Raw genomic sequence first — 72,089 nt, 5'->3', positions numbered from 1 at the left:
AAACTGACCTAAGTTGTACACCGTGAGAACACTGACCACTAAGTGGTGAACTTGTGGGAGACACTCCTAACCTGGACTTTCAGGTATAAAAGGGGAAGCTCCACCCATCTTCTCCACTTCACTGCTGGCTAATAAAGGTTACTGGTCACAGAGTGACCTTCTCTCTAGTATGGGCCTCGTGTGCATTTGTACTGAAGAGTAAGGACATATTAGAAGCGGCATGAATGGAAGCGATGATCACCTCCGCAGCGCCAACAAGGTGTTAATGGCCTAGCATTCACCACCTTTGATGGTGGACTCTGAAACATCTGTGGACATGCAGCTGCAGGCATTTGAGTCCTGCCCTGTACATTATGATTCGAAAACAACATTACTTTGTTCACAGTACTTACAACAGCACTCGTGTGCTGAGAGATTTGTTTGGTATTATCACTGGTGGCGATGAACGCCTGGGCTATCGCTATGGCTTTACTCAAGTTTGGGGTCTCTACAGTCAAAAGTTTGGTTAGTATTACTTCATGGCCAATGCCAAGTACAAAGATTTCCGTGAGCATGTGCTCCAAGTGTCCTTCAAATTCGCAATGTCCTGCAAGGCGTCTTAGCTTGGCGACGTAGCTCGCCACTTCCTGGCCTTCAGACCTCTTGTATGTGTAGAACCGGTACCTCACCATCAGAACGCTTTCCTTTGGGTTTAGATGCTCTGGACCAGTGTGCACAAATCATCGTGCGACTCCCATCCTCGTCGCCAGTTGTTATGTCTTTCATAAAGAATCTGACGAGATACTGTGAGCTCAAAGTAACGTGTGACCATAGTCCTTTATTCAGGTCTCCAGAGTGCCTCTCCAGCCTGTGCGGCCTCCTTATGTACAGGTGCTCCCAAGGGATTGTGGGTTCCCTTGGGACTAAGGGGATGAGCCCTCTGGTGGTTAAACAAGGTATTTACAGGTTTACCTTTATACCAATGGCGGTGTTATATCTCCATCAGGGTGTATTCAATATGGGGGCTGGGGACTACGCTTCTGCTTTGCCTTTTTATTCTGTGTTGCTGGACATGTTGAACATGTGATTGATGTCAACGGTGGAAAAAGTAGGGTGTGAGCGGAGGTTGGGTGTTATTGCCTGTCATACTTATGATTTCAGACCAATGTTGGTAGAAAAGTTTTGTTATTGAACATAACCTTGTTACGCATTGTCTCAGATAGCTGCACCATTATACACTGTTGATTCCTTAACATGAAAGCATTAAATACAACTTAACATCAATCAACGTAAACTTTAACTGGCACCAAAGTGATGGACACCATTGATGTCTGAGCTGCACACATACAGCAGTGTGTCAGCGTTGTCACTCACATCAACACTCTTTCAGGCAAATCGTTCAAATTTCAGCTCCTCATGTAAGAGTGGGATTTTAAAATTGCCAGACACACCACGGGCGTTCGTTCAGAACAGTTCTACTTTTTGCGGGCTTTTTTTGGTTGAGCGATATTGTGGGCGATATGTGTGCGAGGTGGTGAAAGTGATGGTGGGCGATCTCATGGACATTACTTTCGCCAAATGTGCTCTTTACGACAAATTTTGGGTGGGCGGTATTATTGAATTTCGGCGTTAATTCCGTGCGGAAAGTAACGCTGGCCGATATTATGAGCATTGATTTTGCCAATTCTGATGATTCCACCCAAAAAAAGTGGCGGGCGGTAATATTTTTTCCTGGCGTTAACCACATGGGGAAAGTAAGGCTCGGCGATAAGTTTTCTAAAAATGCCCGTCAGTTTCCATTTTGTGCCAAAATGGGCGATATATGGGCGTTATATGTCATTTCAGCGGTAAAATGGCCATTAAGTGGCCATTAAGCATGCAAAAAAAGTGGAGGTTCTAGCCCCATAATCTCTGCTCCTATTTTTTCACATGACAGCTGTTGATGTTTCTGCCATTCCCATTTACATCTCTTCTAGACTCATCTTTTATTTCTTTACTTGTTCCATTACCATCTGCTTTTGCTTTGTGCAATCAACACTTTTGTCATTTATTCTTTCCTGCCTTCCACCCTATCACGGGACCTTCCCTTTTGTTCTTTCCTCCCCTCTCCCCTTTCCCTTCCTCTGCACCTGCTTAAAACATGTTACATCTCTAACTTTTTCCAGTTCTGATGAAAGGTCATCGACTTGAAATTTTAATTCTGTTTCTCTCTCCACAGATGTTGCCTGACCTGCTGAGTATTTCCAGCATTTTCTGTTTCTATCCTAAACATGCCATGTAGTTCTTTCTCATGCTTCGGAAGTCATTAGACAGCTGTCTTCTATCAAGTATTTTGTTTATATCTCACAAGTTTTAATAAAATAAAGAAACTCATGTTTTATTTAAATTAACATTTTAAATATTTACAGGGCGCTGTGGCAGGAACTGTGTCCTTCAGTGATTGAAGCAATTCTTTATTTTAATCATGATAGAACCTACAATCTACAATGATGTTACTCAAGGGAGGGAGGGAGAGGTCATCAGAATCATCTTCACACCATGGCTAAACAATTCTACTAATATCTATTGTTGAAAATAATATTTTATATCTCATGGTATTTTAAGTTTTCTTCCAACAGCAGGACTAATTTTTCCCAAAACACTATGCTTCACAAGATGTTATATAATTGGACTGCAGGAAGTTGAACTCTTGTTTATTTAAGCAATTGTGGGCAAATACTGAAGTTCTAATTGTAGGATCTCGCAATAATATTAATGAAAACACGGTCCCTCGGAATGATCACCATATGTTGTGTTTTTTCAATGAAAAGGCTGGGTAACGCTACAATTCTCAAAGCAGCTAAAATAAAGATTAGACTAGCTATTGTACGTCTGCTTCTTCAGAGAGAAGAAAAGATATGCAGATTACAAGAAAATGATACTATCGTTTCTTAGAAGAGTTACAGGACTAAACCTTAAACTTCTATTTCAAAACAGTAGAATGACATTTTTAATGCACACCCTTTCTATCGTGTGCTTTATTATAGGGTAAAATCAGATTTATTTATGTATTTAGGGGTATTTCTACCTTTTATTTTCAGTCTGAATTAATGTAGGTTTTAATTGGAATGCTATTTTCTGGAAACTATTGTCCAAATTCTGCAGCTATTGTTACAAATGACCATGTATGTGTTGCAGCTGGAAATATGTGCACATTTGAAGCTGTTTCACCATTACTAGTGTCAAAACTAAGGAGCTATTGTTCTGATTATAAATCAGAATAAAAATTCCTGTCACCTGATATTAGTTCCAAATGGGCAGTGAAGCTGATTAGAATCAGACAGGCTTAAACAATAACTGCAAACCCCAAAGTTCGAGCACGCCACACTAACATTTCTAGGATTTGGTTGCAATGCAGATAATTAGATTTGTTTCCCTTTTTGAATATAAAAGTTCAAACTAAGCTATCAGTTTAAGAGCAACCAAATTTTAAGACTGAACATACTTAATAAATAAATGCCTGAAATAAAAATAAATTTTACCACAAACTGTCAAACCCTGGCAATTGCCCAGCTACCATTGTAAAGAGCTCCATTTACTAGAGTTACAGCATGAAAAGTAAACAAATGGAAGAAAGAATGGATACCGATGAGTCTTGTGCCAAATCCAATACAGAGACAGGATGTTCAGTTATGAATAACTTTGGAAAGGAATCATAAAGAATCCAATACACTTTTTGAAATGCTACTGAAAATATCCACTGCCTTAGCGAATGGAAAAAAAGTAAGAAAAGCCAATACAATAAGCAGCTTGGTACAGGCAAAATGAATGGACCTAGTTTACTGTATTGACTAATTTGCCTAGAAATTAGATCGTGCTGCCGCTGTTTTACAGGCATACTATGGGTGCCTCAGGGTCCAATATGGCAAGCAGCCTGTAAGCACTAATTCTGCACTGGAAGTGCACTGCCCTCCATATTGGATCTGGCTCCTCCATAGATGAAGAGCAACGCCAGAAGCATTTAAAAGGCTCCTTAAAACATTTAAATAAGAATCCTACATTTGTTGTAGGACCCTTTTATGATCTATGGTCTTCCTCAGCGCAGGATCATAGAATCATGCAGCACAGAAGGAGGCCATTCGGCCCATTTTTCGTGTGAGGGACTCTTTAAAGAGCTATCCAATTTTCCCACTAACCTGCTCTGTCCCCATAGTCCTACATATTTTTCCTTTTCAAATATATATCCAATTCCCTTTTGAAAGTTACGATTGAAACTGCTTTCACCACCCTTTCAGGCAATGTATTACAGATCATAACAACTCGCTGGGTAAAAATAAAATTCCTCCTCTCCCTTCTGGTTCTTTTGCCAATTATCTTAAATCTGTGTCCTCTGGTTATTGACCCTCCTGCCGGTGAAAACAGTTTCTCCTTATTGGTGATAAACTCACCATCAAATGATGGCACTACCAAGCAGCAAGGACTCTAGAGAATAGTGATTTAAAGAGCTTATTCACTCCATACAGGTTAGTTGCTGATTTGTCTTCTTAGATTGCTGGTTCACTTCTGTGCCTTCCATTGGCTATTTTCTGCTTTCAACTGTAATCTGACTTTTGCTAGTATTGGGCTGCTTTTGTCTGCCTTGAAAACAGTTTTGTTGCAGTCATGGATGGTCTGGTAGATCTGCCTTTGGGGTTGGAAAATGAGGGGAAGCAACAAAGAAGAAAGGGAGGGCAGGAGCAGCAGGGAGAAGGGGGAGAAGGGCACTTTGCAGGAGGCCAAACCCACAGTGAGCACTTTTCATACCTAAACTTCACTGAGGAGCAATGTGATAGGCACCTTCGCTTCACCAAATAGGCTATCACCAACTATACCACCTGCTGCAGCCACAACTCAAGCCCCAAACCAGAACATCAACAGCACTACCTATAGCTGTGAAGACCACAATGACCTTTAATTTTAACACAATGGGCTCTTTCTAGGCTGCAGCAGGTAACATCAGAGACATCTCCCAGTTTGCAGTCGACTATTGTGTCAGGGAGGTCACCAAGGCTCTCTGCAACAGGAGGAATAATAACATCACTTCCCCAATAGACAGAGCAAAGCTGAACAAGAGAGCACTGGCTTCATCCACATTGCAAGCTTTCTTAGGATCGAAGGTGCTATAGACTGCATATTGCCTTGTGTACTCCCCATCACCATCTTGCCATCTTTTTTAATAGAAAGGGTTTCCACTCTCTGAATAGTTAGCATTTTTGTAACCTCAGGCAGTGCAACGTGCAGGTTTGTGCCCAGTATCCTGGCAGCAGTTATGATTAATTCATCTTGCACCAGTCCTCTGTGCCCCTTTTCTTACAACCAGGCTGTCAGGTCACAGGCTGGTTATTGGGTTACAAAATGGAATCCCCGCCTGACATGGCTCATGACTCATCAGGAACTGGGGCACAGCTGCAGAGCTGGTCCACAAGAGCCATGCCACCACCAGAAATATCATCGAGCAGACCCATCAGTGTACTCAAGCAATACTTCTACTGCCTGGACCATTCAGGAGAAGCTCTGCAGTACATCCTGACTGTGGCTCCAGATTTTTGGTCGCATTCTGCATGCTGCACAACATTGCCATACTGAGGGACCAACCTGTACCACCAGAAATCGAAGGAAGAGGAGGAGGACCAAGAGGTGGAGGAGCATGAGGAGCATTCACAACTAATGCCCCAGCTCTTAGAGAGAAACTCATTTACGAGCACTTCCTGTGAACCATTCGGCCCATCCTAATACATCAACAGTCTCACAATCCATATTACCACCATACTTACTATCACCATCCAATTGCCTTCCTTCAGTCCACCATATGGGTCTTGCCCTCACTTCATTACAATTATTAACACCAACATCAAGTCCAGAACAAAAATTAATCCCAACAACACTATTCCTTCCATCTGTGTATAATACCTAACAGGAATAATTAAAACAATCCTTGTGCAATGCCTTAGTGCCTATCTTGTGTGCTTGTTTACCTATCCGAGTGCTCTTTTGAGGTGTATTCCCAGTGGCTACAGCTTGCAAGGTGAAAGGCTACTGAGCTTCCATTGAAGACACTTCAGCTGGTCATGGTGGGTGACATCGGGCAGCTCTGGTCCTCAAGGGCTTGGCTGTGGTCTGCAGCATTTCAGCACGGGCTGGGGCAATCAGGCCTGGTTGGCAGTTTAGCAGTAATAAGTATACTGGCGAAATGGCTGGTGGAGGAAAAGGCATGCTGTCATCCTGAGAAAGGACAGTATGCTCTTCTTCCATGGAGCAAAGGCCACACTCCTGCACCTCAGCACTTCTACGGCTCTATGTGAGAACAGAGCGCAAGACGGATGTGATGCTCTGGAAGTGCCTTTCAAGGGTTAGCTTCTAATGTGCAGGCAGAGCAGAGAGAGATGAGTGTCTGGTGAAAGCAACTGTAGTTTGTCATGCAGAGTGTGTAGCGTGAGATAGAAGTACGAAGTAAAAAAGAGGATAAGGTGCAAAGAAACCCTGCACAACATCTCCTCCAGTGTTGCCATGTGCCATGGCCATGGCACTCCTCCTGCTCGTGATGGCAGCATATTTTCTTCCACAGGGGAGAGGCTATACATATGGGATCAGCCTTTTCCGGTCTTCTGCCTTCTGCCTCATGTTGTGCCTGACTTTCTCTTTCAAGAAAGAAGGAAATGTGTCAGTGATAGCATTAAGAGCTGTTTTTGGAATGTACCTGTCATGGTAGAATAGTTTGTATGTTGATTGGCAGATGTGAGGTGTGGGGAATTGAGAATTGCACTAGTTCTCATAGTGTGAGTTGGAGCAGAAGGAGATGGAGTGAAGTGTGGTGCAGTGATTTTAGAAGAGCGGAGGGAAGCGGGGAGGGGAGTGGTGTGGGTCATGTGACTGCAGGTGGTGCAGGTAAGAGGGAAGAGTAATTGATATAATTCTTACCTTGATAACTTTAATGAGGTCATTGACCTTTTTCCGTTAATACAGCCATGTCCTGGGATTGACCTCATTTGTGACCTCTTCCCACAGGCAGCAGAGGTGTTGTCTGGAGGACTCTCTCTCACTCTCTCTCTCGCTCTCTCTCTCTCTCGGGGGCACAGGATCTCCCTCCTGCTGTCCAGCACCTGTACCTGGACCTCCAACATCAGAGAACCTGGATGCCTTCTCTGTACCTCTTGCAATCATTTCTCGACTTGCGAAGATTACCGGCTGTCTGCCACCAAAGTGCATCTTCCCTTTTAGAGATACTGGCTGCCTTTAAATGGCACCAGTCAAAACTGACTTTGTGCACCCGCCCCCCCCAAACAGGTGTGCAGTCAATGAGTAGTGCGGGTAGCACTGGTTACACAACTGGCTCATTATAATGAGTTCCCTGCATGAATTTTGCATTGTCCTTGCATTCACGTGAACAGGCACATGCAACACCATTGCCCTCTCGCTATGTATTCAGGCATGATCGAATTTCGAGGCCATTGTCTCTAATTTCTTTCCTTACCCTTCTTCTTTTGAAACCAGCAACTCATAATGGATACTAGACTGATTAATAGAGATTGATTGCTATAATTAATCAACAACTCCATTATCATTGTAATGTGCGACGAGCAGGATGGTAGAAGGCGAACTAGATGGACCATGGTCTTTTTTTGTCAAACAATTCCTATGTCCTGTATGGTTTCATTCACATCAGAAGTCTTCCTCTGCTTTGACAATTAGGACATTCTTGAAATGTGAGCCTGCAGAGTGACTATCAATTTGCGGACTGTTATATATGTAAATATCTTGTTTAACTACCAGAGGACTCATCCCCTGGAGTCCCAAGGGATCCCACAATTCCTTGTGGGCACCTGTACATAAGGAGGCCTCACAGGCTGGAGAGGCACTCTGGAGACTTGAATAAAGGACTACCGTCACACGTTACTTTGAGCTCACAGTATCTGGTCAGATTCTTTATGTGGCAGTTGGGAGGAGCGGTGGGAGTTGGGAGGAGTTGCCTATAAATGGCCCAACAGTCAGGAGGCAGCGCAGGAGTTCGGAGGAACGGCGGGAGTTCGGAGGAGCAGCTTATTAAAAGGCCCAACAGTCGGGAGGTGGCGCGGGAGTTCGGAGGAGCGGCGGGAGTTTGGAGGAGCCAGCTGGTACAGCTGCAGCAGGGAGAGAAGGCAAAAAAGAAGGAGAAAGAAATCAAAAGGTGATGTCACAGCCAATGGGGTAAGTGATTGGCTGGTGATTGGTGAGTAGTTTTTCTTTTTCTTCTCCTTTATCAGTAGGTAACCTTTATCATTGTTGTTGCCAAATTAAGTTAATCTAGGGGTTAAGTCATGACAGAGAGCTCGGACACGTGTTGTGCTCCTCCTGTGCTATGTGGGAACTTAGGGACGCTTCCAGTGTCCCTGACGACTACATGTGCGGGAAGTGTATCTTGCTGCAGCTCCTGACAGGCAGCATTGTGGCACTGGAGCCGTGGGTGGATTCACTCTGGAGCATCCACGATGCTGAGGATGCCGTGAATAGCACGTTTAGTGAGTTGGTCATACCGCAGGTAAAGGCTACACAGAGAGATAGGGGATGGGTGACCAACAGGAAGAGCAGTGGAAGGAAGGTAGTGCAGGGGTGCCCTGCAGTCATCCCCCTCCAAAACAGATACAATGTTTTGGGTACTGTTGGGGGGATGACACTTCAGGGGAGGGCAGCAGCAGCCAAGTTCATGGCACCGTGGCTGGCTCTGCTGCACAGGAGGGCAGGGAAAAGAGTGGGAGAGCTATAGTAGTAGGGGATTCTATTGTAAGGAGAATAAATAGACATTTCTGCGGCCGCAATCGAGACTCCAGGATGGTATGTTGCCTCCCTGGTGCAAGGGTCAAGGATGTCTTGGGAGCACCTGCAGGACATTTTGGAGGGGGAGGGTGAACAGCCAGTTGTCATGGTGCATATAGGTACCAACGATATAGATAAAAAACGGGATGAGGTCCTACAAGCTGAATTTAGGGAGCTAGAAGTTAAATTAAAAAGCAGGACCTCAAAGGCAGTAATCTCAGGATAGCTAGCAGTGCCATGTGCTAGTCAGCAGGAATCGCAGGATAGCTCAGATGAATACGTGGCTTGAAGAGTGGTGCAGAAGGGAAGGATTCAAATTCCTGGGACATTGGAACCGGTTCTGGGAGAGGTGGGACCAGTACAAACCGGACGGTCTGCACCTGGGCAGGACCAGAACCAATGTCCTAGGGGGAGTGCTTGCGAGTGCTGTTAGGGCGGGGTTAAACAAATATGGCAGGGGGATGGGAAGCCATGCAGGGAGATAGAGGGAAGTAGAATGGGGGCAGAAGCAAAAGATGGAAAGAAGAAAAGTTAAAGGGGAGGGCAGAGAAACCCAAGGCAAAAATCAAAAAGGGCCACATTACAGCAAAATTCTAAAGGGGCAAGGTGTGTTAAAAAGGCAAGCCTGAAAGCTCTGTGCCTCAGTGCGAGGGATATTCTTATTAAGATGGACAAATTAACTCCACAGGCAGCAATTAATGAATATGATATAATTGGCATCACGGAGACATGGCTCCAGGGTGACCAAGGCTGGGAACTCAACATCGAGGGGTATTCAACATTCAGGAAGTATAGACAGAAAGGAAAAGGAGGTGGGGTAGTGTTGCTGGTTAAAGAGGAACTTAACACAATAGTAAGGAAGGACATTAGCTTGGATGATGTGGAATCGGTAAGGGTGGAGATGCGGAATACCAAAGGGCAGGAAACGCTGGTGGGAGATGTGTACAGACCACCAAACAGTAGTCGTGAGATTGGGGACAGCATCAAATAAGAAATTAGCGATGCGTGCAATAAAGGTACACCAGTTATCATGGGTGACTTTAATCTACATATAGATTGGGCTAACCAAACTGGTAGCAATACAGTAGAGGAGAATTTCCTGGAGTGTATTAGGGATGGTTTTCTAGACCAATCTGTCGAGGAACCAACTCGAGGGCTGGCCATCCGAGACTGGGTGATGTGTAATGAGAAAGGACTAATTAGCAATCTTGTTGTCTGAGGCCCCTTGGGGAAGAGTGACCATAATATGGTAGAATTCTTTATTAAGAGGGAGAGTGACACAGAGACTAGGGTCCTGAACTTAAGGAAAGGTAACTTCGATGGTATGAGAGGTGAATTGGCTAGAATAGACTGGCGAATGATACTTAATGAGTTGACGGCGGATAGGCAATGGCAACCATTTAAAGATCACATGGATGAACTTCAACAATTGTACATTCCTGTCTGGAATAAAAATAAAACAGGGAAGGTGGCTCAACTGTGGCTAACAAGGGAAATTAAGGATAGTGTTAAATCCAAGGAAGAGACATATAAATTGGCCAGAAAAAGCAGCAAACCTGAGGACTGGGAGAAATTTAGAATTCAGCAGAGGAGGACAAAGGGTTTACTTAGGAGGGGGAAATAGAGTATGAGAGGAAGCTTGATGGGAAAATAAAAACTCACTTCAAAAACTTCAAAGATCTGTGAAGAGAAAAAGATTAATGAAGACAAATGTAGGTCCCTTGCAATCAGATTCACGTGAATTTATAATGGGAAAGAAAGAAATGGCAGACCAGTTGAACAAATACTTTGGTTCTGTATTAACGAAAGAAAACACAAATAAACTTCCAGAAATACTAGAGGACCGAGGCTCTAACGAGAAGGAGGAACTGAAGGAATTCCTTATTAGGCAGGAAATTGTTTTGAGGGAATTGATGGGATTCAAGGCCGATAAATCCCCGGGGCCTGGTATCTGCATCCCAGAGTACTTAAGGAAGTGGCCCTAGAACTAATGGATGCATTGGTAATCATTTTCCAACAGTCTATCGACACTGGGTCAGTTCCAATGGACTTGAGGGTAGCGAATGGAACACCACTTTTTAAAAAAGGAGGGAGAGAGAAAACGAGTAATTATAGACCGGTTAGCCTGACATCAGTAGTGGGGAAAATGTTGGAATTAATTATTAAAGATGAAATAGCAGCGCATTTGTAAAGCAGTGACAGGATCGGTCCAAGTCAGCATGGATGTATGAAAGGGAAATCATGCTTGACAAATCTTTTAGAATTTTTTTGAGGATGTAACTAGTAGAGTGGACAAGGGAGAACCAGTGGATGTGGTGTATTTGGACTTTCAAAAGGCTTTTGACAAGGTCCCACACAAGAGATTAGTGTGCAAAATTAATGCACATGGTATTGGGGGTAATGTACTGACGTGGATAGAGAACTGGTTGGCAGACAGTTAGCAGAGAGTCAGGATAAACGGGTCCTTTTCAGAATGGTAGGCAGTGACTAGTGGGGTGCCGCAGGGCTCAGTGCTTGGACCCCAGCTCTTTACAATATACATCAATGATTTAGATGAAGGAATTGAGTGCAATATCTCCAAGTTTGCAGATGACACTAAGCTGGGTGGCATTGTGAGCTGTGAGGAGGATGTTAAGAGGCTGCAGGGTGACTTGGACAGGTTAGGTGAGTGGGCAAATGCATGGCAGATGCAGTATAATGTGGATAAATGTGAGGTTATCCACTTTGGGGGCAAAAACACGAAGGCAGAATATTATGTGAATTGCAGCAGATTAGGAAAAGGGGAAGTGCAACGAGACCTGGGTGTCATGGTACATCAGTCATTGAAAGTTGGCATGTAGGTACAGCAGGCGGTGAAGAAGGCAAATGGTATGATGGCCTTCATAGCTAGGGGATTTGCATGTAGGAGCAGGGAGGTCTTACTGCAGTTGTACAGGGCCTTGCCGAGGTCTCACCTGGAATATTGTGTTCAGTTTTGGTCTCCTAATCTGAGGAAGGATGTTCTTGCTATTGAGGGAGTGCAACTAAGGTTCACCAGACTGATTCCTGGGATGGCAGCACTGACATATGAGGAGAGACTGGATCGATTGGGCCTGTATTCACTGGAGTTTAGAAGGATGAGAGTGGATCTCATAGAAACATATAACATTCTGAGGGGACTGGACAGGTTAGATGCAGGAAGAATATTCCCGATGTTGGGGAAGTCCAGAACCAGGGGACACAGTCTAAGGATAAGGGGTATGCCATTTAGGACTGAGATGAGGAGAAACTTCTTCACTCAGAGAGTGGTTAACCTATGGAATTCTCTACCGCAGAGAGTTGTTGATGCCAGTTCATTGGATATATTCAAGAGGGAGTTAGATATGGCCCTTACGGCTAAAGGGATCAAGGGGTACAGAGAGAAAGCAGGAAAGGGGTACTGATGTGAATGAGCAGCCATGATCTTATTGAATGGTGGTGCAGGCTCGAAGGGCCAAATGGCCTACTCCTGCACCTATTTTCTATGTTTCTATGTTTCTAAGACATAACAACTGGCGACGAGATACAGATAATGAAGCCCACTGCAACAATGCAGAGAACCGTGTGCACCCTGGAGAAATTTTTGGAAGGTGTTGATTGGGAAACCTTCGTGGAGCGACTTGACCAATACTTGGTGGCCAATGAGCTGGAAGGAGAAGCGAACACTGCCAAACGAAGGGCGATCCTCTTTACCGTTTGCGGGGCACCAACATATGGCCTCATGAGAAATCTGCTTGCTCCAGCGAAACCCACAGAGAAGTCATACGATGATTTGCGCACATTGGTCCGAGATCATCTAAACCCGAAGGATAGCGTCCTGATTGTGAGGTACCGGTTCTACACATTCAAGAGGTCTGAAGGGCAGGAAGTGGCAAGCTACGTCGCCGAGATAAGATGCCTTGCAGGACATTGCGAATTTGAAAGACACTTGGAGCACACGCTCAGGGACTTCTTTGTACTTGGCATTGGCCATGAAGTAATACTTCGCAAACTTTTGACTGTAAAGCCATAGCGATATCTCAGGTGTTCATTGCCACCAGTGACAATCCCAAACAAATCTCTCAGCACATGGATGCTGTTGTAATAGTGTGAACAAAGTAACGTTGTTTTTGAATCGTAATGTACAGGGCAGGACTCACATGCTTGCAGCTGCACATCCGCAGATGTCTCAGAGTCCACCATCAAGGGTGGTGAATGCAAGGCCAGTAACACCTTGTTGGCGCTGCGGAGGTGATCATCGCTTCAATTCATGCCGCCTCAAAGGTTTCGTTTGCAAGGGCTGTGGAACAATGGGACACCTCTAATGTATGTGCAGGCGAGCTGCAAACCCTGCTAATCCTGCAAACCACTACGTTGCAGAGGAGGACAGATCCACGGGGGATCACGATGAACCAGAGCCTCAGACTGAGGAGGCAGAGGTATATCGGATGCACACATCTACCACAAAGTGGCCCCCGATAATGCTGAAGGTTGAATTAAATGGACTCCCGGTGTCAATGGTGCTGGAAATGGGCGCGAGCCAGTACCATAATGAGCAGAAATACTTTTGATAAATTGTGGTGCAGCAAGGCTTCAAGGCCAGTCCTGACTCCCATTCGTACTAAACTGTGAATGTACACAAAGGAACTGATTCTCGTAATTGACAGTACTACCGTAAAGGTCTCCTACGATAGAGCGGTGCACAAATTACCATTCTGGGTGTTACCGGGCGTTGGCCCTACACTGTTCGGAAGGAGCTGGCTGGGAAAGTTACACTGGAACTGGGACGATGTCCGAGCGCTCTCGTCCGTCGATGACACTTCACGTGCCCAGGTCCTAAAAAAGTTCCCCTCGCTGTTCGAACCGGGTATCGGGAAGTTCCAAGGAGCAAAAGTGCAGATCCATTTGATTCCGGGGGCGCGACCCATCCATCGCAAGGCGAGAGCAGCACCGTACATGATGAGAGAGGATGGAGATTGAGCTGGACCGGCTGCAACGAGAGGGCATCATTTCACCGATCGAATTCAACGAGTGGGCCAGTCCGATTGTTCCAGTCCTCAAGGAACACGGCACCGTCAGAATCTGTGGTGATTGCAAAGTATCTATCAATCATTTCTCCCTGCAGGATCAATATCTGCTACTAAAGGCAGACGACCTATTTGTGATGCTGGCGGGAGGAAAACCATTCACGAAGCTGGACTTGACCTCGGCCTATATGACGCAGGAGCTGGAGGAATCATCGAAAGGCCTCACCTGCATCAACACGCACAAAGGTCTCTTCATTTACAACAGATGCCCGTTCGGGATTCGATCGGCCGCGGCGATATTCCAGAGGAACATGGAAAGCTTGCTGAAATCGGTCCCATGCACCGTGGTCTTCCAGGACGACATCTTGATTACAGGTCGGGACACCATCGAGCAACTGCAGAAACTGAAGGAGGTTCTTAGTCGACTTAATCATGTGGGGCTCAGGTTAAAACACTCAAAGTGCGTTTTCCTGGCACCTGAACTGGAGTTCCTGGGGAGAAGAATCGCGGCGGACGGCATCAGGCCCACCGATTTGAAGACGGAGACTATCAAGAACGCACCGAGACCACAGAACGTGATGGAGCTGCGGTTGTTTCTAGGACTCCGGAACTACTTTGGTAACATCTTACCAGGTCTTAGCACATTATTAGTATTGTGCACCAAACACAGATGAGACTGCACACAGAGAGGTTAAAGTAACAGTGACTTCAGTATTTATTAAGACACTCCAGAGTGAGGAACAGGCCTTAGGGGCCGGCTTATATAGAGTGCTACCAAGGGATGCTGGGATCCCTTGGGACTTCAGGGGATGCACTCGCTGGTGGCGGAACATGGGAGCGCGTGCTTTACAAATACACAACATCACTCCCCCAAAAATCAAAGTGAAAACTATTTACAAGGTGAGGCGGTCGGAAGCCTTTCTTTCCCTGGTGGACCGCCTCGGTACAAATGTCTGTTCTGGTGTGTTGGCTGTGCCCTCGCTGGGTTGGCGTGTTGTTGGCCCTGCAGGGCTGCTGGGTGAGCCTGGCCTTGCTGGGCTGTTGGGCGTGATGGGTTCGATTTCCTGGTCCGGGGCGGTGTCGTTGATCCTTTGGATATGTGTTGTGGGCTTGAAAAAGGTGGTGTCTGCTGTGGGTTGTTCAGGGCAGTCTGTGAACCGCAGCCTCGTTTGGTCCAGGTGCTTTCTGCAAATTTGTCCATTGTCTAGTTTGACTACAAACACCCTACTCCCTTCTTTAGCTATCACTGTGCCCGCGATCCACTTGGGACCATGTCCATAGTTTAGCACATACACAGGATCATTCAGATCAATTTCCCGTGACACAGTGGCGCGACCATCGTTTACATTTTGTTGCTGCTGCCTGCTCTCTACCAGATCATGCAGGTTGGGGTGAACCGGCGAGAATCTGGTTTTAAGTGTCCTTTTCATGAGTAGCTCAGCCGGGGGTACCCCTGTGAGTGAGTGGGTCTCGTGCGGTAGCTGAGCATTACTCAGGACAGGCGGGCTTGGAATGAGCCTTTTGTGACTCGTTTAAGGCTCTGTTTGATTGTTTGTACTGCTCGCTCTGCCTGCCCATTTGGAGGCTGGTTTAAACGGCGCCGAGGTGACATGTTTGATCCCATTGCGGGTCATGAATTCTTTAAATTCGGCACTGGTGAAACATGGCCCGTTGTCACTGACCAGTATGTCAGGCAGGCCATGGGTGGCAAACATGGCCCTCAGGGTTTCAATGGTGGCGGTGGCGGTGCTTCCCGACATTATTTCACATTCAATCTATTTTGAAAAAGCATCCACCACCACCAGGAACATTTTACCGAGAAATGGGCCCGCATAGTCGACATGGATCCTTGACCATGTTCTGGAGGGCCAGGACCACAAACTTAGTGGTGCCTCTCTGGGCGCATTGCTCAACTGAGCACACACGCTGCATTGCCTTACACAGGACTCTAAGTCAGAGTCGATACTGGGCCACCACACGTGGGATCTGGCTATCGCTTTCATCATTACTATACCTGGGTGTGTGCTATGGAGATCCAAGATGAACGTCTCCCTGCCCTTTTTGGGTAGCACTACGCAATTATCCCACAACAGGCAGTCTGCCTGAATGGACAGCTCGTCCTTTCGCCACTGGAACAGCTTGGTTAGCTCTTCCATTTCAACGGGGATGCTGGCCCAGCTCCCATGCAGTACACAGTTTTTTACTAGGGACAGCAGAGGATCTTGGCTGGTCCAAGTCCTAATCTGGCGGGCTGTGACAGGTGATTTATCATTTTCAAACGCTTCCATGACCATCAACAAGTCTGCGGTCTGCACCACCATCAAAAAGTTTGCAGGCTGCGCCATTTCCAACCCCGTGGTGGGCAATGGTAGTCGCCTGAGAGCATCCACACAGTTCTTTGTGCCTGGCCTGTGGCGGATGGTATAGTTATACGCTGATAGCGCGAGTGCCCATCTTTGTATGCTGGCTGAGGCATTAGTATTTATCCCCTTGCTTTCAGCGAACAGGGATATGAGGGGCTTGTGATCAGTTTCCAGCTCAAATTTGAGGCCAAACAGGTACTGATGCATTTTTTTTAACCCCAAACATACATGCTAATGCCTCTTTCTCAATCATGCTGTAGGTCCTCTCAGCCTTCAACAAGCTCCTGGAGGCATAGGTGACAGGTTGCAACTTCCCCACAACGTTAGCTGGTTATAATACACAACTGACTCCGTACGATGACGCATCACATGCTAGCATAAGTCCTTTACACGGGTTATACAATACAAGCAGCTTGTTGGAGCATAGAATGTTTCTGGCTTTCTCAAAAGCAATTACTTGTTTTTTTTCCCCATACCCAGTTCTCACCTTTATGCAACAACACATGTAGGGGCTCTAAGAGGGTGCTTAACCCCGGTACGAAGTTACCAAATAGTTGAGGAGTCCCAGGAATGACCGCAGCTCTGTGACGTTCTATGGCTTGGGCACGTTCCTGATAGCCTCTTGGCGTATGTGAGCCGAATGCCGTCCACCACGATCTTTCTCCCCAAAAACTCCACTTCTGTTGCCATGAAGATGCATTTCCACCTCTTCAGCCGCAGCCCTACACAATCCAGTCACTGGAGGATCTCCTCTAGGTTTTGTAGGTGCTTGACGGAGTCCCGACCCATGACCAATATGTCGTTCTGAAAAACCGTGCGTGGTACCAACTTGAGAAGGCTCTCCATGTTTCTCTGGAAGATCGCTGCAGCCGGCCGAATTCCAAACTGGCATCTGTTGTAGATGAACAGTCCCTTGTGCATGTTGATGCAGGTGAGGCCCTTCAAAGACTCCTCCAGCTCCTGCGTCATGTAGGCCGAAGTCAGGTCGAGCTTGGTGAACGTCTTGTCTCCTGCCAATGTCGCAAATAGGTCGTCTGCCTTAGGTAGCGGGTATTGGTCCTGTAGTGTGAAACGATTAATAGTTACTTTATAATCGCCGCAAATCCTGACCGTGCCATCACTTTTGAGAACTAGAACAATTGGGCTGGCCCACTCGCTGAATTCCACTGGGGAGATGATGCCCTCGCGTTGCAGCCTATCGAGCTCGATTTCCACTCTCTCCCTTATCTTGTGAGGGACTGCTCGCGCCTTGTGGTGAATTGGTCGTGCCTCTGGGACCAAGTGGATCCGCACCTTCGCCCCGGAAAAGTTTCCAATGCCTGGCTCAAAAATGGAAGGAAATTTGCTGAGAACCTGGGTACATGAGGCCTCATCAACATGTGATAGTGCTCGGATGTCATCCCAGTTCCAGCGGATTTTGCCCAGCCAGCTCCTTCCAAGCAGTGTGGGGCCATCGCCCGGGACAATCCAGAGTGACAGTTCATGCACCGTGCCCTCGGAGGTGACCTTGACCATGTCGCTGCCCAGGACAGTAATAAGCTCTTTGCTGTACATTCTCAGTTTCGTGTGGATGGTGCTCAGGGCTGGTCTGAGTGCCTTGTTGCACCACAGCCTCTCAAGCATCTTTTTACTCATGATGGATTGGCTAGCGCCAGTGTTCAGTTCCATGGCTATGGGTAATCCATTAATTTTTACATTTAGCATTATAGGTGGACTTTTCATTGAAAATGTGTGCACCCCGTGTACTTCAGCATCTGCCTCCTCTCTCTGAGGCTCGAAATTGCTTTGATCCACCATGGACCAAGCTTCCTCTGCCACATTGTGGTTAGCAGGTTTTGCCCCGTTCAAACCAGCGTACAATGGTCAGGCCGAGCGAGCAGTGCAAACAATCAAACAGAGCTTGAAGAGGGTAACTGGAGGCTCACTGCAGACTCAGCTATCCCAAGTCCTGCTTTGTTGCCACACAAGACCCCACTCGCTCACTGGGATTCCCCCCGCTGAACTGCTCATAAAAAGGGCACTTTAGACAAGGCTCGCATTAGTCCACTCTGATCTAATTGAACAGATAGAGAGCAGGCGGCTTCAACAGAATACATATCATGATCGCGCAAATATGTCACGCGAAATTGAGATTAATGATCCTGTATTTGTGTTAAACTATGGACAAGGTCCCAATTGGCTTCCCGGCACTGTCATGGCCAAAGAGGGGAGTAGGGTGTTTCAGGTCAAACTTTCAAATGGACTCACTTGCAGGAAACACTTGGACCAAACCAAACTCAGATTCATGGACTATCCAGAACAACCCACAATAGATCTCCCTTTTTCGACCCTCCAACACACACACACAAGTGGTAACTGACCCAGCGGTTGACCATGAAGCAAAAACCATCACCTGCAATAGCCCAGCAGGACTCACCACACCCAGCAGCCCGGCAAGGCCAGCGGCGCAGCAGCCCAGCGAGCGCTCAACAAATGACTCACCAAAACCAGCATTTGCACCGAGATGATCAACCAGGGAAAGGAAGGCCCCAGATTAACTCACATTGTAAATAGTTACACTATTGACTTTGCGGGGGAGTGTTGTTATATTTGTAAACCTGTAAATACCTTGTTTAATCACCAGACAGCTCATCCCCTGGAGTCCTAAGGGATCCCACAATCTCTTGGGAGTACCTGTACACGGCTGGAGAGGCACTCTGGAGACCTGAATAAAGGACTACGGTCACACGTTACTTTTAGCTCACGGTATCTGGTCAGATTCTTTGTGCAAGACATAACAGGGACCATCACAGTTGAGCATAGCCTTCAAATTTCCCAGATGGTTTGGGATAACTTAATCCTAGTGTGCAAAATATGTTTGTACTGCTTTCACAAGCTGCATTGATAGTTCCAAGATCCTGTTTTTTCCCTTGGGTTTTAATTTCGTTGCCCAGCAAGAATGAGATATGGGAGTGGGTTCAACACTTACCATTCTGGGCATTCCAGAGTACTTATTAACAACATAAAAACACAACGCTGAACTATATCATCAAATCATCAGAATATCAGTCTGAGGCCATTATGTTGAAACTGTATCTTCTTCTGGTCAGACTACATCTTGAACTGATTACTGAGATGTGCAGAGAAGGGCTATGAGGCTGGTCCCTTGTGTCAGAAGGCTGAGTTATGAGGAAGGGTTAGAAAAAAAACATACTCGATGCCTTGAAAGCAGGTGAATTAAATATGACCATATGGGATAAGCAAGATACCAAGTGGTATAAAGAAGGTTAGTCCTGAAAAGTATTTCACGCAAAACCGTTGTTGTATGACTTTTTCATACAAAATTGATTAATCCCTGGAATGAACTTCTGTCAAAAATGTTGTAATCATTCAAGAGGCAATAGGATCCTATATTGGGGGGTCGGGCGGGGCGGGGGGGGGGGTGTATAAGCCTCTATGGAATGGTCTCTCTCATCTGTATTTAAATGGTGATTCTTGTGATCTTGGTGAAGAGAAATCAAAGAAAATGTTGTGGCTACTGGGCTGTCCCAGACTTCATATTGCAATTGACAGCTGTTTTCCCCCCTTTTCGTAGCCTGAGAACTCTGAGGCCAATTATAAAACCCCCAATGCCAGGATAGCTGAGATCATCTAAACTAAAGATAATGGAACCCTTCTGGTCTGGTTGGCTTAGTGCCAGACCACATAATGCATTTTTAACTGAGCCAGTCTGATGGCAGGGGACGAAGACTTGACAACTTTATGAAACGGTTAATGTGATTCATTTATTGGTGAGTATATTATGGTTGAAGTGCTTACCCTTAGAAGCAAAGCAGCCGCCATGGTTCACAGAAACACATGGTGAATCCTTTCTCCTGCCTTCAAATTTCTCCCCTCCTCTTCGGAAGGTGGTGACTCACATTGGGGTATGTTCCAAGTGGCAATTTTCATATGCAAGTCTAGACAGTGACTATTGGAAAGAAAGTCACACGGGCATGTTTCAGCAGGATTGTACTGATTTTTATTTTATTTTATAGGGAGTACTGATTAGCAGTGATTACTAGAAAATAATCTTATGCACCATTTACCCCACAGGTTTGATGTAGTTTAGAGCAGTGTGAGCCAGAGGCAATAAAATTATACTGATATTCTGCAGTGTTCTTTGGTTGGAAATATTGGAACTCTGGTCATACATGCTTACACACATACTAATGGCTATACTCATTGGTGTCCAAAGACCATTTAAAATGTTAATATTATAATGTCATAAAAAGTTTAAAAAGAAAATTTGGAATCACCTGGGAACTTTTTAATGTTTGCTTCACACTAGTTGCAAAGCCAAAGTGATGTGTACCTATCTCTACAAAGTGGTCTCACTTTGGAATAATGCCAGACAACTAACCATATTTTGACAATTTAATGCAGTTTTCACATCAAATTGATATTGAGCCTGTATTATAACAAACAATTCTTAAAAGTTTTAGGCCTTACATACTACAAGAAGGAAATTTCAAACAACAAATTGCATTTATATAGTGCCTTTAAAAATGTCCCACACATTTCACAGAATAAAAATGGGTGCCAATCTAAAGAAAGAGATATGAGGAGGTGTAACTTGGTCAAAGAAGTGGATTTTAAAGATGGTCTTAAAGAAGATGACAGAGGTGAGGAACGATTTTAACTCTCAGTAGAAGCGGACGACAATCCCACACGGGTGTCTTCAACGGAGGCCAGCAGATTTTAATTGCAGCTCGTTTGAATGCCACTTGTCAGATGCTCACTCATTTCAGATAGAAAGTAGTGGCTGCAGGTGATGGGGGGAAGGGAGGAGGAGGGGGGATGTCAATCGGGCGACCTGGATGCCACCCGCCAGCATCAGGAGAAGGCTGCCAGTCGTAAGTTAAGTTTGGGAGTAGAGATGTTGTGAGGGTCTTGCAGCTGGGAAAGGGAGGTAGCTGGAACAACAGAGGCCCGGAGGCACTCCTAACCCTTCTGGCCCTAGTAAGTAAAGCTTTTTGAACATTTTAGAGGGCCTCGCTGGCTTCCCAACAACTTTACCTGACGGGCAGCTGCAGTGGGTGCCCACTCAGGAGTTAATTAAAATGTCATCAAAGTCCTGTTTATGTCAAAGGACCCAGATTTACATTGATTAATAAGGCTCCCATCAGCATTCCTAATCCACCTCCAAAATAATAGCATTAAAATAAGGAATTGGCAGGAACAGAGCAGGAAATGCAACTGCTCGATGTTAACTGGTCTCCTGCTCTTTCCCTGATGGTTAGTGAGAGTTAAAATTCTTCCTGTGGAGAGGTGCAAGGGTTTAGAAAAGTAATTCAAGAGTGTGGGGCCTAGGTGGCTGGAAGAATGGCCACCATGGCGGGGGTGGAGTGAAAGGAGGGGCGAATGCACAAAAGGTCAGAGTTGAAGCAATAGAGGTCGAGAAATTCGCGGCCACCATGAAAGCTGCCGGTGCCACCGTGGCTGCGGGTGAACGACCGCTGAAATGGTGGTGCTGACAGGACTGAAGAATTGGCGGTGGGGACTAATAGTTATGAGGCCGGTGCTAAATTCACCATGCGATGCTCTCCTGGTGGCATTCATCACGGCATCAGGCCCCAATGTGGCTTGCCAAAGCGACGTTGCAGCTTCAACAGCCTCTGAAATCTAGGCTGTGAATTTGTAAACCATTGTGGGATGTGGGATCTTAAAAGGGCAATGCATTGTTGTTTTCTTAAAAGAGCAATCCATTCTGAAATGATAAAAATAAAAGTGATGCAGTTTTCAACCCTTACAACTCAACTGCCTCTGAGAAAAAAAATTAACGTTAAAAAGAATTCCCAAATGAGAATTTTCAGCTCTGCAACTGAATTGCCTTCCGGAATGGGAAATGGGAAAAATGCTTCAGCACTGACACAAATGGCTCAGCAAGCCAGGGATGGGGCTCGGATGCAGCACTCCAAGGGGGTCAACACTGCAAGAGAGGTTCTCTACCCACAGGGGCGAGGAAGCTTACCAGAAAGAACATCACCAAGGCTGTTACTGCCAGCAGTGTCACCCCCACCACCTGGCTCCAGTGCACAAAGAAGCTTCATGACCTCAGACTAGTGGTCAACATCAGTGAATGCATCTTCAAAAGCCACATCCTGCCCAGCCAGTGATTGACCAAGAAAAGGGAGAGGAGAGTGAAGAAGAAGAGGAAGAAGAAAAAGAAGATAGACCATCGCTCGATTTAACACTCCCAGCCACCAGCTCTTCGAGATCTACCAGCAAGGCCATTTGCAGTGTCCCCCACCGAAAGTCAGCAGTCTTCCACCAGCCATGCTGCAACCCCTGACATCAGTAGGATAGGCAAAGGCACTAAGGGAATGCATAGGGTGAAGCATTGATTTCTTGATGTCATATTGGATGGATAGATGTATAAAGTTGGATTGGAAAATTTTCTTTGTGGTGGCTTTTATTTCAGCATTGTGGCCAAGACGACACTGAGATGGTCAGTAACGGAGGGAAGGTAAGGTGTGGGACAAATGTTGAAAGAGAAATTGAGGTTGTGGTCACTGGTACTGCAGGAGGATGATTCTATCCTGAATATCCCGGCCAGAAAGGGGCTGTCTGGGTTGCATCCTTCCTTCTGCTTCCTCCTCTTCTGCATCTTCCTTTTCTGCTTCTTCCTTTTCGGCTTCTTCCTCTTCTGCTTTCTCCTCTTTAGCACCTTCTTCTTCTGCATCGACCTCTTCCCTCTGCGAGCGATGTTGTAAATCTGAAATAAAAGCACAAAATGATGGAATATTCAGCAGATCAGGCAGCACCTCTGTAAAGCATGCACTCCCATGTTCTGCCACCAGGGAGCGCATCCTCTGAAGTCCCAAGGGATCCCAGCATCCCTTGAGAGCACTGTATATAAGCCGGCCCCTAAGTCCTGTTCCTCACTCTGGAGTGTCTTAATAAAGACTGAGGTCACTGTTACTTTAACCTCCCTGTGTGCAGTCTCATCTGTGTTAGGAACACAATAACTGGCGATGAGTATAGGAATCCAATGCAAAGATGCAGCAAACTGTGGTCATCCTGGAGAAGTTCTCGGAGGGTGAGGACTGGGAAGCCTATGTCGAACGGCTACACCAGTACTTCGTAGCCAACGAGCTGGACGGAGAAGGAAGCGCTGCAAAAACGAGAGCGGTCCTCCTCACGGTCTGCGGGGCACCGACCTACAGCCTCATGAAGAATCTTCTGGCTCTGGTGAAACCCACAGTTAAGTCATATGAGGATCTGTGTACACTGGTTCGGGAGTATCTTAACCCGAGGGAAAGCGTGTTGATGGCGAGGTATCGGTTCTACATGTGCCAGTGATCTGAAGGTCAGGAAGTGGCAAGCTACGTCACCGAGTTAAGGCGACTTGCAGGACGATGTGAGTTTGATGGCTACCTGGAGCAAATGCTCAGAGACTTTTTTATACTGGGCATTGGCCACGAGACCATCCTACGAAAACTTTTGACTGTAGAGACACCGACCTTCAGTAAAGCCATTGTGATAGCACAGGCGTTTATGTCCACCAGTGATAACACCAACCAAATCTCTCAGCACACAAGTGCCAGCAATGTTCATAAATTAACTGGAACTGTGTTTGCGAGCAGAAATTTACAGGGCAGAAACCACGAACCTGCAACTGCCAGCAGGCCTCAGCTGACCCAGATGACTCAGAGTCCGCAACAAAGGATGAATGCAAGGCAATTCACAACTTGTTGGCATAGTAGAGGCTTCCATTCAGCCTATTCATGCTGCTTCAAAGGGTATGTTTGCAAGAGCTGTGGAACAATGGGGCACCTCCAACGAGCTTGCAAACGAGCTGCAAGCTCTGCAAAACCTGCTAACCACCATGTGGCAGAGGAAGATCGGCCCATAGTGGATCAAAGCAATTTTGAGCCTCAGAGAGAGGAGGCAGATGCTGAAGTACATGGAGTGCACACATTTTCTACGAAATATACACCTATAATGCCAAATGTAAAATTAAATGGCTTACCTGTAGCCATAGAACTGGACACTGGCGCTAGCCAATCCATCATGAGTAAAAAGATGTTTGAGAGGCTGTGGTGCAACAAGGCACTCAAACCAGCCCCGAGCCCCATCCACATGACACTGAAAACGTACACCAAAGAGCTCATCACTGTCCTGGGCAGCGCCATGGTCAAGGTTACCTACGAGGGCATGGTGCATGAATTGCCAAGCTGGATTGTAGCAGCTGATGACCCCACACTGCTTGGAAGGAGCTGACTGGGCAAAATCTGCTGAAACTGGGATGACATCCGAGCACTATCACATATCGATGGGGCCTCATGTACCCAGGTTCTTAGCAAATTTCCTTCCATTTTTGAGCCAGGCATTGGAAACTTTTCCGGGGCAAAGGTGCGGATCCACTTGGTCCCAGAGGCACGTACCATTCACCACAAGGCACGATTGGTACCTCACATGATGAGGGAGAGAGTGGAAATCGAGCTGGACAGGCTGCAACGCGAGGGCATCATCTCCCCATGGAATTCAGCGAGTGGGCCAGCCCGATTGGTCCAGTACTCAAAAGTGATGGCACGGTCAGGATTTGCAGCAATTATAAAGTAACTATTAATCGTTTCACACTACAGGACCAATACCCGCTACCTAAGGCAGACGACCTATTTGCGACGCTGGCAGGAGACATGACGTTCATCAAGCTCGACCTGATTTTAGCCTACATGATGCAGGAGCTGGAAGAGTCTTCGAAGGGCCTCACCTGCATCAACACGCACAAGGGACTGTTCATCTACAACAGATGCCCGTTTGGAATTTGGTCGGCTGCAGCGATCTTCCAGAGAAACATGGAGAGCCTATTCAAGTCGGTACCACGCATGGTGGTTTTTCAGGATGACATATTGGTCATGGGTCGGGACACCGTCGAGCACCTACAAAACCTGGAGGACATCCTCCAGCGACTGGATCACGTAGGGCTGCGGCTGAAGAGGTCGAAATTCATCTTCATGGCAGTGGAGTTTTTGGGGAGAAAGATCGCGGCGGATGGCATTCAGCCCACAGAGGCCAAGACAGAGGCTATCAGGAATTCCTTCTCCGTCCAGCTCGTTGGCTACGAAGTACTGGTGTAGCCGTTCGACATAGGCTTCCCAGTCCTCACCCTCCGAGAACTTCTCCAGGATGACCACAGTTTGCTGCATCTTTGCATTGGATTCCTATACTCATCGCCAGTTATTGTGTTCCTAACACAGATGAGACTGCACACAGGGAGGTTAAAGTAACAGTGACCTCAGTCTTTATTAAGACACTCCAGAGTGAGGAACAGGACTTAGGGGCCGGCTTATATACAGTGCTCTCAAGGGATGCTGGGATCCCTTGGGACTTCAGAGGATGCGCTCCCTGGTGGCAGAACATGGGAGTGCATGCTTTACAGAGGTGCTGCCTGATCTGCTGAATATTCCATCATTTTGTGCTTTTATTTCAGATTTACAACATCGCTCGCAGAGGGAAGAGGTCGATGCAGAAGAAGAAGGTGCTAAAGAGGAGAAAGCAGAAGAGGAAGAAGCCGAAAAGGAAGAAGCAGAAAAGGAAGATGCAGAAGAGGAGGAAGCAGAAGGAAGGATGCAACCCAGACAGCCCCTTTCTGGCCGGGATATTCAGGATAGAATCATCCTCCTGCAGTACCAGTGACCACAACCTCAATTTCTCTTTCAACATTTGTCCCACACCTTACCTTCCCTCCGTTACTGACCATCTCAGTGTCGTCTTGGCCACAATGCTGAAATAAAAGCCACCACAAAGAAAATTTTCCAATCCAACTTTATACATCTATCCATCCAATATGACATCAAGAAATCAATAGAACGTCACGGAGCTGCGGTCATTCCTGGGACTCCTCAACTATTTGGTAACTTCGTACCGGGGTTAAGCACCCTCTTAGAGCCCCTACATGTGTTATTGCGTAAAGGTGAGAACTGGGTATGGGGAAAAAAAACAAGTAGTTGCTTTTGAGAAAGCCAGAAACATTTTATGCTCCAACAAGCTGCTTGTATTGTATAACCCGTGTAAAGGACTTGTGCTAACATGTGATGCGTCATCGTACGGAGTCGGGTGTGTATTACAACAAGCTAACGTTGCGGTGAAGTTGCAACCTGCGGCCTATGCCTCCAGGGGCTTGTCTAAGGCCAAGAGAGCCTACAGCATGATTGAGAAAGAAGCATTAGCGTGTGTGTTCGGGGTAAAGAAAGTGCATCAGTACATGTTTGGCCTCAAATTTGAGCTGGAAACCGATTACAAGCCCCTCATATCCCTGTTCGCTGAAACCAAGAGGATAAATACTAATGCCTCAGCCTGCCTACAAGGTGGGCACTCACGCAATCAGCGTATAACTATATCATCCGCCACAGGCCAGGCACCGAGAACTGTGCGGGTGCTCTCAGTCGGCTACCATTGCCCACCATGGGGGTGGAAATTGCGCAGCCTGCAACTTGTTGATGGTGTCGCAGCCCGCAGACCTGTTGATGGTCATGGAAGCATTTGAAAATGATAAATCACCTGTCACGGCCCGCCAGATTAGGACTTGGACCAGCCAAGATCCTCTGCTGTCCCTAGTAAAAAACTGTGTACTGTATGGGAGCTGGGCCAGCATCCCCGTTGAAATACAAAAGCTAATCAAGCTGTTCTAGCGGCAAAAGGACGAGCTGTCCATTCAGGCAGACTGCCTGTTGTGGGGTAACCGCGTAGTGCTACCCAAAAAGGGCAGGGAGACGTTCATCTCGGATCTCCACAACACACAACCGGGTATAGTAATGATGAAAGCGATAGCCAGATCCCATGTGTGGTGGTCCGGTATCGACTCTGACTTAGAGTCCTGTATACGGCAATGCAGCATGTGTGCTCAGCTGAGCAACGCGCCCAGAGAGGCACCATTAGGTTTGTGGTCCTGGCCCTCCAGACCATGGTCGAGGATTCATGTCGACTCTGCAGGTTCATTTCTCGGTAAAATGTTCCTAGTGGTGGTGGATGCTTTTTCAAAATGGATTGAATGTGAAATAATGGCGGAAAGCACCGTCACAGCCACCATTTAAATACCGAGGGCCATGTTTGCCACCCACGACCTGCCTAACATACTGGTCAGTGACAATGGGCCATGTTTCATCAGTGCCAAATTTAAAGAATTCATGACACGCAATGGGATCAAACATGTCAACTCGATGCCGTTTAAACCAGCCTCCAACAGGCAGGCAGAGCGGGCAGTACAAACAATCAAACAGAGCCTTAAACGAGTTACAGAAGGCTCACTCCAAACCCGCCTGTCCCGAGTACTGCTCAGCTACCGCACGAGACTCCACTCGCTCACAGGGATGCCCCAGGCTGAGCTACTCATGAAAAGGACACTTAAAACCAGACTCTCGCTGGTTCACCCCAACTGCATGATCAGGTAGAGAGCAGGCGGCAGCAACAAAGTGTAAATGATGGTCGTGCCACCGTGTCACGAGAAATTGATCTTAATGGCCCTGTGTATGTGCTAAACTATTGACATGGTCCCAAGTGGATCGCGGGCACAGTGATAGCTAAAGAAGGGAGTAGGGTGTTTGTAGTCAAACTAAACAATGGACAAATTTGCAGAAAGCACCTGGACCAAACGAGGCTGCGGTTCACAGACTGCCCTGAACAACCCACAGCAGGCACCACCTTTTTCGAGCCCAGAACACACACCCAAAGGATCAACGACACCACCCCAGACCAGGAAATCGAATCCATCACGCCCAGCAGCCCAACAAGGCCAGGCTCACCTAGCAGCCCTGCAGGGCCAACAACACGCCAGCCCAGTGAGGGCACAGCCAACACACTAGAACAGACATTTGTACTGAGGCATTCCACCAGGGAAAGAAAGGCTCCCGACCGCCTCACCTTGTAAATAGTTTTCACTTTGACTTTGGGGGGAGTGATGTTGTGTATCTGTAAAGCATGAACTCCCATATTCCGCCACCAGGGAACGCATCCCCTGAAGTCCCAATTGGTAGCACTATATATAAGCCGGCCACTAAGGCCTGTTCCTCATTCTGGAGTGTCTTAATAAAGACTGAGGTCACTGTTACTTTAACCTCCCTGTGTGCAGTCTCATCTGTGTTAGGAACACAATAATCTCGAACTGAGACATGAACTCTGTTTCTCTCTCCACGGATGATGCCTGACTTGCTGAGTAATTCTAGCATTTTCTGTCTTCTCAAAGGCCTTCCTTTACCATTTGATGCTTTGCAATCGTCCAGCAACACTCTCTGCACTCCCTGCACACTTAAAAAAAACTTTTAAGGCCTATTGCAGCAAGCCGCTACTTCAATAAAATAAAAAAAATCCAATCCAAAAGCTTAAATGCAAACTTACCTGAAAGATGTGTGTGTCCCTTTAAAAGGTGCTGACTCTGTTAGTCTGCTGAATGTTGGATTTTCATGCCGAGCTTAACACTAAGGTCCATGTTTGTTGAGCAGATGTTAAGTCGGCATTGCCCGTTGACTGACGTCACCCTCTCTTAATTTACATTTCCAGGGCTAGCGCTGCTCTCACCAATGCTAAGGCCCTCACCAAAATGGTGGCCGTCGAGTCCCACACCATGGAAGAGTGCTAGAGTGAAGCCATCAATTTTAGACCGGATCGTGGCAGTGACTTGTGGTGGTAAGTGGGACAATTTCTCGGCCAGAGATTTTGCGGTAGGGGGTGATTGTAGGGTTGGAGGAGGTTACAGCAATAAGGAGAAAGCCATTAAAGGATTTAAACTTGGATGAGAATTCTAATTCAAGATGTTAGGGAATTGGGAGCCAATGTAGATCTGTCAAGGACAGGGGTGATGTGTGAATGGGATTTTATGTTGGATAGGATATGGACAGCTGACTTTTGGATGAGCAGAAATTTACAGAGCATGGATGATGGGATGACAGCCAGGAAATCATTGGAACAGTCAAGTCTGGAGGTGGCAAGGACATACGAAAGAGTTTCAGCAGCAGATGGGATGAGGCACGAGTGGAGGATAGTGTTATGGAGCTGAAAGTAGATGGTCTTTGTGATTGGGAGAATAAGGGATTGGAAGTTCAGCTCAGGGTCAAATAGGGTGAAATTGGTGGCAACAGCACAGAGTTTGGCCAAATATGATCACTTCCCAATGTTTAACTGGAAGAACTGTGGCTCACTGAAGACTGTATGGACCCTGTGGACTCCGCCAGTGGATCGGCTATCACCGTCACTCTCCGCATCTTCCTCCAGAATGTCCGTTCACTTGTGAACAAGGCCTTTGCCATCCATGAGCACCAAACCTTCCATGGCCTTGCCCATTCCTATCTCTGTAACGTTCCTCAGCCATACAACCCTCCGAGATCTGTGCGCTCCTCCAATTCTGGCCTCTTATGCAGCCCCGATTTTAATCGCTCCACCATTGACAGCTGTGCCTTCAGCTGCTGAGGCCCTAAACTCTGGAATTCCCTCCCTATACCTTGTTTTCTCTCTACCTCTCCTTGATTAAGATGCTCCTTAAAACTTACCTCTTTGACCAAGTTTTTGCTCACTTCTCCTAATATCTCCTATGTGCTCGGTGTCAAATTTTGTTTGATAACATTCCTGTGAAGTGCCTTGGAACATTTTATTACATTCAAGGCACTATATAAATGCAAGTTGTTATTGCACCAGTGGAGGGATCAAAAGGGGTGGAGAGGTAGAGCTGGGTGCTGTCAACATAAATGAGGAAGCTGACCCAATGTCTGTGGATGTTGCCACCAAGGGGCAGCATGTAGATGAGCAGGGAGCCAGGGATAGATCTTTGAAGGCTCCAGAGGCAACAGTGCAAGATGGGAAGAGACACCATTACTGGAGATGCTCTGGCTATTATCGGTTAGGCAAGAGTGGAACCAAGCACGAGTGGTCCGACTAAGCTGAACAATGAAGGAGAGGCATTGGAGTCGGTTGGTATGGTCAACAGTGTCAAAGGCTGCAGGGAGATTGAGGAGGATGAGGAGGGATAATGTAGCATGGCTACAGTCACATAGTATGTCGTTTTATAGCTTACTGCTAACCCTGTGATAAGATTTTTAAAATATTAATTCCCACACACCCATTATTTGTTATAGTTATTGTATTTATAAACAAAGTTAGCTTCCACCTGTTGTTGATGTGTGGAGACAATTGTTTTGTGATAAATGCCACAGATGACAGTGATGCCCAGGATGTTCCATTTTTTTCAGAGGTGATGTCTTCACTGAAACAATAAACTAATAGAATCGGTGGTATATCCTATCAATGTAATCGGCAAAGGATTTGTGGGAAACAAACTTGTCCACGTCTATTTAATCTGATTGTCATTCAGTGGCACATAGCCGCTGTAACTATTTAAAGCATTTTTATCTGACATTGCCCACCCTTTAAATGTTCCATATACTTGAGCTTAAATTTAAAATATTTAAACTATGCTAAAGAAAAAACGCACAATTAAGTTAATAACAAAAGCATTTACTGAATTTACTAGGCAAAGGTATTTAATGGCAATAGATTCTAAGCCGCCTTTAGACTACATAACAAAGATATACTTCTCTTTCAATAAAGTGAAGACATCAACGCTCAGCTACATGTAAAAACAAGTTAACTGGTGCCAGTTACATTGAAGTACCTTGTTGTGCCGTTTCCTGCAATTGAGAGGTATCTGGGAATAGATAAAAGTGTTTGATTTTGCACTGTTGTGTTGTGATTTAACAACCCCTCTGGTGAAAATTTATGCTATTTTGCTGGGCACAGGTGACTGTCAAATTCGATGATTAGAAAAGGCCAAGATATAAACCTTCAAAGCAAGTTTCGCGCGAGACTCTGGATCAATATATTAAATACATGCTACTTTTCGAACTGATTTGGGAACTTCACACGCTGAAAATAAGCAACCTTTTCCGTTATCAGAGTCTCTAAATCTCATCAAATCCGTCCTTACTTTGAGTCTTGAAATGATAATTACATTTTCAGAAAAAGAAAGCCCCACTGTTTTGAGCTTCTGACTTTGGTCTAAAGCAAACAAGCGTCGCTAGTCACAGTTTAAACGATCGGAATTTGATATTAAGTTGCCTATTTAGTAACACACTTCGTAAAGATTCCCCACCATGCAACACATTAAAGGTTGGGATGTATTATATTTATATGTTAATTTTCCTGGAACTTTTCTCAGATATGACAAGTTTGTGCTGAGCTGGCAGCCACGAGGGACTGAAATTAAACGAAACATTCTCAAGACAGTCGAGTGAATGGCAGGTGTTAATTCAGTGTCAGACACAATATTCATCTTGACCACAACTTAATAAATATTAATTCTGAAGTAATCAAATATTTGTACAGGATGCATATACTTAAAAGCACACTTAACGTGATCAGGTACGGAATTAACAAACGATTTAATGTAATCATTGAATTGTTAAAGATTACGTTAAATCGTTAGACTAGTATTTCCTGTATCCACACATCGTTTTGTAACTCGATTATCTCTGAAGTAGCCGTTCACAAATTCTCGCTCTGTGTAAAAGCTTAGTCATTGTCTCTTTATATTTGTCGACTGGGTATTTTCCGTTCACCAAACGATCTGGTCCACGTCCTACTGCATGTGTCTGTGATTCACAAAGTTGCACTTATTCATACCTACGTTTAATCAGCGGACGGTATTCGGCAAAGCGAATCTACGATGCTTACTAACGTTATGTGAAGAACTCATGTTAAGAGTGGAAGCAAGTCTTCCTTGATTCCGAGGGACTGCCTATGATGATGATGATGGTTTATAAACCATTGGAAGTAATTTAAGAAGCAGATGTTACCAAAGTTCGCGTACTGCGAAGGAACAAACCTGAGAAAAACTATTTATGAATTGACAATTCCTATAATCTCGTTGGAAAGTAGCTCTAATTAACAGGTAGGAGTAATGGGAAAGCTCACATCTTTCGTTCACCATTTAGGGTTCAGGCATTTGGTTGACATACCTGTGTTACAGATGCACCAGGCAAAGTGTAATTTACTACAGTATACGATGTCATCAGTTGTGAAATAGAAAAGTGTGCGTATACTGCAATTAGAAAGAGGAAAGCTACAATGCAACAAGAAAAAAAATGGAATTCACAGATCGAAAGGTCAGACTAATGGCTATGACACAGAGGCTGTACATATCTTACAATGGAGACGTTTTAATGGGCTAGTATTTAACGGCCTATTTACGTGTTAAACGTTTCTGAAGGGGTGCAATTCAAATTACTCCAGTTTGTGAGACACCTCAACAGGAAAATGATTATATTTTCCGTGTCCTTTTCATTGGTTAGCAGATCCAAATACCTTACAGCTTTGATCTGAAACAGATGGTAATTAACAGCCAGGATTTCACAGAAATAAAATCCATCCTGTATGGACATTTGTATATTTAGATCTGGCTGACGCCAAACATCCCATCCACTGGAATTTGGTAGACGGAAAAAAGAACATGAGAAATAGGAGCAGGAGTAGGCCATACGGCCCCTCGAGCCTGCTCCGCCATTACATACGATCTTGGCTGATCCGATCATGGACTTAGGTCCACCTTCTTGCCCGCTCCCCATAACCCCTTATTGTTTAAGAATCTGTCTATTTCTGTCTTAAATTTATTCAATGTTCCAGCCCCCACAGCTCTCTGAGGCAGTGAGTGCCACAGATCCACAACCCCCTGAGAGAAGAAATTTCTCATCTCAGTTTTAAATGGATGGCCCCTTATTCTAAGATTTTGCCCTCTAGTTCTAGTCTGCCCTATCAGTGGAAACATGCTCTCTGCATCCACCTTGTCAAGCCCCCTCATAATCTTATACATTTCGATAAGATCAACTCTCATTCTTCTGAATTCCAATGAGCCGAGGCCCAACCTACTCAACCTTTCCTCATAAGACAACCCCTCAGCTCTGGAATCAACCTTGTGAACCTTCTCTGAACTGCCTCCAAAACAAGTGTATCCTTTGGTAAATATGAAAACCAAAACTGCACACAGTATTCCAAGTGTGGCCTCACCAATACCCTGTCCAACTGCAGCAAGACTTCCCTGCTTTTATACTCCATCCCCTTTGCGATAAAGGCAAAGATTCCATTGGCCTTCCTGATCACTTGCTGTACCTGCATACTAACCTTTTGTGTTTCTTGCACAAGTACCCCCAGGTCCCACTGTACTGCAGCACTTTGCAATCTCTCTCCATTTAAATAATAATCTGCTCTTTGATTTTTTTCTGCCAAAGTGCATGACCTCACACTTTCCAACATTATACTCCATCTGCCAAACTTTTGCCCACTCACTTAGCCTGTTTATGTCCTTTTGCAGATGTTTTGTGTCCTCCTCACACATTGATTTTTCTCCCATCTTTGTATCATCAGTAAACTTGGTTACTTTACACTTGGTCCCTTCTTCCAAGTCCTTAATATAAATTGTAAATCCATATGACAGTATGACATATTTAAAAAAGTTTATTATAAAAAGTCAAAAACATGTTTATTTTTTTAAGTGGATGGAAAATACATAGCTAAACATATCAGAGTGCAGGCTGTAACAAATAAACGTTTGCCTTTAACTTGCACACGTTTAAGTGTTTTGGTGCATTACTGCATTTAGTTCACTTTCATACATAATGCATCCAAATACAAAAATAGAGTATTTACATTATATATGGACATCATGATGTGCAGCCGCATTGACAGAAGGCACAAAGGGGGTATTACAGTGAATGTCCCAAACAATATTGCATTCCACAGTGCTGTTCATAGTTAGAATATTCTTAATCATCATAACTTGTCATCTTGTTTTTCAAGACGTTTATCCTAAATGAAAATTATAAAAGTTGCATCAACAGTTTCAAAATAATAAAATCTTGATGGAACAGAACATTTGGGATGCTTGGATAGTGAACTTGAAAACAGAATTATAATTAGTCCTTAGTATAATTCCATGTTTCTCAGTGTGCTATACAGCATCCTGATTCTTCGTGTTTGTGGAGAAGAGACATTCTAGAGAAAGTTTTGGCACAGTTTTTGCACTGATATTTTTTCACATCCGAATGAGTTTGTAGATGTGCCCTCAGGTTAGATCGATCAGCGAAGGCTCTGCTGCAGTGAGGGCAAGAGAATGGCTTCTCACCTGTAAATAGAAGAAAATCGTAAACAAAGTTAATATATTAAATTCTAAAGTGGGTTTCTGTTTTATGTTGAACAAATCTAGTATTGCAATTTATTTGACATTTGTTAATTAATAAGAATGAGTTTTACGTCTGGACAAATTACTAAATCAGTGGAATTAGTATATTTATAAAACTACTTTAATAGTATTGTTATAATGAAAATTTTGTGACAGAGTTAAAGAAGGAAATCAGCTATCTGAACGTTAGTGGAAGAGCAGATGAGAGTCAAGTGGTAGGACGGAGCTGCTGCTGATGCCATTTGGTAACAGGTGCATTCAGACCATGAGTCCTGCCCGCATCTCAGTGCTCCTTGTATTTAAAAAAAATCACATATCCTATGTGCAGATAGCACTGGGAATACAACCTGTAGACCAATCTCAATCTTAGCAGCCACAACAATTCTTCTACAATTTAAACAATGACTTCTGTTGTGTCTTGAGGGCGATTTAATAGAGACGCGCTTACAAATCTGCCAATGTTTATCCAAACTGTCTCCCTAAATGCAATTTTAAAATAAATTCGCACAATATAATGCATTTTTGAACAAGTACGTCACGTATCTGTTCATTTTCCGTCAACTTTACATTTTTAGGGGAGCAACAACAGTAAACTCGATGAGGCGTGAGACTTTCCACTTTCTGAGGGAGCATTCGATTTGATCTGGTAAAATGCCAAGAATATCTACCAATGGAATAATATGCCAGAATATGTTCAATATTTTGCTTATATGATAGTTTAAAACAGGTAAACTGTGTAACTAGCTTAAAACATTCCGTTACACTTCAGGCCTTACTCACCCGTGTGTGTTCTGATATGCCCTTGCAGTAGCCACGGTCTGGAGAATGCCTTCCCACAGATTTTACAGACACAGGGCAATGTGTGGGTCCGGATGTGCATCTTTAATGCTCCCAAGCTGACATACTCCTTCTCACAGTATTTACAGCTGAAGGATTTTCGAGTCTGAGCGTCGCAATGTAGCTGTTTATGTTTGGCCAGTCCTGAGAAAGTCGAGTAAGCCTTGCTGCACAAGTTACACTGAAACTTCTCGGCGTCCACCGCGTGTTCATCCGAGACTTTGGGGTGAATTCTCTCCTCCTCGTCGCTGATGGAGGTCTCCGAGCCGTTTGGATCCCTGTTGAGCCGATCGGAATGGGACTGTCGAGGGCTGAGCCGTCCTGCTGGGCACAGGCTCCCGTTACTGAGGGGCGAGGAGTGAGCGGACGAGTATTCCGAGGCAGGTGCAGGGTCGCTGGGGACAGGAGAGGGGATCAGCCCGGAGCAAACGCTGCTCCACACACTCACTGGATTGTAAGCTCCCGAACTCAGGATCTCCGGCTGAGGAATGACTGGCATTGGGTAACTCTCATACAGGTACGGAGAAATGATGACTGCAAACAAAATAAAACACGCGTTGATGCACAAAATCATCAAGATTCAATAGTTTAATTTATTAGTACACTGATATTTCAAATGAAACGACTTAAATGGCTTCACAAACTTTTGCTGGCACGGCTGATTTCATTCGTACAGTATTTTGAGTCAAATAAACTTACTAAAAACTTACAGCTTCGTTGACTGACAAGTCATTCAGCAAAAAAAAGTTGCACCAAACCGAAGAATGCATCTATCGTGTTTGCCATGTTTCTTTTAGAATGACTGCAGTAAAACTATAGTTTACCTGTTTGCGTGTCGAGTTCGCCGTAATTTGGTTTTTTGCTGGTGCTAAAATGTTTCTTAACTAGGAAAGATCGCGGCATCTTGGAGAGGGATGTGGGGTGGGGGTGGGATGGGGTAGGGGGGGGGAAAGTAATATTCTCTGGAAAATAATCCTGAAACGGTAAAAGTCACCCAGACGTTGGAGGGTGTGCCGATAAGCCGAGCGAGTGGTTGGATGGCTGGGCTGGCGGTGGTCTTGCAGGAGGCAGTGCAGCGGCCGTGAGTGCGGCGCATTCCTGCAATGTGCTGTAAATACTCGCGAGTCAGGTGCAAGGGGAAGGCGCGCGCGCGTAGATTTGCATCTGTCGCCTGGACTGGCCAATGGGGCGCCGCTCTGCGAGGGCCGCGGGGCGGGGCGCTGGGCGGGGATTGGCGGGGGTCGAGCTCGCGCCAAGCGACAGGTGCTGGGATGAAAGGAGCTGCAAAATCGCTCGCAGAGGGGCGTCGCGAGCAGGCGGTGCTGTTGGGACTTGTTGTCCTGTGTGCAGCACACATTCCTCTCCCAAATAATGGTCCCGACCCACATGCCATTTACCTGTTCTGCTTTCAAATGGGACCTTTATTATTTTTTTTTTAAATACCACTTTTCAAAAAGAGTCTTGCAAGACAAACCTGACAAGACATTAGGAAAAAGTGCCTGATTTTTACCGAACTTTCATTTGGAAAGGGACATGCAAATTAATGTAAAACATTGTGACCAATAAATTATATAAAAAATGTCCCAAAGTACACTTTACGCCATTCTGCCTCTGTAAAGCTGATCGGAATGCTTGCTGTGCAAATTTATACTGTAACCCATAATTAACTAATTAAGATGAAGGGCAGGTCGATTAAAAGTGTTGGAGCAAGGGTTCATCGACTTTCAGTTTTACATTATCTGATACTGAGTACAAATTCGATACTAAAGAATAAAATTGAAATCTAAAGGACAGATTATAATAGCATCTCTTTGGTGTCAAGAGTGTATGAGATGTTCCTTTGCGTATATCAATAATAATATTGTGCTGCAGTTTAAGAATATGCACTACCCTACACTTAACCGTCAAATTGTTTTTGAAAATGTGAATATAACAAACAAATGTAAAGATTTTACTTGGCTAACAATGTTCTTAAAATGTGTGCAAACGACAAAATGAAACACTAGTTTTTATGACAGTCGCGTTTACAATGCGGTTCTCTGAATTTTGAATAAAAGTTTATGTAAAAAGAAACTTAAAGAAAACTTGTTTTTTTATGAAATTGTTCCAGTATCGACACATAGCAAACTAGAATATTAACGGTAAATAAACACATGTTATTTTAACTGATCGGTTCCTATGGGAATAACAACTTTTCGGAACGGTATTATAGGCAATATCAAAGGATGGGTTACTTAAACATGGAGTAGGGAAACCTTTATGCGTTTGGATTGCTTCAAACAAAATCCAAATTTGGTATGAGCAAGCCGAGCAAAATCGATAGGATCCCCTTCCGATCTGGAAATGTTACAAAAAGTTAAACACGCTATCAACGCATTTAATAAACATTCTTTTAAAAACTGATCATGACGTGCAGTTTTGAGGCAATGCAATCTCTGTCTTTTTGTCGAGACAGATGATTACAAGGAAGTAAGAAGTGATCCATTTTACTCGCATGCATCGTACGTACAGATATTTTATAGGAAAACATTCTTCCGCAAAAGTACTTTTAGAAGAAGCGACTGCGCGCACCTGTCTAGCCACATGTCTGCAGGCAGTGTCGAGTAGATTACACGCAGAAAAATTCAAGGAGGGAGGGAAGAGGATCAAACCATGCAGATTCTATGAACTACTGCAAACAATTCCGTGTTTAAGTACCGTATTGGCAAAAGTCTTGGTTCAGCCGTTTCTGTCTTAATGCTGCCGCCCCCTACTGGCGATGCGGACTAACTGCAAGACAAGTGGTTAAGGTGTGGGCTGCTATATTTCAGTAATCAAATGTCACCACCACGCGGCTGGAAATACTAGGAACTCATCAACCTGACAGAAGAGGGGGTAAACACATGAGAAATGTTGACAAAGTTGTAACAATGGCCTAGAAATTGCGGTCAGGAGATGGCGAACTGGCAGCATTCACCGTCATTTTGCCTTTGGAACTGCAGAAAACCTATGACTAATCAGTTGCTTGGCCTAGTAGTTATTATTGGACTATCCAGAGGTCATAAGTTCAAATCTCATCATGGCAAGTTGTGAAAGTGAATTTAATGAATCTGGTAATTTGTGGGATAGCTGTAAAAACTCAACTAGTTCACTAATCGGGGATGGGAAGCTGCCTGGCCTGGCCTACATATGATTCCAATTTTGCACTATATGGTTGGCCCAGGGCAACAAGGGAATACTTCCCCAGCAAAAAATGTAAAAACTGTGCCATTGGGCCAGTCTAATTAGACTGGTCTCTATATTAGTAGTGGAGTGCAGTAGCTCCCAAATGTGGAATGTAAAAAGGGAAGAGTGACAGTAATAAAAATCCTGTAAAATATAAAAGCACCTAAAAGCAGTATTAGTTCCTGTGTGAGTCAGTGTGTATGCTGTCTGTGTATTATATTAGGGTGCAGTTTTACTGCCATTTCTCTATCACTGTAAAGCAGTTTCCGGTTCACAGTGATTCACAAGTGATGGTATACTCCAGAGACAAGTCTCAATCTGACTCTAGAACACAGCTGTGTGGGGGCGAGAGACCAGTGCAATGTGAAGCTCAGGGTGCATTGAACCTCTTGGGAATTTTATAAATGTAGGATGAGATTTAAAAAAAATGTTGTGTCAGCGTCCATCTGCAATCTCAAAACAAACAAATACAACCTCTTGGAGCAGAGCTTTACATATATGTGTAAGCACATAAACCAGAGCTCTTTTATGAAGGCAGGAGCGTGAATTTTAGGGAGGAGCAGCCTGCAATATAATGTGAATGTATTAATATTAATGCCTGAATGTCTTAGTATGTGAGGCAGAGGGAATACCATTTTGTGTGAAGCACTGACCACACTCAACCTGCTCTGTTGGGCGTGCCACATCATCTGCATGCCTGGCACGAGACTCCCTTAGCAAGTGCTCTACTCGGAACTCCTACACGGCAAGCGAGCCCCAGGTGGGCAGAGGAAATGCTTCAAGGACACCCTCAAAGCCTCCTTGATGAAGTGTAACATCCCCATCGGTACTTGGGAATCCCTGGTCCAAGACCACCCAAAGAGGAGGAGCATCCCGGAGGGCGCTGAGCACCTTGAGTCTCGTCGCCAAGAGCATGCAGAAACCAAGCGCAGACAGCAGGCGTGTGTGGCAAACTAAGCTCCCCACCCACCCTTTCCTTCAACCACTGTCTGCCCCACCTGTTACAGAGACTGTAATTCCCACATTGGACTGTACAGCCACCTGAGAAATCACCTTTAGAGTGGAAGCAAGTCTTTCTCGATTTCGAGAGACTGCCTATGAGGGTGATATATACATATATATACTGTGTATACATGTGCACATGGATATGAGATATAATATGAGTAGAGTTGTGTATGAAATAGCCACCATTAAATGACTGCTGGGGACATTTTGTTCTTTTGGAAATAATTATTAACATTTACCTGTTTCTTTTTGTATCAATTGGGCATCAGCTGACAAGATCATCTGGGTTTTCTCTCAATGAATTCATGTCTCACAAATGAAGGAGTTTCACCCTACAGAAATGAGCCAAATTGCACATACCTGCACTGGTTGTCATTGTTACACTTCTCAAGCTACAAATGAGCCACTTCATCACCATTTCTTCCAAATGTGCTGTAAATGAGGCAGTGAAGAAATCAGAATGCTTACATGATGTTTGCTTACATTGTTCACAAGCATTGGCTTTCTGATCTGAACCCTCATTAATAGAATCCTTAAAAAGCAGGATGGCCTTTTCAAAACCAGCAGGTGGTCCACTATAGTAAAGACATTGATAACTTTTGAAGAAAGGATGGTAGTTTTCAACACATAAACAGTCAAAGGCATTCCTCTTGAGGAGGAGGGAGGGGCTGCATCATGTGACATGCACAATACTCATTGTGCCTTATGATTCCTACAACAGGTAACATCACTGTTCTATGCTTTAATATCGAGAACAACAGTTTTGTACCTCATTACTTTCCAAAGCAGTTGTAAATTGGAGAAAGGTGCTTGTGCATTCATCACTTTATGTTCGACTGTCATTATAAATGATGGTGAAGGAATTACTAGTTAGAAATGACTCAGCCAAGGGTAGTTGGTAGGCACACTGATGAACCTTTGATGCCTTTAACACTGATTAAGCAGTTTTGTACACCTGGTTGTCAACAACATCATAGCTCACAATTGATTTACATTCATAATGCCACTACCATGTTTGCGCAGGGTAACACGAATACCAGTCTGATAGCCATAAAATCTTCAGCTTGACTTGTTAAATATCATTCCTTCCAATCATAAAAACTGCACCAAGTAGTGCTGCATGTCAAACATAGTTATAATGCAAAAATAAAGAGCTATTCATTGATATCAGAAACTGTTACAAATTACAATCAAATACTCATGCACTTCAGTCATATGAGTATGATTCACAAAGTTGCCTGTTGCAAGTTCAAGTAATCCTCTCTTCATCAAAACCTATTTCTCAAGTAGCAGCTTGGTACAGTTCTTCTGATTGTAGTAAAGGTAAAGGCCTGCCCAAAATGAATACATGGTAAATGCCGAAACTGGTGAGGAAACAGGTTATGATGATTTACTTGTCCAAGCAGGTGATTTGCAAGGAACCTACACTCTGTAAAAGTTTGCTATTTATCAACTTTACTATCATGAGAGTGGCTGTTTGATCTTCAAAGAAAATATCAGTCCATGTTAGATGGCATGCATGACTAGACAATGGTATCATCCTATTTGAATTATTCTTATTTTGACAAAAACATCAATGTTTCTATACAAAAAAAATTCAACAAGCATATTCCAGATATTAACAAAAAAGCCCTTAACATGCTTTCTTTTTAACTTTCTGCTTTTATTATTTACATCTCACATCTTTAGGAACAGGAGGAGAGAATAAAAGCTACAGAAAATATCAAGACTACCTCACCAGTTTCTGTACCTTAGCCTTTCGCAATAGTTTACTCTATGAGGAAAATATACACTTATGTATGAGGAAGATATAGTTCTCACACCAGCCATACTCCACTCACATAAGAGTAACATGAGAGAAGTCATAACTTGCCAGTGCCAGAGTGAGTCTTGTAATTGCTCCTGTACATAGACATAGATGTTGATTTTCTATATTTGTGCTGCCAGCAGAAAGTCTCACCCACTGCCTGTGCATTTCAATATTTAATAAGGAGATTTTCCTCTTATTGCACTTGAGCAGAAAAGATGGTTATCAGTTTAACCTTTCATTATTTTAAAAAATCAAAATGTTCTATTTTCCCATAAATATTTGATAATTTGTGTTGAAATATTAAGTAACGCACAGCTTAATATATACGTAGAAACTAGAGCTTAATATATACTGTAGAAACTAGGTACTTTCCTGTGGAGTTGTTCAAAAGTTGGTTCTGGTCTGGAATGTGATTGTGATGTTTAGCATGAGGCAGGAAAGGTACACAGCAGGGGTTACACGAACTGAGCACTGGGTGCAGTGTATAGCAGAACATCAGGTGGGGTGGATTGCATGCTTGTAACGGAGCCCAGACGAGTTTCTATCCATTTAACTTTATAGATGAAAAATGGAAAGGAGTGGCTTTGTATAGGTGTACAATCCCCTCCTGCCTGATTTTTCTCTATATGCTGCGCCCAGATGATTCTTTACACTCCAGCATAATAAGGGGAAATCAGGCCCGATGTCTCTCCCAGTGTGTTGAACAGTTTAGCTCTCCCCTTCCCCCTTATCCCTATCACCTCCAGTGCTCAGTTAGTGTAACCCTGCTGTGCACCTTTCCTGCCTCATGCTAAACTTTACAATCACATTCCAGACCAGAACCAACTTGTGAACAACTCCACAGGGAAGTAACTAGTTTCTACGGTATATATTAGGGTGCACGATATTTAATATTTCAACACAAATTATGAGGAATTAAGAGAAAATGGGAGAACATATTTTAACTGAAAAGAGCAGTTTCCCGGTACATGGAGTGTTTTCTCCGCTAATGAGTCTTCTCAGTGGAGTTGGTAATATATTTTAACAGATCGAAAGCCACAACTGAGTTCAAGTGCAAACGTTACCTCAAAGCAACCCGAAGGTATGGATGATGTTTCTAAAAGTTAATAAACCTCTTTAGCGGCATCTACTGGACGAGTATGCGAATTGTACCGAACAATTTTCACAAAATGTCCAAAACCAGGAAACATTGTCTCTTTAAACTTAAAAGTTCATATCAGGAGCAACTAAGAAAAAACAACCGTTTCTGAGTCGTATTTTGCGAGAAGTATCAACGCAACCATAACGTGATGTGTTCGACTACAAAACCACTCAAATATTTAGTAAATAATAATTGGTGATAATTTTTGCCATTACTACTGCCAGTGCTACTCATTTAAAATGTCAGTCCTAACAGTGTAAACTAATCTGATCATGTCACACCAACAAATAAACTTAACTTCGTATATTCAAATCTGTTACTTTTGCCGATGATGTTTCAAAATTCCTAATATTTTACCAATGTTCACCGACTAATAATTAGCTTAAATTAAGTAAACCAGAAATGTATTACTTTGGTAAAGAACATTTAACAGAAAATAGCATGAAAATACTAATAAATATAAATTTATTAGCAGTTGTAATCGTAAGTTATACTGCCTCTATTATTGATTTAATCAGTCGCACTTGACTCAAACGCCCTCTACTGCTGAATTCTTTCCAGCTGTTTTGTAACTGCAGTTTCAGCATCCTTGCGAAGTGGTTTCCACTTTGTAATGATGCTAAAGTGACAGTATGGAGTAGATTTTCAACTAGCGCTCAAAAACTGGTGCGAAGTGGGTGGGCATATGCTACCTCTGCCCAAAGCCGACCATGTGAGGCAGTGCTTCAATTCCATGGCAAGGGCTAGTGGTCAACACTACATGCGTTTGTAACTGGCAGCTTAGCCATGGGAATGAGTGGGCGGGATGGTGTGGACAGGAGATCTAGTGGGATTCCCGTCATTTAACAGCAGTCTGCACCCCTTAAAGAGGAGATGCCTTTGTTGAATGCTGCATAAAAATGTCTGCTGCTAGGATCACCTTGCCCCTTTGTCTGGCTGTTGTATGGAGCTCTTGGTGGAGGCGGTGACCAGAATGAAGGAGGTATTATTCCCTGCAGATGGTTGCAGAGCCCCCAAGTCAGATAGCCCGGCAGCAGCGGGCACAGATAACTGAGCACGTGAATGCCAGGAGTCTCACACCATGAACCTCATAGCAATGTGGAAAGAAATTCAATCCCATTCACAACTTTCTTACAATCTGCATAGCCCTGCACCACAGTACTGTAGCCCGAGCAATAGCAATTATTGTCACTGTTAGAGATTAAGATTGAGTAGCCAGCCTCTGATAAGAATGTAAAAACATAAGACTTAGGAGCAGGAAAAGTCCATACGGCCCCTCAAGCCTGCTCCGCCATTCAATAAGATCCTGGCTGATCTTAGACCTCAACTCCACTTTCCCGTCCAATCTCAATAACCCTTGATTCCCCTAATGTCCAAAAATCTATCTATCTCAGTCTTAAATATACTCAATGATTCAGCATCCACAGCCCTTTGGGGTAGAGAATTCCAAAGATTCACATCCCTCTGAGTGAAGAAATCTCTCCTCATCTCAGTGTTAAATGTCTGACTTCTTATTCTGAGACTATGCCTCCTAGATCTGGACTCTCCAGTCTGAGGAAACAACCTCTCAGCATCTACCCTGTCAAGCCCTCTTAGAATCTTATATGATTCAATGAGATCACCTATCATTCTTCTAAACTCCAGACAGTATAGGCCCAATCTACTCAATCTCTCCTCATACGACAACCCTCTCATCTCAGGAATCAATCTAGTGAAGTTTCGTTGTCATCATCATAGTCAGTTCCTTGAACGAGGATAACTTGCTTCCACATGGGTTCACAGATGTTTCAATGAATGACCCGATATTCCAGTCCTGAACTCCATTTGAAGAGTGGAAGATGCCTGTGTGTGGATTTTTTTAACATGTGGTGATTGTTGCACATCAGAGCTCGGCCTTTAACCAGTGACAAGGGTTAATCAGGATGCCTGGAGACCTGCTCTGCTGCACGGACCTAGTGAGCACACATATCGCTGGCCCGTGCTGCCCCTGGACCCTCGGCTTTTCTGGGTCCCGTACCCTCATTTGCACACCTCTGCCACGATCTTTAGCCGCTCCTCTGCCACAAACATTCACCGCATCTCTGCCACAATCTCTCACCGCTCCTCCGTCACGCTCTCTCGCCGCTCCTCCGCCACAAACATTCGGCGCACCTCATATTCCTCATATACTGACCGATTGTCCACCCGCTAATCACAGCAGCAAACAGGGGCAAAGATTGACGCCCGTTACACCTTAGTTGTACCGCCTCTAAGGCATGTATCCTTCTGACACTCCAGTCCTGTGAGGGAACAATACCGGCAGCAGCGGAGATAAAAGCAGCAGCAGCAGTAGCCAGCACAGAGCACCGACACCCCGGACCTGTGAGGAAGTACCAACCGGCGGCGAGCAGGTAAAAGAGCAGCAAGCCACTGCAGGGAGCAGTGCGAGCAGGTAAGAGAGGGCGACAAAGGAGAATAGGGCGACTACATTCAATGTCACAGGAAAGCAGGGAAGTGATTGGTTGGTGAGTTTTTCTCTTTTCTTGCTTAAATTAAGGGCCTTAAATTAGGGGCCGCGATTAAAAATGAAATCCAATTAAATATATACATTATAGATGCAGGGCAGGCAATGTATTTCTGCTGCAGTATGTGGGAGCTGGTGGACACCATTGAGATCCAAGGCAGCCACATCTGTAGCAAGTGTCTGCAGCTCGACGAACTTTGGCTCCACATTGATGAGCTGGAATCCAAGCTGCAGACACTAGGACACATCAGGGAGGGATAGAGTTACCTGATTGCCACGATCCAGGAGCTAGTCACACCAATTAGATTAATTCATTCAAATACGATCCGTGGCCAGGGAGAGGAGGGTGTGACTATGGGTGAGGAAGGTATGGGGACTCAAGACGTAATGCTGGAGGAACCTCGGCCCTTGCTCTCATCCAACAGGTTTGAGGCTCTTACCCACTGTGTGGACCAGAGCAGGGACTTCATGGAGAATGAGCAAACTGACCACAGCACCATAGTACAGGGGGCCATTCAAGTGGGGCGAGTAAAAAGAAATGTTAGGGGACAGTATCATTAGGGGAATAGATACTGTTCTCTGCAACTGAGAGCGTGAGTCCCAAAGGCTGTGTTGCCTACCCGATGCTAGGGTTAAGGGCATCTCCTCTGGGCTGGAGAAGAACTTGGAATGGGAGGGGGAAAATCCAGTTGTCGTGGTCTATATGGGTACCAACGACATAGGTATGATAACCAAAGAGATTCTGCTGAGGGTTTATGAGCAGCTCGGGGCCAAATTAAAAAGCAGAACCACAAGGTAATAATCTCTGGATTACTACCTAAGCCACGAGCAAATTTGCTTAGGGAAAATAAGATCAGAGAGTTAAACACGTGGCTCAAAGACTGGTGTGGGAGAAATGGGTTTTGGTTCGTGGTATACTGGCACCAGTACTGGGGTATGAGGGGACTGTTCCGTAGGGTCCTGCTAAATCAAACAACTAGGGCTGTAGAGAGGGCTTTAAATTAATTAGTGGGAGGGAGGGTTCAGGTGAGCAAAAATTTAAAAAGTCAAAGAATAAGGAGAAGGCAATAGAGCAGGGTAGCACTAGGGGAAATGAAAACCACAACGTGATAAGAAGGGATAGAATGCATAAACATAAAGGTGAAGCAGAAAGTGGGGTCAAAGCAGGAAAAAATGGTAAAAAAACAAATTTACAAGCTCTTTATCTGAATGCACGCAGCATTCGTAACAAAATAGATGTGTTGACGGCACAAATAGATACAAATGGGCATGATCTGATAGCCATTACAGAGACGTGGTTGCAAGGTGACCAAGGCTGGGACTTAATATTCAGGGGTGTTTGACAATTCAGAAGCACAGACAGAAAGGAAAAGGAGGTGGGTTAACACTGTTAATAAAGGATGAGATCAGTGCATTCGCGAGAAACGATATTGGCTCAGAAGATCAAGATGTTGAATCAGTTTGGGTGGAGATAAGGAATAATAAGAGGATAAAGTCACTGATGGGCATAGTCTATAGGCCTCCTAACAATAGCTACACTGTTGGATGGAATATAAATCAAGAAATAATGCCGGCTTGTAAAAAAGGAACGGCAATAATCATAGGTGATTTAAACCTTCATAATGATTGGATAAAGCAAATTGGCTAGGGTATCCTTGAGGGAGAGTTCATTGAGTGTATCCAGGATAGTTTCCTTGAACAGTACGTTGTGGAACTAATCAGGGAGCAGGCTATCTTCGATCGGGTACTGTGTAATGAGACAGGATTAATAAATGAATCCTCGTAAACAATCCTCTAGGAATGAGTGACCATAACATGGTTGAATTTCAAATTAAGTTGGAGGGTGAGAAAGTTGGATCTCAAACCAATGTTCTCAGCTTAAATAAAGGAGACTACAAAGGTATGAAGGCAGAGTTGGCTAAAGTGGATTGGGAAAATAGATTTTCCAGTGATTTGCGCCGTTTTTTTAGAGCAGGCTGCTTTTTTTGGCCTAAGTTAAAAATCCACAGTTTCCCCAATCAATTTGCACCAGCGTAACTCTGTTAGTTATGATTTTTTTAGGTACTTTTTTTTCAGCCAAAGGGGGCGTAACCTGCCACCTGCACCAATTCTGGCTATTTGGACAAGTTTGACCAGCTGAGAGTTACTCCAGTTCTGCTTAGGCCAGCATATGTGGCCTCTGCAGAAAAATCTTCCGGAGAGTTAAAGAAATCGGCGCAGGTAAGGAAATCGGCGCAGGTAAGTGCAGCAGATGCCCGGACAGTAGCAGCAGGAAAGGAAAGAGAGAGGGGGAGAGAGAGCTGGGGGGTGGAAGGGGGTATGGCGGGGGGGAGGGGGGAGAGGGGGTGAGGGGGTGGGGGGAAGTCTTTTGGGTGTGGTTAGGTGCAGGGACTGGGCGGGAGGAGACTATTCGGCCTGGGATGGGGCAGGGAGCGAACTGGCAAGCCCTTCGGCCTGGGCTAGGAGCAGGAAGCGGGAATGATAAGGCAGTCGGGGCTGGGGAGGGGCAGGGGGAAGACTGGAACCAGCAAAGCACTAGGTGCTGGGGGTGGTGGGGGAGCTGGAGCTGGACCAGCACAGGCAAGGAGCTCGGGGCGGGCTAGCGATTCGGGCTTCGGTTACAAAACAAGCCGTGGGGGGAGCAGGGGAGAGACGAGAGGAGGGAGAGATAGCCGATCAGAAGGCTTGGTGCCCGGGGAGGGGAGCAGGGGAGAGAGGTCACTTCTGTAATGTTGTATTTTGTTAATGGAACATGATTCAGTTTTAATGTAAAATATATTTTATTCAAAAGTTTATAATATACTTAACTTTAATAAAATTATTCTTGTATCAAACTTTACTTTAATATCACTCTTTAAGATCACTTAAAAACTTTAAGATCACTTATAAACTTGTGAATTTACATAACTTACAAAAAACTTTTAATTTGAGAACAGTTACAACAGTAACAATAATAACAACAACAACAACAACAGCAGCAAAGAAAGGCTGCACCCATCTCTCATCCCCCTTAGGCTAAGACCGCCCGCTGCGTTTGGTCTTGGACTCGCCACCACCCCTGCCCGCAGCTGGTGGCATGGTGCTCCTGGGGTTGGTACCAAGCCTATTCTTTCTAACATCTCGGGTACCGGGCACCTCTTCAGGGTGGGGGGCGTCAGCGTCAGGCGGCAAGTTGGAGGGCCCGGCTTTGGGTTCTTCAGAGGCTGGTATGGGGATTGGAGTGGGAGTGACAGTTGATTCTGTCAATGGGCGCGAGGTCTGGGCGTGTTTCCTTATTGCAGTAGCTAACTCACACATGCCATCCCTCATGCACCCTGACAGTGTCTCAGCGGCCTGCAACATTCCCTCCCTAATTGGCCAGTGATGTGATTTGCACTACCTCTGACATTCCCTCCGTTATGACCACTATTCCCTCATTGATGTTCTCGAACATCGTTCCCATTTCTCGTGAGAGTGTTGTTACTTCTCCTGACAGTCCTGCTTCCTCATCACTCACCCCACTGATGGTGTCCAGGAATGATCAGGTAAGGTCAATGCTCTCCGTACTCAATGACATCATCTGAATCACATCTGTAATATCCTGCATCTCAGGAGAGCGTGGTGGTCGAGCTCTCCTTCCACTCCTCCCCATAGGTGTGGCTCGCACCCCACCACTGGAACCCGCAGCCTGGGATGGTGGGGCCCTGGTTGTGCCTCACTGCACCTCACCACTGGCACCCGCAACCTCGGAAAGTGGGAAACCATGGAATGTTCCACCAACACTCAAACTACTAGTCATGGAAGGGGCTGGCACCTCCAGGAGCGGCACCTCCTCCATATTCAGTACAAAAGTGGGAGCTTCATCCAGCTCCATCCCCTCCCCCTCACCCCCATGTTCTTGATCTGGAGGTTTGGATTGTAAGATGTTCTCCTCTTCAGGCTCATCCTCGTCTGAATCTTCTGCATCATCAGCGTTGGCCTCAAGTTCTGCAAAATATAACAGAACTGTCAAATGGTTAACAGCAAAGGAGGGGGCAGGGTGGGTAGCATGAGTCGGCTCAAACATTGCAGGCCAGGCAGTGGGTTGATTTGAAGGGCCACGATGAATTTTCAGGACTTACCCTCTCCCTCGAGTGTGGGCCCAGCTTGTGCAGTACTGATTGTTTTTCTCCAGGCAAGACCCACCAAAGTAGTGACCCTCTCTTCCAAGGGTGTCAGTAAGTGCAGATTTGGTGGGCATCATCCTGTTTGAGTTCTTTCCCTTTTGTTGTGTGCCACTTTCTTCTGCAAAGATGAAAATACAACTTTTTAGAGAGGGTGTCTTTCTGCTGGATGGGACATATTACAGCTGGTCACATTTATAATTGCATTGAATAACTGAAAATATTACTTACATTAACTACTTGACCAAGGTCCTGCCATTTCTTTTAACACTGGCTTCCAGATCTCATGGTGTTCACCACTGTGCAGTAATCTTCTGCAACTTGGTTTCAGCATTTCTTCATTTCTTTTGGTGGAACATTTATGTGACCTCTGCTGGTATCCAGCTCCTGTCATCTGTTCTCAATCACAGTAACTGGTGCCTCCACTTCTTCCAGCAAGAAATTCTTGGTCCTTGGTCCGCGCTGCATCTTGTACTGCAGCAGCTGCGAGTTTCCCAATTCTCTCACACAGCACTCCTTCTCACACACAACTGGCTCTTTAAAAATGGCCGATTGCCAAATCCGAGCTGTACTGAGCATGCGCGTTCATTGGAGCGACGTCAAAAACGTAACTTTTTTTTCCGCGAATGTGCAGAAGGCTCAGCTTCGTTTTTCGGTGCAGAGAGCAGGCTCCAACCCCCAAGGCAACAGGACACGTTGCGTGGCTCCGAATTCAATTTAGAGAGCGGGGAAACATTGGAAAAATATTTCTGCTGCATTTCTGGCATAGAAAACCCGGCGTAACTTTGGCAATACGCCAGAAAACGGGCTTGGGGAAAATTGAGCCCAAAGTGTAGGGCGGTTGATGAGCAATGGCAGACATTTAAGGACTCATTCATATCTCGCAACAAAAATATATCCCAATGAGAAGGAAAGACTGTAAGAGAAGGGATAACCACCCGTGGCTAACTAAGGAAATAAGGGATGGTATCAAATTGAAACTAAGGACATACAATGTGGCCAAGACTAGTGGGAGGCCAGAGGTTTGGGAACGTTTTAAAAGCCAGCATAGAACTACTAAAAAAAAATAAAGAGAAGGAAGATAGATTATGAAAGTAAACTAGCACGAAATATAAAAAACAGATAGTAAGAGTTTCTACAGGTACATAAAAAGCAAAAGAGTGACTAAAGTAAATGTTGGTCCCCTAGAGGATGAGTCTGGGGATTAATAATAGGGAACAGGGAAATGGCAGAGACTTTGAACAAATATTTTGTATTGGTCTTAAGGGTAGAAGATATCCCCAAAACATCCCAATAGTGGATAATCAAGGGGCTATAGGGAGGGAAGTGTGGTGTATGTAGGCACCTTTAGTAATGACTCCATGAGGCAGGTATGATACTTAAACTGTGTAGACTGTAGTCCTTTATTTACAGCTCCTCGAGTCCGGACACCAAGCTGTGAGATCCCTTTTATACTGGGTTACCTGCAGTGTGCAGGTAACCCTTAGGTCTCCAGCAGCAGCACCCTCTGGTGTACAGGTAAGGTATGTAGAGTGTAAGGGTACATTCAGTGTTACATAACAGTGTTGCAGACTTCACACAACAAATCAGCATGCATATATAACAACACTCCCCCCAAGCATTTTTAATATCCTTATTGTCATGACCTGGGAGGTGATCAGTAGTGGGCTATGGGAGGTTGTGGTGAAGATTGTGTGGGTGCCAGGTGCGATCCCTGTGCCTGAGGCTGGCCTCATACGTTTCCCACCCCCCCTTACACACAGACCATGTGGGTGTCACTGTTGTGGGATATCTCAGTGGTGTAGCCACAGCAGCAGTAGGTAGGGTGCATACACTATGATGTGGGTAATTGTGTGGCGGTGGGCAGGGCCACAGGTTTGGGTGGGCTCCTTGTCCACCAATTGGGATGAGGGTCAGGTCATCCTAGGGTTTGCCAGGGAAGCTGGGGGGTATTGGCCTCTCACTCCTGGTGTTGACCCTGGTGGCCAGGGGTTGTAGGGCTGGTCTGGTGCAGGTTGCCATTGGTGGTGGCTGTGCTGCCCATTGACCACTGTCCCTGTAGAGGGTCTGCTCCCACTGGGTGTGTGTGTGTGTCCTTCCGGGGACATCACATTTGATCCAAAGGTCCAGGCTACATGGTCTGGTAGCCAGCTGGACCTGGGGGGGGCTCCCACAGGGGGATTCCTCTAGCATCAGTATGGTCTCTGTAGAACCCAATGTGATTTAGCAGTGTCCTACTTGTATACATGACTCCTTGGCTCTGATCACACATAGTTGAGCGTACCTTATGAATTACAGCATTTGTCTCACTTTTGGGTGTCATGGTCTCACCAGACATGGTTACATTAGGCATATCACACTCTCTGCCATAATTATCAAACATAACAAACTTGTTCTTAATCTTACTAACACATGCATTCATCTCATTAGTCACATTAGTTACACCAGCATCACAATTCGTGGTTACATTGCTTACATTATCATACTTGCACACTTTTATTGCATCTTTAGCTTTATAGTCCTTGTCCTCATTTAGTTGAAACTGTCCCTTTAAATTTCTTTGGTTACTGGTCTCCTTTAAGTGAGCCTTCTGATCCGATTGGCCGCTCGGTGCCACGTGTCGCTCATCCAACGCTGTCCCTTGTGGTATGGCCGCGGCCATTTTGATTGCAGGTTCTTTTCGTGGTGCAGCCGCCATCTTCTGGCTCTCCTCCAGGTAAGCTGTGGTGGTCTTTTCTTCCACAGGTTTGGCCATGGACGTCGAGAATCCACTTCTTTCAATGACGTTCACCTCTTGGAGTCCTGCCCTGGCCCGGAAATTGAAGTTTGGATTTTCGGTCCTGTAGATTTTGCCGTGATGTTGTGGAGTCGTCGCTGTGCAGTCGAACTGGATGGTGGGATCTCTGGATGCAGTGGTGGATCCATGTTTGCTGCTGGTGGCTGGAACCCGGAGGCCCTCGCCGATTCGACCGACTTAGACTGGGTTCATCCAATTCCTACCCAGCAGTGTGGGACCGTCGTCGGCTACGATCCACAGGGGGAGTTTGTTCAACACGCCGCCCTGGGACACCTGGACGTCGGCACTGCCAACGACCGGGATTTTACTTTTGGTATAGGTGAGCAGCTTCGCTTGGACAGGATGCAATTTTGGTCGATTGGTGGGATTTATCCAAAGTTTTTCAAAGGTTGTTTGGCTCATCACAGACTGGCTCGCCCATGTGTCGATCTCCAAGGAAACTGGGACCCCGTCGATGCCTACTTCCATCGTCCACGAAGAACTTTCGGTGGAGCAGGTTAAATTCCATACTCTTCTTCCAGGGTTTGAGCAGCTTCATTTCATCTGTGTCAGAGCCCCGGTGATCAGCCAACTCATCAGAGACGCGATGAGTACAGCTTTTGCTGCACATTCTTTGAAGGTGCCCTTTCTCTTTGCAGCCTTTGCATGCATAGTCTTTGTAGTGGCACTAGTGGGCCTTGTGGATTCCTCCACAGCGCCAGCATGGGCCATCCGGTTTGCCCCATGTGGCGGACTCAGGGTTGCTGGACTCGGGGCAGCGTTCCTGCCTTTCGAAATATCCATGCGGTGCACTGCGCTCACCGGTTTAGAGCCCTGGGTCAGTATTCACCTGGAGTCGCCGGCCGAAACCATTTAGGCCTGGCTCACTTGAATTGCTTTCTGCAGGGTGACCGTGATGTCGGCAGAGAGCAACTTGCGCAGGAGGCACTCATAGCCGATTCCAATGACGAATATGTCCCTTAGTACTTCATTAAGATGGTCTCCAAAATCACACGGTGCAGCTAGAGTTCTTAAATGTGCAGCAGACTTAATAATTTCTTGGCCCTCGGGTCGCTGGTAAGTGTAGAACTGGTGCCTGGCTGTGAGGGTGCTTTCTTTCGGTTTTAGTTGTTCCTGTATAAGTGTTAGAAGTTCCTCATGGCATTTGGTGGTTGTCTTCACTGGGATTAGCAAGTCCCTGACAAGACAATGGATGGTGGGCCACAACTGCTAAGCAGGCTGGCCCTGCGCTTGTTCTGTCGTGTAGCCGGTGTGTCCCCATCCAGGTCGTTGGCTATAAAGAAATGTTCCAATCTTTCTACAAAAGCATCCCAATCTTCCCCCTCTGTAAATTGCTGAAAGTTGCTGAGATTCGACATGCTGAGCATGTAATTCGTGACCTTGTATCCTCATCGCCAGTTGTGGTGTATGTAGGCACCTTTAGTAATGACTCTACGAGGCAGAGTATGATACTTAAACTGTGTAGATTGTAGTCCTTTATTTGCAGCTCCTCGAGTCCGGACACCAAGCTGTGAGCTTCCTTTTATACTGGGTTACCTGCAATGTGCAGGTAACCCTTAGGTCTCCAGCAGCAGCACTCTCTGGTGTACAGGTAAGATATTTACAGTGTAAGGGTACATTCAGTGTTACATAACAGTGTTACAGATTTCACACAACAAACAAGCATGCATATGTCACAGGAGGAACTTAATACAATCACAATCACTAAAGAAGTAGTACTTGGTAAAATAATGGGACTAAAGGCGAACAAGTCCCCTGGACCTGATGACTTGCATCCTAAGGTCGTAAAAGAAGTGGCTGCAGAGATAGTGGATGCATTGGTTGCATTCTTCCAAAATTCCCTAGATTTTGGGGAGGTCCCAGCGGATTGGAAAACTGCAAATGTAACTTCCCTATTTAATAAAGGAGGCAGAAAGAAAGCAGGAAATTATAGACCAGTTAGCCTAACATCGGTCATTGGGAAATTGCTGGAGCCCATTATTAAGGAAGCAGCAGCAGGAAAAGCATAATTCAATCAAGCAGAGTCAGCATGGTTTTATGAAAGGGAAATCATGTTTGACAAATTTGCTGCCGTTCTTTGAGGATGTAACGAGCAGGGTGAATAAGGGGGAACCAGTGGATGTGGTGTATTTGGATTTCCAGAAGGTATTCGATAAAGTGCCACACAAAAGGTTACTGCACAAGATAAAAGTTCACAGGGTTAGGGGTAATATATTAGCATGGATAGAGGATTGGCTAACTGACAGAAAACAGAGAACAGGGATAAAATGGGTCATTTGCTGGTTGGCAAACAGTAACTAGTGGGGTGCCGCAGGGATTGGTGTTGAGGCCTCAACTATTTACAATCTATATTAACAACTTGGATGAAGGGATCGAGTGTGATGTAACCAAGTTTGCTGATGAAACAAAGATGGGTGGGAAAACAAATTGTGAGGAGGACACAAAAAATCTGCAAAGGGATATAGACAAGTTAACTGAGTGTGCAAAAATTTGGCAGATGGAGTATAATGTGGGAAAATGCGAGGTTAGCAGAAAAAAAAATCAAAAACCAAATTATAATTTAAATGGAGAAAAATTGCAAAGTGCTGCATTACAGAGGGACCTGGGGGTCTTGTGCATGAAACACAAAAAGTAATTTGCAGGCACAGCAAGTAATCAGGAAGCCAAATGGAATGTTGGTCTTTATTGCAAGGGGGATAGAGTATAAAAGCAGAGAAGTCCTGCTACAACTGTACAGGGTATTGGTGAGGCCACACCTATAGTACTGTGTACAGTTGGAGGCTGTTCAGAGAAGATTCACTGGGTTGATTCCGGAGATGAGGGGGTTGACTTATGAAGATAGGTTGAGTACGTTGGGCATATATTCATTGCACTTCAGAACAATGAGAGGTGATTTTATCGAAACATAAGATAATGAGGGGGCTCGACAATCAGGATATTTCCACTCATAGGGGGAACTAAAACTAGGGGACATAATTTCAGAATAAGGGGTTGCCCATTTAAAACTGAGATGAGGGGGAATTTCTTTTCTCAGAGGTGACAGTCCGGGGTGCGTGGAGACCTACAAAAGACCGCGAGACAAGGAGTCGGGCAGCGTCGGTAAGAGACTTGTGCAGCTACAGGGAGAAGGCAAAAAAGTAGAAAGAAATAGAAAGGTGACGTCACAGCCAAGGGGGTAAGTGATTGGCTGGTGACTGGTAAGTAGTTTTCCTTTTTTCTCTTCGAGATCAGTCAGTAACTTTTAGCATTGTTGTTGCCAATTTAAGTTAATCTAAGGGTTAAGTCATGACAGGAGAGCTTGGACACATGATATGCTCCTCCTGTACCATATGGGAACTCAGGGACACTTCCGGTGTCCCTGACGACTACGTGTGCGGGAAATGTATCCGCCTCCAGCTCCTGACGGTCCACATTGCGGAATTGGAGCTGAGGGTGGATTCACTCTGGAGCATCCACGATGCTGAGAATGACGTGAGTTGCACGCATAGCGAGTTGGTCGTACCGCAGGAGAAGGGTCCACAGCCAGCTAGGGAATGGAAGACCAGCAGGAAGAGCAGTGCAAGGAAGGAAGTGCAGGGATCCCTTGCGGTCATCCCCCTGCAAAACAGATACACTGCTTTGAGTACTGTTGAGGGGGATGACTCATCAGGGGAGGGCAGCAGCAGCCAAGTTCATGGCACCGTGGCTGGCTCTGCTGCACAGGAGGGCAGGAAAAAGAGTGGGAGAGTGATAGAGATAGGGGATTCAATTGTAAGGGGAATAGATAGGCGTTTTAGCAGCTGCAACCGAGACTCCAGGATGGTATGTTGCCTCCCTGGTGCAAGGGTCAAGGATGTTTCGGAGCGGGTGCAGGACATTCTGAAAAGGGAGGGTGAACAGCCAGTTGTCGTGGTGCACATTGGTGCCAACGATATAGGTAAAAAAAGAGATGAGGTCCTATGAGACGAATTTAAGGAGCTCGGAGCTAAATTAAAACATAGGACCTCAAAAGTAGTAATCTCGGGATTGCTACCAGTGCCACATGCTAGTCAGAGTAGGAATCGCAGGATAGATCAGATGAATACGTGGCTTGAGCAGTGATGCAGCAGGGAGGGATTCAAATTCCTGGGGCATTGGAACCGGTTCTGGGGGAGGTGGGACCAGTACAAACTGGACGGTCTGCACCTGGGCAGGACCGGAACCAATGTCCTAGGGGGAGTGTTTGCTAGTGCTGTTGGGGAGGAGTTAAACTAATATGGCAGGGGGATGGGAACCAATGCAGGGAGATAGAGGGAAACAAAATGGAGACAGAAGCAAAAGACAGAAAAGAGATGAGTAAAAGTGGAGGGCAGAGAAATCCAAGGCAAAAAACAAAAAGGGCCACTGTACAGCAAAATTCTAAAGGGTCAAAGTGCAATAAAAAGGCAAGCATGAAAGCTCGGTGCCTCAATGCGAGGAGTATTCAGAACCCAGGAGAGGGCTCTGAGCTAGTTAGAGTGGGTGAGAGCTCAGATGAACAGGACCACAAGAAAGAATGCAAAAGGCAGGAGGCAACAGAGCAGAGTAGCACTATGGTAAGTGTAAACCACAAGGTGATAGAAAGGGACAATATGTATGAATATAAAGGGGCTGCAGGAGGGGTCAAAATGAAAAATCATGGTTTAAAAACTAGGATTAAAACACTCGACCTAAACGCACGCAGCATTCGAAATAAAGTAAATGAGTTGACGGCAATAATCATTACAAATGGGTATGATTTGGTGGCCATTACATAAACGTGGTTGCAGGGTGGCCAAGACTGCGAGTTAAACATACAGGGGTATCTGACAATTCGGAAAGATAGACAAGAAGGGAAAGGAGGTGGGGTAGCTCTCTTAATAAAGGATGATATCAGGGCAGTTGTGAGAGATGATATTGGCTCTAATGAACAAAATGTTGAATCTTTGTGGGTGGAGATTAGAGATAGTAAGGGGGAAAAGTCACTGGTGGGCGTAGTTTATAGGCCTCCAAATAATAACTTCATGGTGGGCCGGACAATAATCAAGGGAATAATGGAGGCATGTGAAAAAGGAATGGCAATAATCATGGGGGATTTTAACCTACATATTGATTGGTCAAATCAAATCGCACGGGGTAGCCTTGAGGAGGAATTCATAGAATACATACGGGATTGTTTCTTAGAATAGTATGTTACAGAACCTACAAGGGAGCAAGTTATCTTAGATCTGGTCCTGTGTAATGAGACAGGAATAATAAACGATCTCCAAGAAAAAGATCATCTCGGAATGAATGATCACAGTATGGTTGAATTTGTAATACAGATTGAGGGTGAGGAAGTAGTGTCTCAAACGAGCGTACTATGCTGAAACAAAGGGGACTACAGTGGGATGAGGGCAGAGTTGACTAAAGGAGACTGGAAACACAGACTAAACGGTGGCACAATTGAGGAACAGTGGAGGACTTTTAAGGAGCTCTTTCATAGTGCTCAACAAAAATATATTCCAGTGAAAAAGAAGGGCAGTAAGAGAAGGGATAACCAGCCGTGGATAACCAAGGAAATAAAGGAGAGTATCAAATTAAAAACCGATGCATATAAGGTGGCCAAGGTTAGTGGGAAACTAGAAGATTGGGAAAATTTTAAACAAGAGCAAAGAATGACTGAGAAAGCAATAAAGAAAGGAAAGATAGATTACGAAAGTAAACTTGCGCAAAACATAAAAACTGATAGTAAAAGCTTTTACCGATATATAAAATGGAAAAGAGTGACTAAAGTAAATGTTGGTCCCTTAGAAGATGAGAAGGGGGATTTAATAATGGGAAATGTGGAAATGGCTGAGACCTTAAACAATTATTTTGCTTCAGTCTTCAGAAGACACAAAAACCATGCCAAAAATTGCTGGTCACGGGAATGTGGGAAGTGAGGACCTTGAGATAATCACTATCACTAGGGGGGTAGTGCTGGACAGGCTAATGGGACTCAAGGTAGAAAAGTCCCCTGGTCCTAATGAAATGCATCCCAGGGTATTAAAAGAGATGGCGGAAGTTATAGCAGATGCATTCGTTATAATCTACCAAAATTCTCTGGACTCTGGGGAGGTACCAACGGATTGGAAAGCAGCTAATGTAACGCATCTGTTTAAAAAAGGGGGCAGACAAAAGGCAGGTGACTATAGGCTGGTTAGTTTAACATCGGTAGTGGGGAAAATGCTTGAAGCTATCATTAAGGAAGAAATAGCGGGACATCTAGATAGGAATAGTGCAATCAAGCAGACGCAGCATGGATTCATGAAGGGGAAATCATGTTTAACTAATTTACTGGAATTCTTTGAGGATATGACGAGCATGGTGGATAGAGGTGTACCAATGGATGTGGTGTATTTAGATTTCCAAAAGGCATTCGATAAGGTGCCACACAAAAGGTTACTGCAGAAGATAGAGGTACGCAGAGTCAGTGGAAATGTATTAGCATGGATAGAGAATTGGCTGGCTAACAGAAAGCAGAGAGTCGGGATAAATGGGTCCTTTTTGGGTTGGAAATCGATGGTTACTGGTGTGCTACAGGGATCGGTGCTGGAACCACAACTGTTTACAATATACATAGATGACCTGGAAGAGGGGACAGAGTGTAGTGTAACAAAATTTGGAGATGACACAAAGATTAGTGGGAAAGCGGGTTGTGTAGAGGACACAGAGAGGCTGCAAAGAGATTTAGATAGGTTAAGCGAATGAGCTAAGGTTTGGCAGATGGAATACAATGTCGGAAAATGTGAGATCATCCACCTTGGAAAAAAAAACAGTAAAAGGGAATATTATTTCAATCGGGAGAAATTACAACATCCTGTGGTGCAGAGGAACCTGGGGGTCCTTGCACATGAATCCCAAAAAGTTAGTTTGTAGGTGCAGCAGGTAATCAGGAAGGCGAATGGAATGTTGGCCTTCATTGCGAGAGGGCTGGAGTACAAAAGCAGGGAGGTCCTGCTGCAACTGTACAGGGTATTGGTGAGGTCGCACCTGGAGTACTGTGTGCAGTTTTGGTCACCTTACTTAAGGAAGGATATACTAGCTTTGGAGGGGGTACAGAGACGATTCACTAGGCTGATTCCGGAAATGAGGGGGTTACCTTATGATGATAGATTGAGTAGACTGGGTCTTTACTCGTTGGAGTTCAGAAGGATGAGGAGTGATCTTATAGAAACATTTAAAATAATGAAAGGGATAGACAAGATAGAGGCAGAGAGGTTGTTTCCACTGGCCGGGGAGACTAGAACTAGGGGGCACAACCTCAAAATATGGGGGAGACAATTTAAAACCGAGTTGAGAAGAAATTTCTTGTCCCAGAGGGTTGTGAATCTGTGGAATTCTCTACCCAAGGAAGCAGTTGAGACTAGCTCATTGAATGTATTCAAATCACAGATAGATAGTTTTTTAACCAATAAGGGAATAAAGGGTTATGGGGAGAGGGCAGGTAAGTGGAGCTGCGTCCACAGCCAGATCAGCCATGATCTTGTTGAATGGTGGAGCAGGCTCGAGGGACTAGATGGTCTACTCCTGTTCCTAATTCTTATGTTCTTATGTTCTTCTGTTTAAATCTATGGAATTCTCTGCCCCAGAGAGCTGTGGAGGCTGGGTCATTGAATATATTTAAGGCGGAGATCGACAAATTTTTGAGTGATAAGGGAATAAAGGGTTATGTGGAGCTGAGTCCATGATCAGATCAGCCATGATCTTTGTCATGTATTCAACCAGCATTGTAACCCATGTATAATCTGACCTAAGTTGTACACTGTGAGAACAATGACCACTAGGTGGTGAACTTGTGGGAGACACTCCTAACCTGGACCTTCAGATATAAAAGAGGAAGCTCCACCCACTTCCATCACTTGAGTGCTGTGGAATAAAGGACAGGTCACAGACTGACCTTCTCTCAAGCATGGGCCTCATGTGCATTTATACTGTATAGTAAGGACGTATCAATGGCGATGAGAAACTGGGATTTAAACCATGCGAGCATGGCCACGAGCAGAACAGATGAGAGGTACTGTGTTAAGGAATGGTTGGGACAGAGATTCAACATTGTTAAAGCAGCACACAGTTCTCCAGGCAGACAAGGGCAGTCGGGCATGCCCCAACATGTAGTCTAACCCAGAGGGGGAGTTCGACAGAGACAATGGCAAGCTGAATGGCGATTCACGCCATTGCAAGGGACAATGCGGCCAGTAATGGGGCCATCAACACCTGTTAATGGCGCACTCAAGGACAATAACAGGGGCAGTCAGGGATGATCGACTGGCAAGGGACCTTTTGTTTCAAACAGCAGCTCATGTTGGAGGCGTGGAGGCACACACTCAGCCGGAGTTTGCAGAGATGAGCAAAATACCTGCAGAAATTGCAGAAATGAACGCTGGGGGAAATCGCTGGAAGCTGAAGTTCAGCGAGTTTATGTGGAGCACGTATACAGTTCATACACCAGGATGCCACCAATAATGATGAAAGTGCTCCTCAATGGCATCCCAGTATCAATGGAGCTAGACACGGGGGCCAGCCAGTCCCTGATGGGTATCAAACAGTTTGAAAAGTTGTGGGCGTCCAAGGCCAGGAGGCCAAAATTATCGGCGATTGACGTACAGCTACGGACAGACACAAAGCAGATCATTCCGATGCTAGGCAGCGCCACGGTAGTCGTGACCCACAAAGATTCGGAGAACAGGTTGCCACTCTGGATTGTCCCAGGGGATGGTCCAGCACTACTGGGGAGGAGTTGGCTTGCTGTCATGAACTGAAAATGGGGCGATGTCAATGCAATTTCCTCTGTGGAGCGAGTGTCATGCTCACAGATCCTGGACAAATTTGACTCATTATTTCAACCTGGCATTGGCACTTTCATGGGGGCCAAGGTAGTGATTCACATAAACCCGGATGCTAGGCCAGTACACCACAAGGCCAGAGCGGTGCCGTACGTGATGCGGGAAAAGATAGAAGGTGAATTGGACCGCCTGCTGAGGGAAGGCATCATCTCCCCAGTCGAATTCAGTGACTGGGCGAGCCCGATTGTGCCGATGCTCAAGGCGGATGGGTCGGTCAGGATATGTGGCGATTACAAGGCCACCATCAATCGGGTGTCATTCCAAGACCAGTACCCGCTACCGAGAGCGGAGGACCTCTTTACGACGCTATCCGGTGGCAAACTTTTTTGAAAATTGGACCTGACCTCAGCTTAAATGACCCAGGAGCTGGCGAGTGAGTCGAAGAAGCTGACCACCATCACGACACACAAGGGGTTGTTTGAGTACAACAGATGTCCATTCGGGATTCGCTCGGCCGCTGCAATCTTCCAACGAAATATGGAAAGCCACCTCAAGTCGATTCCAGGGATGGTGGTTTTTCAGGACGACATCCTCATCACGGGTTACGATACTGAAGAACACCTCCACAACCTGGAGGAGGTGCTACGCAGACTAGACCGGGTAGGGCTGCGATTGAAAAAGGCGAAGTGCGTCTTCCTAGCTCCAGAGGTAGAATTCCTGGGAATGAGGGTAGCAGCAGATGGGATCAGCCCTACTGCGTCCAAGACGGAAGCGATCCAGAGTGCACGCAGACCCTGTAACACAACGGAGCTGCGTTCATTCCTGGGGCTCCTGAACTATTTTGGTGACTTTCTTCCCAAATTGAGCACGCTGCTAGAGCCGCTACACGTGCTCCTATGCAAAGGTCGGGAATGGGTCTGGGGGGACAGCCAGGAAAGGGCTTTTAATAGAGCACGCAATTTGTTATGTTCCAACAATCTGTTAACGCTATATGACCCATGTAAGAAACTTGTTTTAATGTGCGATGCGTCATCCTATGGTGTCGGGTGTGTGTTGCAGCATGTCAATGCCAAGGGTCAGTTACAGCCAGTCGCTTATGCCTCCAGAAGTCTGTCCCAGGCAGAAAGGGGCTACGGGATGGTAGAAAAGGAGGCGCTTGCATGTATATATGCGGTAAATAAAATGCACCAGTACCTGTTTGGCAGGAAATTTGAGCTGGAGACAGATCACAAACCTTTAACGTCCCTTTTGGCCGACAACAAGGCCATAAATGCAAATGCATCGGCCCGCATACAGAGGTGGGCACTCACGTTAGCCGCCTATGACTACACTATTCGGCACAGACCGGGCACTGAAAACTGCGCCGATGCACTCAGCAGGCTCCCACTAGCCACCACTGAGGGGGCTACCGAGCATTCTGCTGAGATGGTCATGGCTGTTGAAGCTTTTGGAAGCGAAGGCTCATCCGTGACAGCACGTCAGATTAAAGTCTGGACAAATAGAGACCCGCTATTGTTTCTAGTCAAGAAATGTGTCCTGAATGGGGACTGGGCAGCCACGTACATGGCATGCCCTGAGCAATTTAAACCATTTCACAGGCGCAGGGATGAACTCTCGATTCAGGCTGATTGCCTACTGTGGGGAAACCGCATAGTCATGCCCCAGATGGGCAGAGAGGTGTTCATCAGAGAACTCCACAATGGGCACCCGGGCATTGTCACGATGAAGGCAATTGCCAGGTCACACGTTTGGTGGCCAGGGATAGACACAGATCTGGAACTTTGTGTTCGCAGGTGCAACACGTGTGCCCAGCTGGGCAATGTGCCCAGGGAAGCCCCCCTTAGCCCCTGGTCATGGCCCGCCAAACCTTGGTCACGCATCCATGTGGACTACGCAGGTCCTTTCATGGGAAAAATGTTTTTGGTTGTAGTAGACGCCTACTCCAAATGGATCAAGTGTGACATTTTAAATTCAAGCACATCCTCTGCCACGGTAGAAAGTCTACGGGCAATGTTCGCCGCCCACGGTCTACAGGACATCTTGGTCAGCGACAATGGCCCGTGCTTCACAAGCACTGAATTTCAGGACTTCATGGTAGGCAATGGAATTAACCATGTCAGAACGGCACCGTTCAAGCCAGCCTCAAACGGCCGGGCAGAACGAGCAGTGCAGATAATCAAACAGGGGATGCTCAGAATCCAAGGTGGTTCCCTGCAATGCCGCTTATCACGCCTCTGTTGGCCTACAGATCCCGACCACAGTCGCTCACAGGGGTTCCACCCGCAGAGCTGCTAATGAAAAGGATGCTCAAAACCCGGTTATCCCTTATATACCCCACCATGAAAGAAATTGTCGAGAGCAGGCGCCAGTCACAATATGACTACCATGACAGGAATGCGAGGGCGCGATGTATTGATGTAAATGACCCTGTTTTTGTCCTCAACTACGCTGCAGGGCCCAAATGGCTCACAGGCACTGTGGTTGCCAAAGAGGGAAATAAGATTCTGGTCGTTAAACTTACCAATGGACAAATCTGTCGCAAACATGTGGATCAAACAAAAAGGAGGTTCAGCAACCCCATAGAAGAAGCAGAGGAAGAACATAATATAGAGTTCACTCCTCCACAGGTGATCAAACACAGGAACCAAAGGGAGGAGAGCCCAGTCACTGTGAGCAGTCCGGACAGCCCTGAGGCACCGCAAACAGCAGACACTCAGGCCAGCGCCCAACAACCGGAGCCCCAACTCAGGCGGTCTACAAGGGAGTGTAAACCACCAGAGAGACTCAACCTGTGATCCCAATAAGACTTTGGGGGGGAGGTGATGTCATGTATTCAACCAGCATTGTAACCCATGTATAATCTGACCTAAGTTGTACACTGTGAGAACAATGACCACTAGATGGTGAACTTGTGGGAGACACTCCTAACCTGGACCTTCAGATATAAAAGGGGAAGCTCCACCCACTTCCATCACTTGAGTGCTATGGAATAAAGGACAGGTCACAGACTGACCTTCTCTCAAGCATAGGTCTCGTGTGCATTTATACTGTATAGTAAGGACGTATCAATCTTATTAAATGGCCGATTAGGCTTGAGGGGCCAAATGGCCTACTCCTGCTCATAGTTCTTATGTTCTTATGTTCTCTGTTCCTCATATAAGGAGGTGAAAATGTGCACAGTATTCCAGGTGTGGTTTCACCAAAGTACTGTACAATTGTAGCAAGACTTCCTTACTCTTGTACTCCAAGCCCCTTGCAATAAAAGCCATCATGCCATTTGCATTCCAAATTGCTTGCTGTACCTGCATGCTAATTCTCTGTGTTTCCTGTGTGAGGACATCTAGCTCATGGGAAGGCTGCTTTATGCCTATAGAGGAAGCTTCAAATGTCCTCGGATTCCCTCGACCAGCTCTGGTTCTGGAAGGGCCGGCTGCAGACTGGGCTGCATCCTTCTCTGTGCCTTCAGTCAGAATTGGCTGGGGCGATTCCATGGTTGGCAGCAATTGCAGAGTGGCAGATCTCGGCCCCATGCTACTGTGAACCGGAAGGTCCACATCACTATCCTGGTCCAAGGAGCCAGTGCCACTCCCCTGGGGCAGCACCCCACTTCCCTCACCAAGCTGCTGGAGCACAGGTCGGCAGGATGGGGTGGCAACATTAGGCCTCTGATGGACTGTGGTGGACCCAGCCGTGATGGCAGCAATCAGATCTCGTGTAGCATCCAGCTGAGACTGCATGAGAGCAGTCACAATCTGGAAGCCATCAGAGACGACAGCAGTAAGACGCTCTGTGGGCTGTTGCCCAAAGTGCATGAGAACATTCTGAATTTCCAGAGCAGCGGCCATCCTATCCAAAGAAGCACAGCAATGCTCGTTCCCTTGCACCTGCGCTGCAATGGCAGCTGTCACCTTGGGCAAGAGACACGTCATCGGTGCTGGATCCTCACGGTCACACTGGGAGTCCACCATCGTCTGCACACTGGCAATGATGGGCTCCATGGTGTGCGAAGAGCTGTACACAATGTGGGAGGTGGATTCCTCCACGCTCTTGACCACATGTGACAGCCTCTCGGGCACCCCTTTCCGCCAAGAGCTCGGAATGCATGGTTTCCACCCTTTGGTCATAAGCCCCAACATTGATGGGCTCATCTGAGTCCTCCTCAGTAGGACTCGGCTTTGCACTCGCTCACTGGAGAAATGGCACCCGAGGTTTCCTTTGCCCTTCACCATGTTGTAACCCGCTAGGCTCTGGTGCTTCACCCAGGTCAGACCCCTCTCCTAAATCCGACCGCGTACTCCCAGCTGGCGAGTTTGACTGTAGGAAGAAGTGACGTGCTGGTGCTCGCAAAGCACTTCCCCTCTCCCTCGCCCTCATCCGACATGCCGCCAAGATCATCCAAGGTGTCAATTCCTCCTGATTCTGGCTGCCAGTCATGTCAAGGGTGCCCATCTCGTTCACGCTGACACTCGGGGTCTCATCTGCAATCATAAATGGGATAAGGGGTGGCGTGAGGGTGAGGTGCTGCATTGCACCATGTAGCATGCAACTTGCACACAAGCATAAGCAATAGCCAGGTAGCCGATTGCACTGTCAGAGAGAGATGGCATTGAAAAAAGGCCTTCACCTACCCATGTTCTCCCCAGTGGCATCGGAGCGACCAGCAGCCACAGTAATTCCAACATACGAGCCCACTAGTCGCTGCACCCTCTCCTCAAGATCAGTCAGTCAGCTTCACATTTTCGGACTCGCCCCCACCAATGGTTTGTGGCTGGGCACGGACGGTTGTGCACCACCTTAACCTGTAAAGCCAAGATGGGCTGGTCAGTCGGAGTTTCCTGAGGCCTCGGCAATTAGGGCAATTAATGTGGGTTCATTACATGCAGCTGTGAATCTCATATGCAAGGGAGCCTCCATTGTGAGTGTGCACACATACATGCCTTAGCAATCCAACTTCAGCTACTATGCTGGTGGTGGGAAGGAAGTTAAGGGGAAGGAGGGTCTTGCAGATGTAAGGTGAGGAGTTGGGGGAACATGTACTCTCTTTCATCAGTCGAATAAGGTCGGTGAGCCTTTTCCTGCATTGGGTTGCGGTGTGCTGATGAATGCCGATCCCCGAAACCTCCTCTGCAATCTCCCTCCAGGCATTTAGGAAGGTGCTTCTAATTGGCCACCCGCCAGTATCAGGGAAGAGTAACCACCTCCTTCCCTTCACAGCTCGCATCAGGCTTTCCAGCTCAGCGTCGCTGAAGCGGCTGGCCCTCCTCAAAGGTCCTCCTGCAGCCATCTCTTCTGAAGCAACTCAGACCGAAGTCAAGACACAGCTGCAGAACCTGCCCTTTAAGAAAATAAGAACATAAGAAATACGAACAGGAGTAGGCCAAACGGCCCCTCGAGCCTGCTCCGCCATTCAGTAAAATCATGGCTGATCTGATCATGGACTCAGCTCCAATTCCCTGCCCGCTCCTCATAACCCCTTATCCCCTTATAATTTAAGAAACTGTCTATTTCTGTCTTAAATTTATTCAATGTCCCGGCTTCCACAGCTCTCTGAGGCAGCAAATTCCACAGATTTACAACCCTCTGAGAGAAGAAATTTCTCCTCATCTCTGTTTTAAATGGGCGGCCCATTATTCTAAGATCGTGCCCTCTAGTTCTAGTCTCCCCCATCAGTGGAAGCATCCTCTCTGTATCCATCTTGTCAAGCCCCCTCATAATCTTATACGTTTCGATAAGATAACCTCACAGTCTTCTGAATTCCAATCTACTCGACCTTTCATCATAAGACAACCCCCTCATCCCCGGAATCAACCAAGTGAACCTTCGCTGAACTGCCTCCAAAGCAAGTATATCCTTTTGTAAATATGGAAACCAAAACAACACGCTGTATTCCAGGTGTGGCCTCACCAATACCTTATGTAGCTGTAGCAAGACTTCCCTGCTTTTATACTCCATCCCCTTTGCAATAAAGGCCAAGTTACCATTGGGCTTCCTGATCACTTGCTGTACCTGCATACTATCCTTTTGTGTTTCATGCACAAGTACCCCCAGGTCCTGCTGTACTGCGGCACTTTGCAATCTTTCTCCATTTAAATAATAGCTTGCTCTTTGATTTTTTTCTGCCAAAATGCATGATCTCACACTTTCCAACATTATACTCCATCTGCCAAATTTCTGCCCACTCACTCAGATTTCTTGTGTCCTCCTCAAACATTGTTTTTCCTCCCATCTTTGTATCATCAGCAAACCTGGCTACATTACACTCGGTCCTTTCGTCCAAGTCGTTAATATAGATTGTAAATAATTGGGATCCCAGCACTGATCCCTGCGGCACCCTACTAGTTACTGGTTGCCAACCAGAGAATGAACCATTTATCCTGACTCTCTATTCTCTGTTAGTTAGCCAATCCTCTATCCATGCTAATATATTACCCCCAACCCTGTGAACTTTTATCTTGTGCAGTAACCTTTTATGTGGCACCTTGTCAAATGCCTTCTGAAGTCCAAATACGTCACATCCACTGGTTCCCCTTTATCCACCCTGTTCTTTACATTCTCAAAGAACTCCAGCAAATTTGTCAAACATGACTTCCCCTTCATAAATCCATGCTGACTCTGCCTGACCGAATTGTGCTTATCCAAAGGTCCTGCTACTGCTTCTTTAATAATGGACTCCAACATTTTCACAATCACAGATGCTAAGCTAACTGGTCTATAGTTTCCTACTTTTTGTCTGCCTTCTTTTTTAAATAGGGGCTTTACATTTTCAGTTTTCCAATCTGCTGGGACCTCCCCAGAATCCAGGGAATTCTGGTAAATTATAATCAATGCATCCACTATTCCTGCCGCTACTTCTCTTAAGACCCTAGAGTGCAAGCCATCAGGTCCAGGGGATTTATCTACCTTTAGTCCCATTATCTTACTGAGTACCACCTCCTTTGTGATTGTGATTGTCTTAAGTTCCTCCCCCCCATAGCCCCTGGACTATCCACTGTCGGAATATTCTACTATAAAGACTGATACAAAGTATTTGTTCAGAGTTTCTGCCATCTCCATATTCCCCATTACTAATTCCCCAGTCTCGTCCTCTAAGGGACCAACATTTACTTTAGCCACTCTTTTCCTTTTTATATACCTATAGAAACTCTTGCTATCTGTTTTTATATTTTGCGCTTCTTTACTTTCATAATCTACCTTCCCTTTCTTAATCATTTTTTTAATCGTTCTTTGCTGGCTTTAAACAGCTTCCCAGTCTTCTGTCCTCCCACTAGCTAGGGAGAAGCTGCAACGTTACGATCAATTGGTTCGGGACAAAATTTTGCGGTCCAAATGCCACTCTGCTGCCACACCGCTGAAACCAGCCCATTACCCCATTCATTACCACTCCGCTCTGTTTAGCCTCTGAAAAAATGGATTTTCGCTCTTAACACCATCCCATCCATATCGGCGATAAGGTATGCTAAAATGCGGTAGGTGTGCTCCATTTCTGGGGGAGCGCAATTTAATCCCTGTGTTTTTAATCTTGTGCTGGAGCATGCAATTTGTGTGGAGTCTGTTGTGTATGTATATACTCTGTACACTCAGTGTACAGTTACATAAAACCAATGAATATATCTTTACACTGTATACAATAGGCCTGTACCACCAGAGGGTGCAACAGGTGGAGACCTAGAGGTTACCTGTACACCACAGGGAACCAGGTATAAAAGGGAGCGCACCTTACTGTAACCTCATTCAGGAGCTGCAATAAATGGACTAAGGTCACAATAGTTCAAGTGCAATACCTTACCTCGTGGAGTCATTACTAAAGTGCCTGCAAACACCACAATTGGCAATGAGAATATGAATTCCACGCGAAAAATGGCTAACTTTAGCAACTTTCAACAATTCGTTAATGGAGAAGATAGGGATGCCTTTGTGGAAAGGTTAGAACACTACTTCATCGCTAACGACCTGGCTGGAAACACACCGACTTCGCTGGCTGATAAGCATCGAGCCATCCTGTTCAGCAGTTGCAGGCCCACCATTCATGGCCTTGTCAGGGACTTGCTAGACCCAGAGAAGACGACAAGGAAAACATTCGCGGAGCTCGTAACCCTGATACAGGAACAGCTTAAGCCAAAAGAGAGCATCCTAACTGCCAGACACTGGTTCTACACAAACCGGTGGCCCAAATGGCAAGAAATCACAAAATACGCTGCAGACCTGAGGCAATTGGCGACACCGTGTAATTTTGGCAACCACCTCACCGACCCACTGAGGGACATCTTTGTTATCGGAAGCGGCCACGAAGGCCTCCTCCACAGGCTGCTCTCTGCAGACACCACCATTACCCTACAGAAAGCAATTAGCGTGAGCCAAGCGTTCATGGCCTCGGCCTGCGATTCCAGAAGGATAATGACTCAACCCCAGGATTCCAACACGGCAAGTACAGTGATCCGAATGGCGCCTTTCACTTTCAGAGGCAAGACTGTGACCTCGAGCCCCACAACCCTGAGTCCGCCACAGCGGGCCAACCGGCCAGCCACATGCTGGCACTGTGGAGGAAATCATAGAGCTAACAATGCAGATACAGAGACTATACTTGCAAGGGCTCTAACACTAAAGGCCATCTACAGCGAATGTGTAAAAGAAATTTTACTCACCGAGTCGTTGAAGAGTTGGACGATCACCCGGGCTCCAGCGCTGGTGATGACGAAGAGAGAGTACAGGAGGCAGCTCAGCCCCAGGAAGAGGTAAATGGAGTGTTTACCTGCTCCACTGAGAGTTCCCCGTTGAAGATAGAAGTTAAAATCAAAGGTGTTCCAGTCTCGATGGAGGTCGAGACAGTGGCGAGCCAATCGCTGATGAACCAGGCGGCCTTCGAGAAACTTTGGGACAACTCTATCGAACAACCTAAAATTCTACCAATCCAGGCGAAGCTGCTCACTTACACAAATGACACCATCTCAGTTAAAATAGGAGGGAGAGAGAAAACGTGTAATTACAGACTGGTTAGCCTGACATCAGTCGTGAGGAAAATGTTGGAATCAATTATTAAAGATGAAGCGCATTTGGAAAGCAGTGACAGGATCGCTCCAAGTCAGCATGGATTTATGAAAGGGAAATCATGCTTGAAAAATCTTCTGGAATTTTTTGAGGATGTAACTGGTAGAGTGGACAAGGGAGAACCAGTGGATGTGGTGGATTTGGACTTTCAAAAGACTTTTGACAAGGTCCCACACAAGAGATTGCTGTGCAAAATTAAAGCACATGGTATTGGGGGTAGTGTACTGACGTGGATAGAGAACTGGTTGGCAGACAGAAAGCAGAGAGTCGGGATAAACGGGTCCTTTTCAGAATGGCAGGCAGTGACTAGTGGGGTGCCGCAGGGCTCAGTGCTGGTATCCCAGCTATTTACAATATACATTAATGATTTGGATGAAGGAATTGAGTGTAATATCTCCAAGTTTGCAGATGACACTTGTCATGTATCTTACATTATTATATATAACTGTATCCTAACATGTTATACATGACTGTAATAAGATATGACCTGTAACCACCAGCATACCTTACCACCAGGGGTGCACTTGCAAGAGACAGGTATATAAGGACAGGTCTCAGGCAAGTGCAGCATTCCAGAGCTATGAAATAAAGGTGCAGGTCCAGAGTGACCTTGACTTCACTACGTGCCTCGTGTGAATCTGTACTGAGGGGACAGGACTTTACAGTGGCGACGAGTTACGGGATTACAGAATCCACAGAATGGCGAACAACGGATCAGATGAAAAGTACAATGCGGAAGACAATTGGGAGGACTTTATAGAAAGGCTCCAGCAAAGCTTTGTAACCAAAGACTGGTTAGGCGACGATAAGGCAGACAAGAGAAGAGCCCATCTCTTGACCAGCTGTGGCTCGAAAACATACGCTTTAATGAAGGATCTGTTGGCACCCGAGAAACCAGCAAGCAAGTCGTTTGAAGAATTGAGCACACTGGTAAGAGACCACCTGAAGCCAGCGAGCAGCCTACACATGGCCAGGCACAGGTTCTACAACTACAGACGCTGTGTGGGCCAGAGCATACCCGACTTCGTGGCGGAACTTCGGAGGTTGGCTAGTTTATGTGAGTTCTCCGATGAACTGAGGAGAGAAATGCTGAGAGACTTTTTCATTGAAGGAATAGGCCACGCAGGCATATTCCAAAAGCTCATGGAGACCAAGAACCTGACCTTAGAGGCAGCAGCACTGGTTGCACAGACATTCTTGGTAAGGGAAGAAGAAACGAGGTTGATTTACAATGCAGGTACGACAACTAACGAAATATCGGAACAAGAAGTTCACAGCACTAAACAAGCTGCTACCCCATCACACAGACAAAACCGTGAGAACAGGCTCTCAACAGCAGGCAGAAGCCATCAAGGGCCACAGGAACGGCCGTTCACACATCATCAACCCACAATGCGAGCAAAAAACTACAAACTGAGAGAAGCTCAAGAGAGATCAGTCAGACGCAGCTCATTCTTTGGGAACTCTTTGAACAATGGAACAGGTCTGTGCTGGAGGTGTGGGGGTGGGTACTCGTCAAGGGGATGTCGATTTCAGCAGGCTGTTTGCAGAAATTGTGAATATACAGGGCATTTGGCCCGCATGTGCAAATAAACGGTAGCTCGGCTGGTATACGAATCGGATGGGTCGGAAAGCGGAACAGAAGATGGTGGGGACAGTACCCGGGACACCGATGTACAGCGGGTCAACACGATCAATGGCCACTGCTCCTACAACAGGACGCCTCCTATAATGATGAGGGTCCTACTCAACGGGATATCTGTCAACATGGAGCTGGATACGGGAGCGAGTCAATCTCTCATGGGTGCTCAACAATTTGAACAACTGTGGCCGCATAAAAGAGACAGACCAAAAATCACAAGGATCGACACCAAACTCAGGACCTATACCAAAGAAATCGTACCAGTCCTCGGCAGCGCCATGCTCTCTGTCACGCACAAAGGGACAGTGAACCGACTTCCCCTGTGGATTGTCCCCGGAGACCCCCCAGCACTGCTGGGGAGAAGCTGGCTGGCAAAACTAAACTGGAAATGGGATGATGTCCATGCCATGTCATTAGAGGAACGGACCTCCTGCTCAACAGTTATAAAGCGATTTGAACATCTCCTTCAGCCAGATGTGGGAACTTTCAAAGGGGCCAAAGTCAAAATCTGCATCACACAGAATGCTAGACCGGTCCATCACAAGGCCAGAGCTGTACCCTATGTGATGAGGGAAAAGATTGAACACGAACTAGACAGGCTTCTGCGGGAAGGCATTATATCACCTGTTGAATTTAACGACTGGGCAAGTCCCATCGTCCCAGTCATGAAGCCTGATGGATCCGTACGAATCTGTGGGGACTACAAATCTACCAAAAACAGAGTCTCCCTACAGGACCAGTACCCGCTGCCCAGAGCGGAGGAATTATCTGCCACATTGGCTGGAGGTAAACTTTTCTCAAAATTATACCTCACATCTGCGT

The 72,089-nt window shown here is 45.8% G+C and overlaps 1 protein-coding gene across 1 annotated transcript; it reads right to left on the bottom strand.

The window, feature by feature from the left end:
* Positions 1–33,619: 33,619 nt before the first annotated feature.
* On the bottom strand, positions 33,620–36,264 carry snai2 (snail family zinc finger 2). Its single transcript, XM_070875880.1, has 3 exons — positions 36,020–36,264; positions 35,139–35,729; positions 33,620–34,301 (listed from the first exon to the last, which is right to left on the bottom strand). The coding sequence occupies exons 1-3, from the start codon at positions 36,096–36,098 to the stop codon at positions 34,120–34,122; spliced, it is 852 nt and encodes a 283-aa protein (XP_070731981.1). The 5' UTR covers positions 36,099–36,264; the 3' UTR covers positions 33,620–34,119.
* Between the last annotated feature and the right edge of the window lie 35,825 nt (positions 36,265–72,089).

Source organism: Pristiophorus japonicus, chromosome 1 (assembly GCF_044704955.1).
Source record: "Pristiophorus japonicus isolate sPriJap1 chromosome 1, sPriJap1.hap1, whole genome shotgun sequence".
In the NCBI taxonomy this organism is placed as follows: domain Eukaryota; kingdom Metazoa; phylum Chordata; class Chondrichthyes; family Pristiophoridae; genus Pristiophorus; species Pristiophorus japonicus.
This window is presented reverse-complemented; position numbering and strand designations above follow the sequence as displayed.

Coding starts and splice junctions, on each gene's coding strand:
- snai2 (XM_070875880.1), bottom strand. CDS start 36,098: ATGCCGCGATCTTTCCTAGTTAAGAAACATTTTAGCACCAGCAAAAAA. Junction 35,730..36,019: donor CGAACTCGACACGCAAACAG/GTAAACTATAGT, acceptor TTTTGTTTGCAG/TCATCATTTCTCCGTACCTG. Junction 34,302..35,138: donor GCATATCAGAACACACACGG/GTGAGTAAGGCC, acceptor TTCTATTTACAG/GTGAGAAGCCATTCTCTTGC.